A 72089-nucleotide genomic window follows, 5' to 3' on the forward strand; every position below is an offset into this window, starting at 1 on the left:
GCTGACTAGTGAGGACTACGGCTCCCCGCAGTATCACAACAACCTCTCACTGACTAGTGAGTACCACGACTCCCCGCAGCATCACAACAACCTCTCACTGATTAGTGAGAACTACGGCTCCCCGCAGCATCACAACAACCTCTTACCGACTAGTGAGTACTACGTCTCCCTGCAGAATCACAACAACCTCTCACTGACTATAGAGTACTACAGCTCCCCGCAACATCACAACAACCTCTCACTGACTAGTGAGTACTACGGCTCCCCACAGCATCACAACAACCTCTTACTAACTAGTGAGTACTACGGATCCCCGCAACATCACAACAACCTCTTACTGACTAGTGAGTACTACGGCTCCCTGCAGCATCACAACAACCTACTGTATCTACCAACTCATGCTTCGTGGACCAACATAGATAGGTGCTCACACTTATCCAAATTCTGCATCACAATTCTTAATGGCAACCGCCACAACCAAACCCCCTTTTCTCGCTGTAATCCATTTTCTTAAATAACCTCACTTGTTGCCATTAGCTGAAGGGCTCCCACTGGAACCAAAGATACTTGATACACTACTTGCCGTCTCAAACTCAAGACCCAACATAATCCGAAATTCAAGGCATTAAACTTGGATACTTCGGTAGACCATCACAGAACCTCACGATGTCTTGCCTCAGCCATCGATCTCCTATTTACAACATCATACTCTGATACGCAACACATCCCTGCAGAATTCCTTTCACCAGTGATCTTCCTGTCACACAACCCGAAATTTTGGAATATTCCAATTCTCAATTAGAAACACGGAGAAATGGTCAATGACTCAGAAAATGTTGACGACAATCTAAAACTCCCTCCTATAATGCTCAGAACTCATGCAAGCATACTCATAACGACCCGGAAGTTGGTTGCCTAATCAACTTCTGCCCTTCCCAACTGCAATTACTAGCCCATACATGGCACCAAAAATTCTCAACCGTTGAATTAACCTTACAGGTCAACCCCCTCGAAGTCACCATTATAACCTTGAATAATTCCTAATCACTACAAAGTCTCCGACCAATAACCACCTACCGTGGAGACAATCATCCTTTCTCGAACACGCACAACATGCATTACCTTGCTCTGCACCTCGCCTCGACCACCAATAACCCTGGTCTCATGAATCCGTTTCGTAGGTCTCTATATCCAGTTCTCCAACCGCTCTTGAACAGATCTCTGATCCCTTCAATAAAATACCCGGTTCCCCCTACTTAGGGTTCGACCCAGCACCAATTGGCGCATTAACAATCTATCCCACTGACTGTTTCTACCAGTAACATCGCACATACCCTTGGAAGGTGCTGCGCAACACTCGATGTTCTCCTCGCTAGAGACCAAGCAACTCCAAATACCCCGAATCTCAGATGAAATCCTCAGAAACTTCTCATCATGACTGCCTCTAGTCATTCAGAATCCCATTACCACACTCAGTACCCATCATAGACAATAAGAGCCACCACCCTGATATACTCCTCTTGATCGTCTGACGTTGTAGCTAATACATGCTCTACTATACTCAAATAGAGTGCATCCTTGTCCCCGACTATCTCAGTCCCCACTGACGTCCTGCTCATGCTATATCGTTACCTCGCAGCAAACACACTGCCCAATTACTCTGGTGGTAGATCGCCATCAATGTTAACTCTCAGGGTTTACCCCCAAGCTCAGAAATCGAAATATCAACACCTCTTATGTTTTTCCATAGAAAATGGAAATAGCACCACTCAGGTCACAGAAGGTGACATCTCCACTATCGGCTGATTGCTCCACTCAGGCCACAATCCTCCATAAATGCCATCTCTACTCATCCTTGAGTCTTGCGACTTCATCTTACATCTCACCAAAAATACATTGGACTCATCTCGACTTCCCTCACAAGGGATGATTCGTGGAAACTTGTTCAACATGGCCCTCTGACCCCATACTCTATCGCAATCGATCTCCACCGACTCAATCACGACGGAATAACTAGAAAAACACAAGCATTATCTGCTACGAATCATGGTACTCGAACCACGACATCACCTCTCAATCTACTACAAAGCATGGTACTCAGACCATGACATCACTTCTCAATCTGCTACTTAGCATGGTACTCGAACCATGACATCGCCTCTCAGTCTGCTACAAAGCATGGTACTCGAATCATGACATCACCTCTCAATCTGCTACTTAGCATGGTACTCGAACCATGACATCACCTCTCAATTTTCTACTTAGCATGGTACTCGAACCATGACATCACCTCTCAATCTGCTACTTAGCATGGTACTCGAACCATGACATCACTTCTCAATCTGCTACTTAGCATGGTACTCGAACCATGACATCACTTCTCAATCTGCTACTTAGCATGGTAGTCGAACCATGACATCACTTCTCAATCTGCTACTTAGAACCTCCGGAATACCCCCTGTTCCGAGTATGGGTCCTCTATTTTCGGTAGTACGGGCCCATACTACTTGCCACATCTACCCATACTTTCTACACGGACCATCCCAGAGTTTCTACGTAGCTGCTCAACCTTCTCGACCACCAATCCCATCACGCGTGCTCGCTCCCCAATGAAATGCTCTACTCTGTCAGTGTACTCATCTGACTAAGGTCACTCCCTAGGCTATTCCTAGGTTCTCACACTTCTCTGCCGTCAGCTGCTGAGAAACTCCTATGATGCCAGTCATCTACCTCCTGAATATCGTCACATTCACTTGGTAGCTGAATCCCATCATCGGGAGTTCCACAAAGCACGAAGCAAGCAGCATTCGGGCATTGAATTCACACATAAAACCCACTCCATGTTACAACTCTATTTCTCCACTCAAACTCAACAGGTGTCGCCGAACTCAAGTAACTCTACCCCACACGGGCATCTAACTACTCTCTTAGTAGGCTCCTCCAATGCTCATCTAGGTGTCTCTCCTAGATTACTCCTCTACTCGAAACTCTATCTCTGTAATATTCCTGCTAGATACTCTTACTCAACACATACTCGAAAGCACATCACATATAACAACAACTCCTAGGCTAAGGCATCACAAATCAGGCCACTCTAGTCCTAAAATATGAAATACCTAGCCTATCCTCTAGCATGCAGAATATCACAAAATATCTCATAACACGAAAATAGGGTATTTTAGGAAATCACTGTTTGGGCTTTGGCTGATTGTACACACTGCTCTTTCTCGTTTTCTCTTAGAAACTCTTGTTCATTTTTAAAAAAATCATTTCCTTGAATTTTTTTCTCAAATCCTCAGTTTTAGTCCAGATTTACCCGAAGGTACATCAGAATCCCTCAAACCAAGGCTCTGATACCAACTTATAACGATGTGAATTTTCAAAACAAAATTTTCATTTTAAATCATATCGTCTTCGTAACACATTTCATAAAACATTATTTATTTAGTTACATAACATAACTTCGGGTTTAATACGTCAATAATCCAAGATCCTCGAAACATAATTCTTTCTTTGGTGTGTACAATCAAGTCGGTGCCGTCCCATGATCCTAAGAAAACCTGAAACACATATCACATAGCACGGTAAGGACAAAGCTTAGTGAGTTCCCTAAAATACCAAGCACAAGTAATTAGCCACTCGAGGATACAGCTCTGTAAGACCTTTCGGGCAATGTGTCTTAGTGGAACCCTCCAGTCCCATAGCTCGTTGGACCCTCTGATCTGGTCATAGCTCGTTGGACCCTCCGGTCCGGTCTAGCTCGTTGGACCCTCCGGTCCGGTCTGGTTGAGAGCCTTCCGGCCTCATAGTTTGTTGGACCCTCCGGTCCGGTCTATATAGCACATAGCATAAAATCACACAGACAAAATGCATAACTCAAGCAAGCACATAAGACTCTCTGGTCACACATAATTACCACTCTAGGTAAAGTATAGTGAGAAGACTCACCACGACTAGCAGGTAACCGACAAGCACTCGAAAATCTTGGACTAGCCTCCACCTAACACATAAGACAAACACTTCAATCAATATCCGCTTTATTACTCATTTACTCCTCAAGTCCTCTTTTTCCCTCCTTACCATCGGGATGGGTAAAGGTCTATTTTACCCCTCCTTGGTCCCTCCTGCCCTTTTATTAACCCACCCAGGAAGTCAACAGAAAACCAGACTGAGTTAACAGTTAAGGTTGACCTGACTCGGCGAGTGCACACCTGTGACTCACCGAGTCCACTCATATTCTCCACGTTCTTCCTAGGGTTCACTCAACTCACTGAGTTGACTCCCAACTCGATGAGTTAACACTGGGTCCAGGCTACTAGGTCTCACCCGCTACGACTCGTTGAGTCATCCCATGGACTCGGTGAGTCGGCTCCATCGGATTTCTCATTCAGCCACCTGAGGTCAGATCTGTAACTCTAACTCATATATCTGACCTCCTAATACCCCAAAAGTCACATAAAGGTCCGATCTTGATATCCATGCATAGCATATTTTGCTATATATTCCATTTAGACTCCATTAAAGCTTCCTAACTTCAAAACCTCATGTTTGCACAATAATGGCTTCCTACTTTCTGACTCTCATACTCAAAGGATCTATGCCATACTCAGAAGAAGGGGGTTTGATGCACACAAAACCCCACCAAAAGTTATATGGTCCTAATATCTCATACTCAAAGGATCTATTTAATAAAACCGGAAAGGTAAGGGCTTCATACATTGGTCTGAAGCTAAAAATGGGGATGAAATAGATCCACGAGCTCTCTTCTTGATCCTTGCAATACCCTTGATCTTCTCCCCAAAGAATGACTTCCACTAAGTCCCTTTCCCTCTCTTGCTCACCAATGACTCTAGGGCTTCTCTCAAGTGACGAATGACACTGATTGGGGGGGGGGGGGGGTCAAGGAGGCTATAAGTGCCTTTAACTAGGTCTAGGCCCAAGAGAAATTAGAGTTTCTGTCAACAGCGCTGACTCGGCGAGTCATCTCTCTGACTCGTTGAGTCCATTCATTAACCACGTCACCAAGTCGCGACCCTACTCGACGAGTTGAGGCAGCAACTCGTCGAGTCCCTCCAAAATCCTTGAATTAAATACTTAAAACAATATACATGGTAAACCGGATGTTACAGGAATCTACAGATATATATATATATATATATATATATATATATATATATATATATATATATATATATTCTAGATCAAATAAGAAGTGAATTATTTGTAGGAAGGTATGAAGACATAAATATATATATATATATATATATATATATATATATATATATATATATATATATATATGGAAGTTATCCTACAGTTAAATAATGAAATATATAAATACGTTACAACTTACAGCAAATAATAACTTTCATTTAAATGATGAATTAAAATAAGATAAATACGCTTAAAACTTATCTCTTTGTTATCCCTAATATTATCACATGTCTTTATGTCTTCCTTGCCCTAATTTCCGCCCAAAAACGAAGTCGGCATCGGTGATTGATAATGAAAAATCAATAGTTTAAATGAAAACTATCAAATTGAAGATCATGCTCTACGATATTGAATTTCTACTCGAAGGGTTTATACCAAACTTCAATATTCCTCTACGAATCTGGTTATACAGAACCATAATTTTCTCCTAAAAAAATCATTCGTATTTGCAAATTGAAAAAGAAGAATCGATGGTTTATTATTGTAGATTGGATACCATTAAATTGGAGATATTGTACTATGGATTTTTCTGTTATGATGGTTTTACAAAGATTAAATGGCTGGTAAAGCAATATAAAGATGGTCGAAGGCTTCATACCGAAATTCAGCAATCAGATACAATTTCTTGTGGGTTTTGCGTTGGTGTTTGAATTTTTTGACTAATGGAGTATCCTGGTGAAGCACAACCTCATACAGACTCGATGGGTAAGTATTTTTTGATAAGCTTATTAGTATTCACTTGTTGTGAACAAGACATCAGTGCTTGACATTATTTATGCAAGTTATATACATTTGTTCTTAATGATAATAGTTGTGAAGTGTTTAAGTGAATCAAGTGTTTTTTTATTACTATATATGATGTGAATTTAGAGTCCTAGTAATAAAACCTAGGTTGTAAAGTGATTATGTTGGTAGAAATGATTTTGGTTACCAATGTTTATTTGTCAAATGAGTCCGGTTAAACAGGTTTTTGGTATTAGGTTTGTATAAGTTATATTGATAGATCTTTAACTGATTCAAAATACTGTAACATATATTCAGTTAGTTATTCACGTCAAATTTATTATATTTTCTCTTTAACTTTACATTAATAATCGTTTAAGTAATTTATTTTTACATATTTGGTTCTAAAGTGATTACATCAGATACTTATTCTCGAAAGCGTCCAAGTGATGATGACGACGATTTTTGTAAACCCGCCACCTGTTACAATGCCAATACAAAAGATTGTGAAAAAGCAAACCAGAATAGAAAAGCCAAGAAACGTGGAAGATTCATTAAGATGTTTGAATACCAGGTTCCCTCCGGAACACATAACCAAAACCATGACCTTGCTGAACAAAGATCAACAAAGATGTGTACAATCTATTGGATTTGGATCAGCTCTAAATATGCAGTTAGAAAAGCTACCTCGTAGGATATGTTACTGGGTCGTTGAAAACTAAAACCCAACTAGCAATTCCATTCATGTACAAGACCAAAGACTTTTAGTGAAAAGGGAAAGAGTACACGAGGTATATGGGATTCCAATGGGTGACATACCAATGTCTAACCCTTCCAAAGCAAATTCTGAAAATAAGGTTGTCAAACTTTGGAAATCCCAATTTCCAAAAACAATAAAAAGAATACGGCTAACACATGTTATTGACATGATAGTAAAGGATACAAATGTTGGTCCATTTTTTATCATGAATTTTCTTGTGTTGTTTGTATCGGTGATGATTGAGTATTCAACGATGGGGACTGTCAATCAAGGGTTTTTGGAAAATATTCCGGGTGATATGGATATCAAACAACTAGATTGGTGCGGATTTGTTGTGTCATGCTTGAAATCAAGCCGAAAGATGTGGAAACCCTTGGACGATAAGTACGTTTACACCGGTCCCATTGTATTTCTTCTAGTAAACAAATTTCCTTAAATTTGTCAAAACATTATTGAAGATGCTTATACATATCTTATATATTCTTCATCAACATATTCTTTGTAGTTATTTTACCTTAATTTTACAAAAGTTAAGGATGGCACAATTCAAAGTCCAACTGCTGGAATGATTCACTGGACAACAGACATGTTGAAAGGGAGGGAATTAGAAGAGCTATCTAAAGGAGGTTTCGGAAATGTAACCATATTATTACAACACATGAACATGAACCGCACTGAACAAGGTATATTCGAGCATTTTCAAACTATTTTTGTGGTATCAAGCAAATAAAACGTACAAAATATTAATTCACAGAAGATAATTACAAAACAGAAGATGGCGAGGATGATGATGTTGTTGGATCTGAAAGAGATTGCATATCTCCTGATGGGTTTATTGGAAATGTAGTTCAAGAAACATCAGAAAATGATGCAGACAACAACTTCAAGGTAAAAAACATTCTTTTTATAATTACTGATTCACGTGCTTCATGTATAAACTGATTCAAGTTATGATGCCATTTTGTTTATCAATAGCATTAAACATGGTAAACATTGTGGTTTTAGTGCTTCATTTATAAACTCATTCACATAATTTTTATTTTACGTTCTTTAATTTTTAAACTGATTCACCTAATTACTGATTCAAGTACTTCACTTTTTGTGACACTTGTGAAAATTATGCTTTTTAGGGATTCATTATAAAACTAAAATGAATCAATTGCTTCATCACATTTTGTTTTATTGATGCAAGTGCTTTTTAGTGAAACTTATGCCATTTGTTTTACTGATTCAAGTGCTTCACTTTTTGTGACACTTATAGGATACTTGTGAAAATTATGCTTTGCAGTGATTCATTATAAAACCAAAATGAATCAAGTGCTTCATCACATATGTTTTACTGATTCCAGTTCATATATTGTCACAATATTACTTTTATAGCATTCTACTTATGTTATGCTTCTTCCCAGGAAATTATGATGGAAATAAACTTCATTTTCAATGCATATCACAATGCAAAGAGAGCTATAGATAAGTTGTTGATGCGAGGTATAAAGAAGTTTCCCGATTCTGTCGAACTGCGCATGCTAGTAACAAAAAGAAATCACAAATTCAATCTGGCATGGCCAGATTTTTCAACTTCCGATGATTCTGATGAAGGACAAATTCCAATGGCACCACCACACCTGTTATGCATTATCAACAAAATACAACCGCAATTAAAGATGATCAATTTCAGGAATCAACAATGGTGGGTGATGATGATGCAGTTGATGATGTTGTGTGTACACCTTTTACTCAAATTCTAAACGAAGATACTTTTGACATTCTGTTGGAATCAACATTAGCTACCTCTATTAAACATTCAAGTCATCAAAGTCTCACTCATTCGGATCAGCATGAACCAAATATCAAAAATGATGATGTAAACACTGTTCCTGTTACTATTGTGGCTCCAAGACGGTTGAGAAGATTGGTTCAACTAACCGACAAAATTAGATCACCTCATTATAGGAGGGTCGTTGATCCAAAACAACCGATTAAATCAATTGAGGAGAGAGTGTCAGGTTGGATTTTCGCAGGGCTGGAAGATGAATGGTACATTTTCTAAATTAATATATCCCCTCTACATAAAACAAATAATCACACTAACTATATAGAAATTGATGCGAGCTTATTTTGATTTAGGGATCTTGTATTTGAAACAATGTTTGGAGATAGTGGACCTTGGGGAATTTTTGAGAGTATGATTCCTGGATCCAAAATCCATGGAACAATAATTGACATTTGGGATACTATTCTAAACCATCTAGAACTGCGCAGAAATAAAAAGTCACCAGCAAGGATGTTTTTATCATGCACACTCCTGGTAAAATTACACTTAGGGTGTGTACTTACTTTAAATGATTCAATAATATATACAATTTAATTGTAGAGCAACTTCATACTGGATGAGGCGATTTGTATAGAACAACGATACAAAATGTTCGTTGATCGCATGAATGAACATATTGAAAAGTTCAAGCAATGCACAAGCTTTAATGACGTGGACCTTGTAAGTCATTTTCATTAAACTAATTCACTTGTTTTAGACAAACTGCATTCAACAAATTTTGTTATGGACATCAGGTATTCTCCTCGGTGCTTGAAAATTATCATTACTACCTTATTGTCTTTGATTTCAAAAAATCAGAATGCGTAATAATAGACAACATTTACTCTGAAGAGTCGATTGAAGTAATTTATGGAAATGTGCCTAACGATCTGGTAAGGAAATTTCATTTTAATTTACCTTACCCATGATCATATATTATATTCTAATCACCTATCATATTTATTCCAGAAAATATTGTTTACTCTGTACATCGACGCATTGAATCATCCAAAAAGAAATTCAATTAAGCGTACAGTCACAGTTCGATTGTACATGGCATGGATGACAAAAATGAACTACATAGATTGTGGAGTATTCGTTTTAAGGCACATGGAAACATATAAAGGTGAGGATTTGGATAAATGGAATGTTGGTTTGGAGCCTGAGTTCCCAGACAACGATGACCAACAGATGCAGTTAAATGAATTAGAAAAAAGTATGTTACGAAAATTTTGACATCCGATTTAAACCTTATCAAACTATCTTTGCACAAAAAATTGGCATCATACGATAAGTTATTTGATTTGGAAAAGGAAAACTTTAACACCGATGAACATCTCCAACGGATTGAGCGCATAATCAATTTGTTTTATTAGATTTTCATTAAGCTTTCAAGCATGTTTTATGCTCTTTTTTATTTGGCTTTGTTTTTTATGTGACAATGATTCGGTGTTTTGTTATCTGTTTCAAGTGAAAATGATTTAGTGTTATGTTATCTGTTTTAAGTGACCAATCTTTCCTTATTATTCATTAATTTATTATGCGTTTTTTATGATTACTGTAATTTCCCCTATCAAAATCGTTTATGATATTTCTGATATCAAATTCGAAACGAAGTTACAGTCTTTGATATTTATTGCACTTACCTATTCAATAACATTTTTATGATGTATGTATTAATCACATGGATTATTAAAATAAAACTAAACCTTAAGCCTCAAGTTGATTCCTTTTATTACTTAGGTTGTCATGAATCACTTTCATCAGTTTCTAATTCATGCCATTAAACTACATATCATTATCATACATACTTATAAAGCTAGCATTTTTTCTTGAATCTCATGCATTTGAAACTCCTTTTTTTTAACTTCCTCAAACCACATTCATTTGAAACCCCCATTTTTTAACTAATGCAACTCAAAAGTTTTCTTAATTATGATTTAACACTCAAAAGTTTTATAACTTATATTATGTTTAATTAGCATTTAGTGAAAAGTTTAGTATAAAACGGCCAATCTTTTGTGTCTTTTGTGTTATATAAAATCTTACATGTAAGAAGGATTTGAAGATATTGTGATTCAAAAGTTTTCATGTAGTTGAAGCATTCACGATCCAAATATGATGATTTGAGGAAATGGTTATGTCAATCCAAATATGATGATTTGAATAAATGAGTTATGTCGCATCAATGGTAATTGTAATATGATTTTTTCTTTCAACCAAAACAAATGAAGCTTTTCTATTCTTTCTTTATATTCAGTGTCTCATTTAATCTTTTTATGTGATTTGTGTGTATTACTCAATCTTGAATGTGACTCTCCAAACATCAATCTTTTGCTTGAAATATCTTTCTGATTCTTCTTTTTCAAGAAAAATATTTTGATTGCAGGTTAGTGAAAAATTATCATCAAGTTTCTATGGTTGAATGGTGTTAAATGAAGAAAGAAGATTCATAAAATGGATATAGGTTTTTTTGTTTGAGCAAAGTTGACGAATGTTAGTTTTTTATTTTGATTTAAATGTATGTTTATGTAACGTCTTTATTTATATATTCAACTTTCCAATGCTCTTATTTATTTGATTGTAGTTTTTCTATTTTGATTATGTTTATTTTCTATTATATTTTTGTTGGGTTATCCTACACAACATACTTAAAAGACAATATTTAAAAGATAACATAATTTTGAACATTTGATATGTAATTATGATAGACTTATCATAATATGTTTTTCATATGAAAGTAATTTATCCATATTACTACGACAAGAATTACATATGACATTTACGAATATATATATATATATATATATATATATATATATATATATATATATATATATTATATGTGATTTGTTTAACATGTATATGAACCTATGTATGTTATAAATTTATAATTAAATATATTTATGTTTAATAATTGAAGGGATTAAAATGATGCATCAAAACCAATTATTTACACAAATATAATAATAATAATAATAATAATAATAATAATAATAATAATAATAAATATACATTTCCATGTACCGCATTCATTTGAAACTCACACTACAACTTAAGAGTTTTCTAATTTATGTATATTTATTAGTTACAACTCAAGAGTTTTTAACTGATGATTATTAATTAGTAATCACTAATAACTTTTTATTTTCCTTTCTTTTATAAGGTTGTAAAGTTTTGCTCATTAAAAACATTAATGTATTTGAAAAGATTTGTGATTTAAATATGAAGAGTTAATATAAATGTTATGATAGATGTTTTAGTATTTTTATGTTATTAAAAGTTATAGTATTTATTTTTCATATTTTTTATTATTCGTTGTATATATATCTTTTTTAATACAAATGTTATAATAGATGTTTTTCTATTTTTATGTTACTAAAAGTTGCAGTTCATATTTTTGTTCATACGTTTTGTTACCCATTATATTATCATTAATTTGATATATAATTTACACAGTATTAAACGGTTTATAAAATTATCAAATAATTGTATATATCATAATGACTTAAAAATTAAACTATAATGTTTAATAAAACTAATATGTTAGCTATACGTTTGCTTTAGTACTAACATTTTGTTTCAAAGTAGAAATATTAAATAATAATTTGGTAAAAGTTATTATTTTAACTATAGATATTTATTCTCGCGCAACGCGCGGGGATTCGCCTAGTATACTTATAAAGTTTGCATTTTTTCTTGAACCACATTCATTTGAAACTCTCATTCATTTTTTCCTTTCACCACATTCATTTGAAACTCCCATGACTTTTCAATTTCTTTCTAATAATTATTATAAGTTGGTTAATAAGGTTAAATAAATATCAAACCTAAAGTGTAATCATGTATAAACTAAATTTTATTATTAAAAAAATATATTTTCTTCTTCTTATAAAGTTTGTTTTTAACTTTTAACATATTATACTTAATTTATTAGGTCTAATATGTTATATGTAAATCGTTATCATTTTAAAGCTACAACTTTTGATCAATTTGTATAAATACTTAAATTATTAATTTAAATATAACCTTACTGGATCAACTTAAATATAAAATTTAGTTCAACTTAAACAACCCAAAGAATATTTTGTAAATAGTTAAAAATGATAAATTGTAGTGTCTTTCTAATAATGGTAATAAATTGGTTAATAAGGTTAAATAAGTATCAAACCTAAAGTGTAATAAAAAAATTAACTAAATTTCAATATTAAAATAATATTTTTACTTCTACTTATAAAGTTATGTCTTTAACTTTTAACATATTATACTTAATTTATTAGATTTAATATGTTGTTGTATGTAAACGATTATCAGTTTAAAGCTACAACTTTTGAATTGTATGAACAAAATACTTAAATTGTTAATTTAAATATAACATTAGAGGATCAACTTCAATATAAATTTCAGTTCCACTAAAAAAACCCAAATAATATTTTGTGAATAGTGAAAAGTGATAAATTGTAGTGCTAAATACAAAAATTAAATTGTAATATCAATTCATTAAAATATTTCTTAAAGATATTTTTATAATCGTTAAATTTTTTGAAATAAGTAGCTTAAAATAACTTACAATAACAGTAGTTAAAAATAACTCTATATAAATGATTATATTGTTACCTTTAAAAAAATGTTTGATGTTTTAAATAATTACACTGATAGAAATTAAAACGTTAAGCAAACAAATTTTAAAAATGAATTAACAATAACAACTATAAATAATATTAACCATATATTATATTTAATTTTATTCATGAGTAACCCGCAGGTAGAGGTCATTCAAAAGATTGAGATTATACAGTTTTAATAGATGTATATATTATCATATTGTTATATTTAAAAAATTTAACAAAGATATTATTATATCAAATTTAACAACGATATTGTTTTAAAAATATATATTTGTAAAGATTTCAACTATATAAATGGTTCTGCGCAACGCGCGGGCATTCGCCTAGTGTCACATAAAGTAATTCTCAAGTTTGTTAAGGCATCACTTATCATATAAGCATTAGAGCTACTATAACATGTGATTTAGACATACGCACTTACTGTCTTAATACATTAGAGCTACTATAGCATGTGAATACATTAAGTAAACTTATCATGTAAGAATTAGAGCTAGTATAGTATGTGATCTACACAAATGCACTTACTGTCTCAATACATTAAGTAAACAAAATTAGCTTCATGTCTTACTACTTAGTATGTTATATGGACAGAATGAAATATTGGATTCATCCAAAAAAGTTGGCTTAATTTATTAATCCTCTTACCATTTACAAATAATGCTACCATGTTAGATTGAGTCTACTTATTTTTTGACCAATCCTTTTAAACAATAATTAATATATTTAAATCATTTTTTAATTCATGCCATGTAACTAACGTATGACACATAAACTGATGCTCCATGTAGTTATGACATCACATATCATCTAAGCATTAACAATACCATAACGTGGATTCAGGCATAGATAGTAATTTATTAAAAATAACACTTCAACTATCTGCATTTATTCTTGCAAGAACATTGCATAAATGTAGAACTCAAACATTCATTCTTATTTGTAAAATAACATTTTTTTCTTGAAAACTTAATATATAAGAAGGAAAAACCAAACTATTTAGAAGTAGAAGCATTAGCTTTTTGCTGGCAAGTGCGAGCATTATGATCAACATACTTTCTGCATCGTCCACATTTTCTCGAACCCTTTTTAGCATTCACAATCGCAGTCTCTTTTTGTCCTATCATACTGTTCTTAATCGGGGCACTACCTTTGTTTCTGATTCCTTCTGGAATTTTAACCGTTACTTTATCTCTCTTCTCAACACCAAGTACCGATCCGATGAAGGCTGTGTTCGTCATGGGTCGTGCATTTCGTGTTCCTTCTTCAACATCTTTCGTCAACTCCTTTACTTTCTGTCTATATAACTTTAGCTTTTCCATATTAGAAACTAGCCGATCAACATAATAATCAACTGAAAAGTATATGTCCCAGATCATTGCTTTAAAATCTTCATTTGCATCATTTGTAGGAAACTGACACGTATTATATCCGCTTGCTGATCTCGGCACCACATCCTTTGTCCATTTTCTTGAAACATATTTTTTAGGGAAATGTTCCACACCCGATATCCTTAATACATAAAAGCAGTGTCTACATAGACACCCAGTTAATTCGAATCGTAAACACGAGCAACTAACAGTGTAATCGGATTTCATGAATGAAACCTGTCAATATTACAAAATAATAATATCAGTTTTTTTAAACCAATACTAGATACAACGGACTAGATTATACATACCTCAAAATCACCAAAATGTTTTACATCTTTGTCGGTATCCTTGATGCTGAATTTAGTTATTCCATCATATTCTACTACTTTAATTGAGTAGCATGTAAGCATCGATGCCATTATCTCTGTTTGAACTTCAAAGAACACAGTTCGTGTGAATGTTTGAGATGCCTCCTCTTCAATCAACAATTTAGTTATAATTTCAGGATTCATGTAACGCGAGTCATGATTATTTTTAAGTTGAACAAAACGTTGTGCTTCCATTTCCGTTTCAAAATGACCGACAAACTCAATTAAGTGCAAATCTGCATTTGTCATCAACTCGTAGAAGTAATTCTCACCTTCCGATCTTGATGTCGTTTGCATTAACCCTGATAAGTGACAATCCTGAAAATAAGCAGGAATCCATTTATCTCGTATTGCAAACATTTTGTTAAACCAATTGTTACTATTTAAATCGTATTCATCCATTATTGATTGCCATTCTATATCAAACTCGCTTGCACTGATTCGTTCATTCCATATCAGAATGTTTAAACGTTTCAACACCCCCGTCTTTGACATATGTGAACCCAACTGAAAAACCAACTAGTAATCATCATTACATAAAAATTTTTCAATTCAAGTAATGCATACAATGTATTATGTGGGTATATTCTTTACCTTATCGGTGAACTTCTGTGATATGTGCCACATACACAATCGATGCCTACATGATGGTGAGAAAACAGCTGGAATCGCTTGTTTGATAGTCGGGTCTTGATCGGTCATCAACACTGTTGGTTCCCATCCAAAAGTAATTTTAAAAGCCATTAACAACCATTTATATGATTCTATTGACTCACTAGCAAGTAAGCCAACAGCAAAAGTGACACATTTTTTGTGATTGTCGATACCGGTAAATGGCATGAAAATCATGAAGTACCTGTAAAACAAGTAATAAGATATGAATTAAACTTGTTATTACTCACTATAAGTTCATATGTTAGGCCCAAACTGAAACATGATAATTTTTTAATAAGTAAAGCTATTGCATACTTGTTTGTTCGGTAAGTAGCATCGAATCCAACATCTCCAAATACAGAATAATTACGTTTTGCTTCTTCATCTGCCCAAAATAACCCACATAGATTCTCCTCACTATCCACACAATATTCAAAAGTAAAGTCGTGTAAATACTCCTTTTTTTAGTAAGCTTCTCAATTACCATGTCCGCATCACTCTCACCAATATATGTTATCATATCCCTTTTCAAATTCTTACATTCAACTTCTGTTACCCCTACATTGAAAAATCTACCTTGTGTTTGCTTCAATATCTTGAATGCTCTAACTGGACCAATATTTATATCTGAAACATATGTAAGCCTCCTGTTACTTTTCAAAAAAACAAAATCTTCTGGATTAACTAGTTCATGTGTGTGTTTCTCCTCAAAATATTTGACCACCCAAAGATTTTCATCATTAACCTTCAATCGGATACAAGCTTTACATCGGGTTCGGTGACTTGGCCGATTACGACGCTGTTTGCTCTGGTCTTTCAAACTATCAAATGAACGTTTTTTTTCTCTCCCTCCCTATTACATACTATGTACCTACGGGAATAACCATCTCCCTTTTTTGACTGCTTTGTAGTTGCCTTTCGTATTTCAAACCCACTATTGCGTGCATATTCTCTGTAAAATGCCAGTGCTTCATCATATGAAGGAAACACTTGCCCTATATATGGTTTCAACTCGACTTCTGGTGTCCAACCTTTTCCCACAAGTTCTAGACATTGAACCTCATTAGACTGAATACTTGTTGGTTGCGATTCAGACATATCTGTAACACATAAAAAGATTTATGTCAGATTCAGTTAATACACAATTAATAAAGATTACCAACTTTAAGCTATTTCCTGCTGGGTTTATTGGAAATGTAGTCTAGGAAACATCATAAAATTATGCAGACAACATCTTTAATCTAAAAAATGATTCATCTATAAACTGATTCACATACTTTAAATCTTACATTATTTAATTTTTATACATATTATACGTACTGTAAAATCATTGTTTTTATACTTACTGATTCAAGTTATTCAAGTTATTCAAGTGATTCAATTTTTGTAATACTTGTTTTTTTTAACTGCTTCATTAAAAAACACCGTAACGAATCCATTTCATCATATTTGTATTACTGATTCCAGTGATTCAATTCAAGTGCTTCAGTTTTTTTGACACTTGTGTTTTTTTTAAACTGTTTCATTAAAAACACCTAAACGAATCCAGTGTTTCATCAACTAACCAAAAAATAGGAGGCACAACTCATATTTAATTAAAACCTTTGTTTAGCATTTTTTACAAGACAAGAAACAGCTTGCATCAGTTATCAACTTCTTTTATAACACGATTGAATAACATAAGAAGCATCACAAAATGTAATGAATCACAAAAATTGTTCATCAGACAGATTTAATCACTAGTTTCCTAGTGTATAACAACATACATCATATTGAATCAACATATTCACATTAACATAGAGTTAAAAACTGCATTCTTTAGATTCAAATACAAAATAAAAATATAAAAATAACAAAAAAAAACGTGAATCAGTAAACTTCTTTCTTCGAATTATGTTTAACGAATCTGCAAATTCATTGATTAATAAGTTGAAGCTTCTAACCTTTGATGCGTCTTCTTCTCTTGGTTGTGAAATGTAAATCCGTATACCTCTGCCTTTTGAATCTGGAAATCGGTGGATGTATATATGAGCTTCTTCATAGAAGTTGGTTGCTCTTTATATCATGCTTAGTCGTTCCAAAAAAAGCCCAGGCAAGAAAATAGGCAAAAAACAATTTTTACTTTGTACCTGATGCAAGTCTTTAATATCACCATTGGAAACGTGACTTACTCCTACCAATTTTAAAACCACTTACTTAAATAAATCCCTGGCTCCAATATTACATTTCATCTCTTTATCAATCATTAATTACTATTTCTTCTTGCCTTCTTACCATTTTCTCATTTCTTAATGGATCTATATTCATATATATATATATATATATATATATATATATATATATATATATATATATATATATATAACAACGTAAAATTTCCAATTTAATTTTTCATTTTTAAACCACAAAATGTATATCATATCATAATCTCAAATCCAAAACAACAGTGTTTTCAAAACAAATCCCAAGATCTCTCTAATGTGAACTCCATCGGTGTGGGTGTGTACGAGTCAAGCCGTCGCCTTCCCACGGTCCTCGCTGGTACCTGAGACATCAAACACAACAACTATAAGCATAAATGCTTAGTGAGTTCCCCAAAATACCACATACCACAAATACGCCACTCGAGGCTAAACCCGACCCTCCGTTCAAGATGTCTCAGCGGGACCCTCCAGTCCTGCAGCTCGTCGGAACCTCCGGTCCAGTCATAGCTCATTGGGCCCTCTGGCCCGGTCTGAATCGTTGGACCCTCCGGTCCGGTCTATATAATCATACAACATACAAATAACACATAGCATGTAATCTCTAATATAACACATATTCTCGTACATAGCACATAAGACCCTCTGGTCAACTTAGAATACCCTCAAGGTAACGTATAGTGAGAAGACTCACCTCGCGTAACTCGGTAACTCGGAAAACCTCGAACTCGGTGAATAGGACCTAGCCTCCACCTAATCATATGAAATATACACTTGTCATCAACATAATTTCCCCAGGCTAGACCAAACTCTCTAAACACTCTCAGGAAGGGTAAAAGACCATTTTACCCCCTTGCTTGGCTCAAATACACTAGAGTTGACCAAACCCTAAAAGTCAACAAAAGTCAACCCTCTCCGGGTTACGCTGCGCGTACCAACATGTACGCTGGGCGTACCCGAAGTTTCCACAGAATTGGGGTATGCGACACTTTATGCCGCACGTATTGGGATTACGCCCAGCGTAACCACCAGCTCCCTTATCCCATTCATTCAGACCTTAATCTGTTAAGACTTTAGTCCAAACTCTAGATCCGACTCCTTTTATACGACTTAACCCATAAAGTCGAGACCTTTATGCCTTTGCATGGCTGTAGAGGTCACTTTGTGCTCAAAACACCATTTCTCTTTCCATAATGGGACTATAACTCATGCATGGCACTAGATCCACGACCAAGACTGGATTTTTATGAACCCTTAACATCAAACACACTAGAAGAGGCCAGATTCATGCTCATGGAGACTATTTGCACACAAAATCTCAAACTTGGGACCCAAAAACCCTAAAATTGTCCCAAAAAGCAAAACTTAAGAAGAACAAGGAAAGCTCAGACCTTTTTACCTCAAAAGAGATCTCCAACCACTATAGAGCACGAATCTACACTTGTTCTTCCACATCTAGCACCAACAATGGCTCCTCTTTCCCTTCTTCACCTTGAAAAGTTAACTCCAAGCTCAAAACATACACACACAGGCTAAGGCACGGATCTCAGCTCTCAAGGGACTCACTCAAGGAATATGGTGGCTAGGGCAAAGGGCCACATGTTCCTTTTATAGTGCATAAGCCAGAAATTAGGGTTTGCATCTGGGCTCACTACGCCCAGCGTACTCGGTCAAGTCCGCGTCCAAATTAAGCGCGTGAGTACGTGCGGCGTACACCCCAGTACGCCCAGCGTACTCGCCAATTCAACATACAACTCAAAGGACTAAACTTGCCAACTTTCAAAATAAAAGGACCATAAATCTTACCTGGATTTTGGGCTATTACAATATATATATATATATATATATATATATATATATATATATATATATATATATATATATATATACAGAGAGAGAGAGAGAGAAGCATGATCGGATGATGACTCTTTTTAAAATGAGGACTCGTGAGAACACCTTAAAAAATTGAAAAAAAATCTAAAAAAGAAATACAAATCATAGAATCGAGCATAATACTACATCGGAGAGAAAAAAAATTGGATCATTAAAATTGAAGTATATGATCATTTTTATGATTTATGATTCAATTTTTATGATCCATGATTCAATTTTAGTGATGGAATTTTTTTTTTCAATTTTTTTTTCTCCCAGATATAGTAATATGCTCGATTTTATGATTTGTATTTTTTTTTAAATTTTTTTAAGGTGTCATCACGAGTCCTCACCGAAAAAAGAGTCATCACCCGAACCGGACCCTATATATATGTATATGTGTATATATATATATATATATATATATATATATATATATATAGAGAGAGAGAGAGAGAGAGAGAGTTAGGTTCAAATGTTTCTACTATCTATTGTGTGCATGTATGATTGATTCTAGACCAATCATTTTAGTTATTTAAAGAAAGTAATTAATGCATATTAAATGCTGAAGATTTAATTAATACTCATTATATATTTAATATGTAATATGCATTAATAACTTTATTAAAATAACTAAAATGATTGGTCCATAATTAATCCTACATGCACATAATAGATAGTTAGAACACAATAACCTAAACACACACACACACACACATATATATATATATATATATATATATATATATAGTGAGAGAGAGAGAGAGAGAGATGTTTCTAACTTGAAAGAAATCCTTGGCGGTGGAGTTTTGATCTTGGGCATGTTGTCATTGACAATAGAAAAGAGAAGCCTTTGGTTGTGGTTATTGTTATCAGCAAAAATCGGTGGTGGTGGTGTTTAACACTAGTAAGAGAGAAAATAGCGAGGCTTTAAAAATCAAGAGAACAGAGAAACAGTTGAAAGTGAGCCATTTTTTTAAGGCAATACCCCTGACACAAAAAGCATGGGTGAAAAATATCTTTTTGCAACATTAGTTGGGACACCATTAGGGGTGGCATCTAGCTTGTCCAATCATGTTGTCCCTAATTGCGTCATCGTAATTGCCTCACTTTCTTATATTATGCATGGTCTTCGGGGTCACAAACTCGGTCACCGCCACTATAGATCTCATATTTTAAGGGTCGTGTGACAATTAATTGTTTATTAAGTTAGATCTTACTGAGTCAAGACCGACCGTGTCAGACATAGCTATGAATATGACCAAGTGACATATCAAATGAGTTTCAACCAAGTCAGAGACTTCTAAGCGTGGTATTAAACAGTCTGAATATAACCGAGTAACATCCTGCCTCTTAGAGACTCAGTAAGAGACATATTAGACAAACCCTTACTCTTTGAAACTCTTCCAAAGAGGTTTAAACATATCTGTAACACTTTATAAACTAGTTTAATACCAATATTGAATTAATTTAGAAGAGTAGTGAAGTCCGAAATTTTATGAATGATCAAAGTACTTGTATATTACGTATACATTTTCATTGTTGGACTAAAGAAACTTTAGTTTGTGATATTATATTAAATCATTCAAATATATTTCAACTAACTGCAAATCCTTATTTTAATAAAAGAATAAGTTTATTCTTTTTTGTCATATGTCATCCTATTAAACATCCTAATTAATATCATATCACTTGTCAACCTATTGATTCTCCATGTAAATTTTTAAAATTAAATTTCTCTCACTACATACATTAAATTAATAAAATTTAAAATAAAATTAAAACAAATTTTAAGATAATATAATTTCATGTATTTATTTAAATCAACGAATATAGTTTTATATAACTAAAAAATATCTCTTAATTAATAATTTATTTAAAATAATTTATTAATAATTTTAAATTTTAACTATGAAAGTTTAATTATTTTTGTAACCGTGATTTTCATGGATTATAAACTTGTAATAGATTGTAGCCCTTCCTAGTATTGTCACTTATTTATTAAATGCATGTTTCTAATAAACATCTTAAATTTGAATGAAAGCAGAGAGACTACTTAGAGTAATATAATCTTATAAGACCATGATCAAGGATATATATATATATATATATATATATATATATATATATATATATATATATATATATAGTTAGTTAGTTAGTTAGTTTATTGTGTTTTAACTATCTATCGTGTTCATGTAAGATTGATTGTTGACCAATCATTTTAGTTATTTTAAGAAAGTAATTAATTCATATTAATCCTTCGTAATAAATGAAAATAATTTTGCCACATGTCACTCTCTCATTAACTTGGACACATGTCATTTTTTGGTATTTTTGGATAAATGTTTTTTCCATTGTAATTTTCTCATTTTTTTTTATCTTTTTTTAATTAAAACATCATATTTACACCTCAATTAATAATTGTCTTAATTGAAAATAACCAATAAATTACAATATCATTCATATAGTATTTAATATGTCTCTTTTAAAATCTAAAATTTAAAATTTAAGTTTCAAATCTACAATTTCAGATTTAAATAATTTTTTGTTTAAACCTTTATATTTAAATTTTTTGTGTTTTATTCTAGTATAACATACATGTTTTACAACTAGTTACTATATTATATAACATATTTGCCATATCTTGAATATTAAAATATATACGTTATAAAACTTTTTGCACAAATCAATTATGCATAAATAATTCTATAATACTTACCAAAAACTTGAATCATTCACATAATTTCTTTTGCATTTTTTATTCATATGGGTTCTTATGGGTTGATTCATATGGTTGGTACTGATTTTAAACACGTAAACTAATATTTTGATATAAGTTAAGGAATTAGTGGATTAATGTGTTTAAATTTTAATCTCATCACAAATAAAACACGTAAGCAAATTTACGTTTGTCATCTTATGCTCCGCGAAATTCTATGCTCTCGATTTTTTTTAACAAGCAAGAACATCATCTAATTTATTTGGATTTTTTTGTGCTATAGAACCCACGTGAAGGATTCGGCAAACTTATATTTATGTTTTGCCGAAAGTGAGTTTTAATTGACTGTTATGATCCAACTTTGGCTTAGGTTGCAATTTTAAAACATTAATATATATATATATATATATATATATATATATATATATATATATATATATATATATATATATATATATATATATATATATATAATTTTTCAAGGATTTATCGGTTTTAATGGTTAAATTGCAACAAAAAAAAAATCAGGGGCGACTTTTTTGTCAATAGAGCCAATATATATATATATATATATATATATATATATATATATATATATATATATATATATAATATATATATATATATATTTATTTGCAGATATCCATTAGGCTAGTGGGAGTGGTGGCACACTTGCTATTGTCCACGTAGACGCCACGTCAGTTTTGCAACACTTTAGCCAAACTTTGTCATAATATGGCATGGGTTGTCACGGTTGTTATATGATATTTTTTCTAAAATTAATTAATATAAAAAATAAACATTTCAAATATATATATTTTTTAAATCTTAAATTTCATTAAACTTAAAAAAAAATTACTTCACACAACAAGAAAACATATAATTTCAAATTACAAAACCTAGATGTTATTTTTTTTTTGCGACCTCTTCTTTGCTTTTAAATAACAAAACCTAGAAATTTAAATAACGAAACCATGGATATAAAATAACGAAACCTAGATGTTATTTTTTTGCGACCTCTTCTTTGCTTTTATTGTTATTTCTTTTTCACATCCTATGAGAGAGTTAGTGTATCTCATAAAGATCATCATGACACAATTTGCTTTTTTCTCTTGTGTGATCGCCAAATATTGTTCAAAATACGACTTCAAGTGGTCCATTTTGCTTGTTAGTTGGTTGATGTTAACCGAAGCATTTCTTGAACAACTTTCTGCAGCTTTTCACTTTCGCTTGGCTCGGTCTTATAACATCCCAAAATTACAGGCCAAAAATCTCATTTTCAAATACGTCATTATAAAACCAATAGTGTAATAAAACATTTGTAATATCATGTCATATCAAAGTCAAAGTAGAAATAATCAAACATGTTATCATGAAACAATATCAGAGTGTAATCCCAAAAATCTCATGTGCGGAAAACCATAGTGTGATGTGCTGCGATCAAGCCGGCTCCTTTCCTTTAAACACGAAGTACCTGAAACCAAAACTGAAAACCGTAAGCACGAAGCTTAGTGAGTTCCCCCATCATACCACATACCATACAATCACATATCATACATACTGCCGGGCAATTCTGGGGTGCCCGACCTACCCGGTACGGCCATTCTGGGGTGCCGACCTACCCGTGTCAAGCCGTTCTGGGGTGCTGACTACCCATGTCAAGCCATTCTAGGGTGCTGACTACCCATCGGTCCTAACAACCGATCCTTGGGGACTATTTCACCCCTACTGCTACTATCACATATATCATAACATAACATATTATCAGACATATCTGGGGTATCCGATCTACCCTTCGGTCCTAACGACCGAACTTGGGGACTATTCCCCTCCTACTACCACTATCACATATAACATATCATGCCAGCATATAAATATATCATCACATACTGTCAGACATATCTAGGGTGTCTGACCTACCCTTCGGCCCTAACAACCGAACTCTACTACTATCACATGTACGTATCATGCCAGCATATAACATATCAGGTAGTAGAAAACCTAGATTATATCACAAAGACAATCATCTAACATACAGCTCCTACTGGTGGGTCGGCATTGTGGCCGTAGACCCACCGCTACTGGAAGGTAACTCACCTCGCACTGCTGAAGTCCCGTAGACTCAAACGCCACACTGCTGAAGTCCCGCAGACTCGACCCCAACTGCTGGATGACAAATCGGGGATCTGTCAATATCAAAACATCACCCAATTAATAATTGGGTCCCAACACATAACCAATAGTACATTCTTTGGATAATTACTACATTACCCCAAGCTTGGCTCATTCAAGCCCAAGGCCCAATCTATAGGCCCAAAGTCAATTAGGAATCAAACCCAACACATGGCCCAATTTTCCAAATTGGGCCTAGGCCTATACATGGTCTCATTCTAAGGCCCAACGTCATATAATCATTAAGGCCCAAACTATGGCCCATCTATGGCCCAATTTTCCAAGTTGGTCCCAAGCCCCTTACATGGGCCTTACCCTAAGCCCATTAAATTATTCTAGTCTAATTGTTTGACTTTGGATGGCCCATTAATAAACCCAAGTGAAATTAGGGTTTCACATAAAATGATGATTAGGGTTAAGTTTCCTACTTAACCCATTAAGGACTTAACCCATTAAGTCCAATATCGCTTAGATTAATCTTTACCAATGATTATTATTTAATATCTCGAGTTATTAAATAATTCCTGTGTGTCCCGATTAATTCCCCAAATTAAGATTTACTAACATTAGGGTTTTCCAACTCAAATACTAGCCCATTATTAATTTGTTGGACTTGTAGGTTATTTAGGGCTTTATTGGGCCTATCAAGCCCACTAGAATGTCATCAAGCCCATTAGGGTTTTATTGGGTCCATTAGAGTTCATTAAGCTTCATTGGGCCCATTAGAGCTCCTTTGAGCCCATTAGGGTTTCACTAAGCCCATTAGGGTTTCTAGCACCCCAAACGAATCAATCACAAGAGACAAAACGCACCGCCACCCGACACGGCGGTCGGTGGCGGCGGGAGGTGGCAGCCACCACCCTAAGGTGGTGGTTTCTAATTTCTTTCCATTATTTCGCTTTTGAGTTACAATTACAACGAAAATACCAAAGCAACACACACCCTAACTAAGCTAAACATACACACACAAACCACCTTGAAGTGGTCGGCGGTGGTGCATGGCGGTAGCCACCACCTTACGGTGGTAGCGGTGGCTCCTTGTGATTTCCGGCTAGACTAAACACGCACTAATCAGGAATACATGCACACACACCCGTTGTATGGTCACAAAACAACCCCCAGCCACCCACCAGCGGTGACCGACGACTGCAGCAACAACTTTTGGCCGACAGGAGGAAGTAGAAGCGGCGGCAGGCGGTGGTTTGCATCGACAGTCACAACAGCGGTACAACAACGATCTTGGCATTCAGCAACCGCCCTTAATGGTGGCTCACAACCCACACCCGACGAGTATGGCTAGCTCCACAATCCTCCTGTTACCTACAACTTCTGATGGCACGAACTTGACTAGGCGGCGACACCCAAAACATAGCAGAGAATCACCGTAGGGATCGACGACGGCGTTAAACAAAAAAGAGAAGAAGAAGAATGGTGGCGGTGGACCTCGAAAAAAGGCAGGGGCTCCTCCCCAAATCGTTTCCCACCAAGAGGGTCATGGCGTCTGACGATGGGCGCACATTACAGCAACAGCAACCACATCGACTGCGAATACGGTCGGTTGTCGAGCTCCGATAGCAGTGGTTCACGGTTACGGAATCCCGCAGTCACGGTGGCGGTGACTCTTCGATGGCGACTCGTCTGATCGGAAACTACGAAGGAGAAGAGAGAGATGGCGGCTGGGGAGTCACAAGGTGGCGGCTGCTATGGATTAGGTTTAGGGTTTCGCTTGGGTTATGTCTTCATACACGGGAGGAATAACGGGTCTTCACTCGTGTTCTTTCTTCAAACTTCTAATATTTTAACGAGTTTAGTCCCCCTCACTAGATTCATTTTCAAACAAAGTCCTTAATTTACCAATTCAACCCTGCCCTCTGAAATTCCTTTGAAATTAAGCCCAAGACTTACATTCTAGCCCCCGACCCCATAAAATCTTCTCAACTTTAGTCCAATACTTACCATTCAGCCTTTAGCTTCCAACATCTCTTCAAATTAAGTCCGAATTACATTTTAACCCCCAAAACTAACTCTTTGCTGTTCTATTATGCTTTTAGGGCTATTTTCATTTATTAATTTGTTCATTTATTTATTTATTTAACTAATAAATGAACGGGTGTTACAGGTCTCTTCCAATGGGATGAGCGACTCTTGGAGCCTCAAAAGGCTCCTCCTCATTGAGGTCAATCCCGACATACGCATCGAATGATTGACTATGCATCATTTTCAGATGTTTGGTTCCTTTAAAAGAACCACTCGTAAATGTTTCATAAGGGTCGACCTCTTGCCATTTTCTTTGACAATTTCAAAATATTCCAAACATCTAGAAATTTGAAATTGGCCCCTTTCTGATTTTGGTACACTTTAAGAGCTTTTTTCAAAATTGTTTTGTCGTTTTCACCACTTTGTCATTGTTGTTTGAAACTCAAAAACACCTCATTAGACTCTATCACCACTTTGTTGACATTTCTACATTTCGAATAAATTTGATCCTTTTTCGGTACTCTCCAAGATTCATCTCCGTGAGAAAATATTGTGTAATTTTCTGGAAAAATGTTGGACAATCTTGTTTGTTTCCGACCAACCGATCTTTAGAATCATCCACCTACACATGAGCTAACACCTTTTCTTCGGCCGTTGTCCATTGCTTTGGAGCCACCTTTCCATTTTTTGGGGTTGTGGATTCTCTTCCGACTCTGATTCCGTTTCAAGGATAACTTTAGGTTCCCCTTGAGTTTGGAATTGGGTTTGGAAATTTGTTAGGGAGTCGGGAAGATCATCAAATGGATTGAAGTCGGTTTTCATTTGGGATGAGAAGTTCATTTATGGTTGGTATTGAAATTGGAGTTGTCTTTGAAATTATAGATGGTTTTGGAATTGAGGTTGATTTTGGTATTGTGCTTGATTTTGGTATTGAGGTTGGTTTTGGGTTTGAAATGGGTAGTAAACACCACCAAAGTTTAAATTTGGTGGAAAGTAAATTGACGGATCGCTTTGGTTTTTGAACCAAATTTGATGAAGAATATGATATATTTGGGTTTTGGGTGTTTCTTTTGATATTTTTTTGAGCTTTTGGGTTGGAAAGAGAATGTATTTTTTCACAAAAATTGTAATGTTTTAGTGAAAAAATGAAGATGGGGAAGTGGGATAAAATAGAATATGTATTGTTATTTATGTAGGGTAAAAATGAGGAATTTTGTGAAATTTATTTTTTTGAAAAAAAGGTCAATAAACCCTTCCAATGTTCACAAATATTCAAACCCAATACCCTCTCTCATCGGTAAGTTTTAGCTGAGTTGCCGAGCTGAGCTCGGCATGACGAGGGCTCAACCTGCTGTTCACCCAAGCCACTTATTAATAACAACAAATTACATTAATGGCCCTTGATGAAACAATAAACAGACAAAAAAAATAGGGAAAAAAGTAAGGTAAATGGTCTTTGATGAAGCAATTAATTAATAGTGTTTTCTAATGGTATTAGTCATAAAATCCAAATGTACAAAGAAAATGGATAATGTCAATGTAGCACAATGAACTTTTATGATTTGTCCGACTTGACCAATTATGTTTTTTTCTTGCGCATTAGGTCATCTAACTTTTACTGTACATGTCAATTAGGCCATTATCGTTAGTTTTTAACCATTCCTCCGTTAACTAGTTATCTAAATGACACGAATGGCCCTTATGTCACAACCAGGAATTTTGATGTTTTGTAACAACAACAATTATACCAACTGTAAGCCAACAATGTGAAAGCATGCATGATGTTTATTCAATAACAACAAAACTTCAATCAAACACTTTATACAAGCACTGCAAATAGTCAACCAAGAATTGGAAACCCTAAAAATCCTGGTTTAAGTCCATTTGGACTAGAATTTCCTTATTGGGCCTAATGGACCAATAAGCTTCCAATTTAACTATCTTGAACATAGAACTCTCAAATGGGCCCTAATTGGACCGATATACATGAAACTTAATATTTTGGGCCTTATAAGCCTAAAATGAACTAGGTTATCTTTAATGGGCCTTATTGGACCACAACAAATTTATATAGCTCTAATGGGTCATAAAAATCATTCCTTGATTTATTTGGGCCGAAAATTACCTAATTAAATCATAATATGGGCTTAAACACAAGAAGCCCAATATTCTTTCTTTCCTTTCTCCTCTTCTCGGCCCAACTACACAAAGAAGGGAAGAGTTGACTTCCATTGCCACCTCTTTACTACCTCTTGGATTTCCATGCAAATCTCATACTTCCATGCACACATCATATCACTCACTTCTCTTCTCCTCTCTCTCTTTTCTACCCTCGGCCGAGAACCACAAAGAAACACACACACATTTCACTTAAACACTCTCAAAGAAACTCTCTTCATTCTTTATCAAATTTTCAAGATCTAAGGGCTTTTCAAGGAGTTTATTCCACAAAATTCATCATCTAAGAAGCCTCTAAGTTCGAGATCTTCCAAGAAGGCTTGCTAGGATCGAATCTTCTTCATTTCTCTCTTCAAAAACCGAACCCACAACTCACGGTGAGCTTCATACCCCTCTCTTTTCGGTTTTCATGAGTTTTATGAGGGAGAATACAAGTAAAATGTGTAGATCTATGTGTATGTGTATGCTATGTATGATTTTATACATGTATGTGTGATTTTATGTGTTTTTGTGTTGAATATGTAAACGAAAAGGGAAGAAATCTCGAGATCTATGACATAATAAGGAAATCAAACATGATCTAAGTTATATTACACTAAACTAGTCAAGAATAATAACTTATAAGATTGTGATAAACATATTTCACCACAAAACTCATTTTTGGGCTTAAATTGTCAAATATACAAAAGTTGGGTTAAAAGTTGCTAAATCACGTTTTCTTAAAGGTCTAAAGGGTCAAAACAGTTACAATAATTATTTTTTCTGAACATTATGATCTTCAAAGGACTTAAAATGTAAATATTAGCTTAATGGGCTAAATTTTGGGCTTTTCGGGCCAATAAGCCGAAAATTGCGAAAGTATGACATTTAAAAGGGCTGAAGCAGTAAACTCTTCAAAACAGGGGATAAAAAGTGTAACAAAACTATTCCAAGGGTTAAAGATGGTTTCCAAAAAGGATCGAAAATGTAAAGTTTTTGGATTTTGGGCTAAAAGTATAAAAATTGCAAAAAGTTGGGCTTTAACCGGAAAATACTATTCTGGAAGGGTTGAAACTGTTAACAAAATAATTTTTGAGTTAAAAATATCATTTCAACAAATCTATGATGCAAAAGTGTCAAGAAAATGTTTTAAGGGCTTAAAATGACTTTTCTCTTATATAAAGGACTAAAATTGTTATTTTTATAAAAAGAAAAGGGGCTGAAAAGGTAAAACCACATATTTAAACCAATTATTTTATTTATAGAAAATAACAATCGTTAAATCGAACTCTCTAGTAGATATGCGATACCTAAGACAAGTAAATATTCGACATTTGGGCTTGAAAGTTTCAAATCATGCTTGTTGGACCTTGCAAGTCCATTAACATGATCTTTGGGCCCAATGGATAATGATTATATGTTATTGGGCCTTCTATGACCCAATTCCATGTAAAGGGGCCTTAAATGACTTTTTAAGTGCTATCGGGCCCTAGTGATCCATTAGTATTGTCATAAGGTCAAAGTAATCAAATACGAGATGGGCCAATGTGTCTTTCGCATCCCCGATAGCCTAAAATAACTCATGGAAGTAGCACGACTTCGTACTCCTCTTCTCCTTGTTTGTTAGGCTTATGAGTAATCAAAGTAAACAAATTCAGATTGTTAATCAATGGTAAACAAGGTTGTTTGGATTAAGTGAGCGATAATAGGTGACGCCTCTAAGGATCGTTCGTAAACTGTAGTTATAACTAGTCATTATTAATGCATGGCTATAACAACTCGCAAACCTTAATTAATCCAACACCACCCGAGTAATCAAGGAAGAGTAATCAAAAATCATTCATTGCAGCGGTATCACTATTTGAGAAATAACTGTAATTTTATGTTTTTGGAAAACATCGGGTTTTCCGGGGAAGTTCAACATTGTGCACTTGTACGGTTAATACAAAGTTTTTCAATTATACATGTGTTTAAATCATCATGCATATATTTACGGATCTTCACACCTTTTTATAAACAATGATCTTTTCAGAAAATATCGGATTTTGTGGGTTTTACAAACTACACAAATCATTTTATCACAACATTGCTTATGAACTCACCAACATTCCATATGTTGACCGTTTTTCAAAATAACTTGTATTCTCAGGTAACAGGTAGGCCGAGGAATAAGTACCAAGTATGTTAGTGTGTTTTGTTTTTGAAAACTATCAAACAATTTATGTATTGATTTGTAACGTTAAAACAATGTACTTTATGTGAACAATTCCAATTGTAATATATTGATGCATGGTGATATTTATGTTATGATTCATGTATATTCATTGTGATGATATTCAATTTGAGTCACGCGAGCCCTCGAACGTTTTCGTCGTCTGGTTCGGGGTGTGACACCTTATGTTTTAATTTTTTTTCGTAATTGTTTATTATCAACCATGTTTCAACTCACACGACTAAAACTACCATAATTCTGAAACTCTAGGGTCCAAAGTGTAACATTTCACGACTTCTAAACACGCATTGAATGAAGAACGTGGATGCATTCTTTGACCATCGTCTTTATCTTCTAGGTGATGTTTAGCTCCACTTCATTTCATCTCTTTCGCAGTGTTTGATCGAAATGAAAACATAATGTCGTTTGGAGTTATATACCCAACTTCCATTCCACAAACTAAATCCCCTAAAAGAACAGCTCTAGGATAACCACCATCTGCTAAACTATCTGTGCTTAAACCTGTTGAATCTCTATGATATGAAGATAACCAATCGACAATGTCTTTGATTTGTGATTCATTTGGAGTCACTCCTAAAGGATAATACTTTCCTTGATTGTATAAAGTAGCTCCATGAGATTTCACAAGATCCAAAATGCTCAAAGGGTTGAATCGTCTTTTTCCATTTGTCTTCTTTTGCCAGACTTTTCCTTTAAAGCGCTTTCCAGATATGTTAGGGCTTTACCTGCTAAGATACTCCTCATTCCTCCACCGTCAATCGATAGAACACAGATTTTGCCTCTCTGGTTCTTAATCGACTGAACACCTTCGTAGTCAGCCGCCGCAACAGAAACTTTCGGAGAAACCTTTTTAGGTTGCCAAAGCTCCTGATCGTCATAACCAAATAAAAATTTGCTCTCGAGGATCGAAAAGATCTCGTAGCTGAGTCTATCGGTGTCGATGCTTGGTTCTTGTAGCATTTCTAATGGTGAATGATCTGAACCATTTTCTTCTAATAACAACAATCGATTATTTTCTGAAATCTTCACACACACACACACACACTCCTCCCAATTAGAACCCTAGGCACGTAAACATTAATTTCTAAGCAAATATAGTTGTTAAACACACATACATGTGTTTCTTCAGCCAAATGTACACGATCAAGCAGATTAAACAAAAGCAAAAGCAAAGGCTCATCAAGAACCTCCTGCCAAAAAACATGAAACTCGAGTTCTTGTCACAACAATACTTAACAAGTACTTCATCTTTTCCAACAATATCAGACAGTTAAACTTACTGAATCTCAAAAATTATTCCACTCGATTCCAAATAAGAAAAAAGAATTGCAATTAGAAGTGGAATCAAACTATGAACACATCAAATGAGTTATCAGAAAAATGGAAGGAAGGAGATTGGAAAAAGAAAACAAATGGAGGCCATGAGGATCTAAATCGTCTCAGATGCGTGATTTCACGAGCACGAAAAACCCTTTCCACCAAATTTAATGGGAAGAATAATGTCAATGTTACAATTTGGTCCCTAGAGTTTCAGAATGATGGTAGTTCTAGTCGTGTGATTTAAAACATGGCTGATAACTACCAATTACGAAAAAAAATTAAAACATAGGGTCCATTCGTGTCATTTAGATAACTAATTAACCGAGTAATGGTTAAAAACTAACGATAATAGCCTAATTGACATGTATAGTAAAAACTAGATGACCTAATGCACAAGAAAAAAAACATAATTTATCAAATTAGAAAAATCATAAAAGTTCATTGTCGCAATGACAAATGAAACCACGACCAATGGTGCAGCGGTTTTTCAACATTATCCTTAAATTGCTGCTTTTCAGAAACCACGGGGACATTTATGAAATTTTGTCTTTATTGAAAAAATTATTTTATATTAAGAAATTCAATTTTAGAATATGACACTGTAAGTTTCGAACTAATTAATACGTGGCGAATTTCTATTGGCACATTTCACGTGTTAAATGTTATTAGTGGTTGAACCAAGTCGACGCAACTCCTCCATGATCGTTATAAGGACCTCAACAAACGGAACCAGAAGAAGGCCACAGTCTCTCGCTCTACACGGTTCGCCAGTTGATCAAATAACAATCTGAAAAATTGGATCTGATTTCTTCGGATCAATCATCATTAAGAAGATCTTCGGTGGAGTTTAATCTCTTTAATTAATTAGGTTATGGAAGAAAGGGAGCAGAGGATGCGTTGTTCATTGTTGTTTGCTGCGCTTTTGATAGGTTGTTTCGTTACGCAGATATGTTCTTCTTCGGACTCTGTAAGTGAGCTAATTCATAAATGTGTTGTAGATCTGTAATTTCATAAACGGTGACGGTTATTCTTCGTTTATGTAGATATTTTACGATTCATTCGATGAATCTTTTGAAGGGAGGTGGATCGTATCTGAGAATGAAGATTATTCAGGTATGATTTGGGCCAATTGGTTCGGATTAATAATAATTTGCATTATATATTATTCGAATGATGCGACAATTCGCTTAGACGTGCATGCTTATTGATAGTGATATTTTGAATTAACGGTTATCGGTATCTTCATGACTTTAATTTACTGCATTTTATGTTGGCGTCAATTATTCCACATCACAATTCACATGCTTATGTTCAATTAATTTTCATGGACATTTTCAACATTTGATGTCAATTTATCGCATGCAAATGTGTTATTTCTTCAAATTTTGTAAAACTTTGTGGACTTAATTGCATTCTTCATAAATCATAACCTGTAGGTGTATGGCAACACTCGAAAAGCGATGGGCATGAAGATTATGGACTGCTGGTGAGTGAAAAAGCTAGAAAATACGCCATTGTCAAGGAGCTCGAAAAACCTCTAGACCTGCAAGACACCACAACCATCCTCCAATTTGAAGTCCGCCTTCAACAGGGTCTGGAATGCGGTGGCGCATATCTAAAATATCTCCGTCCACAAGATTCCGGTTGGAGCGCCAAACTATTCAACAACGAATCACCTTATTCAATAATGTTCGGCCCTGACAAATGTGGTGCTACAAATAAAGTCCATTTCATCTTGAAACACAAAAACCCCATTAATGGAGAGTATACCGAACACCACCTCACTTCTCCTCCTTCAGTCCCTTCCGACAAATTAACCCATGTCTACACTGCAATCATAAACCCCGGGGATAACGACCTGCGAATCTTAGTCGACGGAAAAGAGAAAAAGAAAGCAAATTTCTTATCAACCGAAGATTTTCAGCCATCGATCATCCCGGAAAAGACGATTCCCGACCCGGATGATAAAAAACCGAAAGATTGGGATGAGCGAGCCAAGATTCCAGACCCGGATGCGGTTAAACCGGAGGACTGGGACGAGAATGCTCCGATGGAAATCTTAGACGAGGAAGCTGAGATGCCGGAAGGATGGATGGAATCAGAGCCGGAGGAAATCGAGGATCCGGAATCGTTAAAGCCCGAAGATTGGGACGATGAGGAGGACGGCGAATGGGAGGCTCCAAAAATTGAGAACCCGAAATGTGAATCGGCACCCGGTTGTGGGGAATGGAAAAGACCAATGAAACGGAATCCAGATTACAAGGGTAAATGGCATGCACCTCTTATTGAAAACCCTAATTATAAAGGAATCTGGAAGCCACGACAAATTCCAAACCCTAATTACTTTACACTTGAAAACCCTAATTTCGACCCAATTGCCGCTGTTGGTATCGAAATTTGGACCATGCAAGATGGAATCTTGTTTGATAACATTTTGATCGGAAACGACGAAAAGGTCGCAAAGTCAATCCGGGATGCCACGTGGAAACCCAAGTTTTTGGTTGAAGACGAGAAACGAAAAGCGGAGGAAAAGTCAACCGGTTTAGATGGTCTTAAAGGGATTCAGGTGATCTTTTTAAATAACAATTTCCTTTCATTTTTTGGTTTTATTTATCTATTTAAATCGTTATTCATATTTGTTGCAGAAAGCTGTGTTTGACGTTCTTTACAAGATCGCTGAACTGCCTTTTCTGGGCGAACGTAAGACAAAGGTTTTGGTAAGTTTTTTTTTTATTATTATTATTTTGGGTTAATTTCTTTTATTTGAAACTGAATTTGCGATATTATTTTATAGGAGCTTGTTGACAAGGCTAAGGAACAACCGAATCTTACAGTTGGACTTATGGTTTCGATTCTTGTTGTGGTTTGTAGTATCTCATTGAAGGTGTTGTTTGGTGGGAAGAAACATGTAAGTATCAAGAATTGAGGGGTTTTTCGGTAAATAAAAAGTTTTGTGTAATTAATTACTCCATGTGTAAATATAATTCATGAACAGGGTAAGGTGAAAGTGGAAGTGGAAGATGGGAAGAAGGATGAAGGTGAGAGGAAGATGAGGAAAGGAGGGAATAATGAAGATGATCATGATGCGACCGGTGCTCGTAAGAGAAATGCAAGACGTGAGCAACGACAAGTTGACTGAAGAGATGAGTTTTGGTAGAATTCTATTGGTGTTAGTTTATTATTATTATTTTATTGATGGTTTAAAAAACCATGCATCGTATATCAGAGTTTTTTTTTTTTTTTTTTAAACATAAATTCGGACATGTAGCAATTAATTCAGCAATGCATGGCGGTTTCCAATGAGTGATGGGTTCATTATTTTCTATCAAAATACGTATCAATCATAAATAAAGATGTAAAATGTAGGGTGTTCAACAATAATTTGTATTCGAACATCCAATTCGAAATCCGACTATTTTGTTTCGGCTCTTCTAAAAAAAGTAGAATATATGGTTTTTGGATTTGGATTAGGATAATGAATGACAATTTCGGATACTGAAAAATACGTTATATTTATTTCTTTTAAACATATTAACTAGATTACAATGAATAGAATCTAACCTTTCCAACTTTTCATGTCGTTCCGTTCATTGTGGTTCCACGTTCACTGTGGTTCCACGGCCCTGTTATCCTGCATGGTAGTTTTAATCTTAACTTACCATTTAATGGTACGTAGTTTCAAATTTATTAACCAAAACATGGTAATATCATCAAACCTCGTTTTCTATATAAAAAAACCTTAAAAACAAATGGAGTTCGACTTCTTCCTCACCCTCCTGTCAACATCTTCGTTTACTTGTTCACACCGATGACCATCATATTTCATTTATGACTCCACCTTTTTACCATCTATTTCTAGTAGCGACAACTAAATGTCTTTTCTGACTTCTACCAATCTTTTTCAGCGGCGACGATGTAACATGTTTCTTTTGGTTGAATAATAGGAACGATAGTTATTGAACATGTTTCTATGGTTGAATAATAGGAAAGATAGTTATTGAAGAAGGCCTAGTAAATCACTATGAAATCATGGATTAAATGTTAAAGGGAATCGATTGAATAGTCAAGGGAATCACTATGAAATCATGGATTGAATGTTAAAGGGATTGAAGAAGATAGTCACTAATGTGCATTTATACAACGTTCTACCACTAGATATAGATTAACACATTCAAAATACATTTAAATACAATTGTGATCCTAATTTTATGATAGTTATGGTTAATACTCCTCGCATTCGTAGTAGGAGGTGATTGGATACTAAGACTAGATCTAAAATCTAGAAACAACTATTGAGGAATGCATTTGGCGAAGATATCAATGTACTGATAAATAGAAGGTACATGAAGAACTCGAACATGGGCGAGTGTTACCTTTTCTCGGACAAAATGAATGTCAAGTTCGTCATGATTTGTACGTTGATGTTGAACTGGATTACCAGAGAGGTAGACATCAAAAGCACTGTCGCAGTAAACAAGTGAAGCATGGTGGAGCGCTACATGAAGCTCATAAAGAAGTTACGTAACCAACATATTTCTGTAACTACTCGATACTTAGCCTCAACACTGGATTTGGATAATGTAGGTTGTCTTTTAGCAGACCTCACGATGAGGTTATCCTTGAGAAAAACACAATAGCCAAAGGTAGATCGTCGGGTATCGGGGCAACTGACCCAATTAACATTGATGTAAGCTATAAGTCTAGTGGGGCGGGAATGATAAATATGTAAACCAAGTTCAAGAGTACCTTGAAGATATCTAATAATACGTTTGAGAGAATTAAAATGAGGAACCTGTGGGGCATTCATAAAAAACAAACTTGTTGAACAACATAGGAGATGTCGGGACTTATAAATGTGAAGTATTGAAGTGCACTGGCTAAACTTCGATACAAGGAGGGGTGATCAACCAGATCACTAGTCATATGATGTTAAGCTTTGAATTAGGATCGACTGAAGTTGCAATAGGTTTTAACATTTCTAATTTGGCGTGCTTGATTATTTCTTCGGCGTACTTGCGTTCATGAAGGAACATGTTATTTTTAGTGCGCGTAACATGAATGCCAAGGAAGTAAGTAAGAGGACCCAATTCTATTATTTCGAACTCCAGAAAAAGCTTTCGAAGTTCATTCTTGAGTGTTGTGGAGGAAGCGGTGAGAATATTATCATCCACATAGAGTAACAATTCGGTCTGATTAGAACTGTTGGTGTAAATGAACAACGATGTATCACATTTACTACATGTAAAACCAAGTTGAAGAAGATATGTAGCAAACTGTTGGTACTAGGCCCTAGGAGCTTGCTTAAGTCCATATAGAGACTTACGTAACCGACACACTTAGCTAGGACAAGAAGGGTGATGAAAACCAGGGGTTTGGTGCATAAATATTGTTTCATTAAGAGAGCCATGTAAAAAGGTGTTTTTAACGTCTAGTTGATGTAAATCCTAATTGCAACTTAGTGTCAAGCTAAGTATCATGCATATTGTTGCAGGTTTAACCACAGGGCTAAACACTCCATCGCAATCAACACCGACCTCTTGAGATTTCCCATTTACTTCTAATCTTGCTTTGTATCATTCAAGGGACCCATCTGAAAGAAATTTATGTCGAAAAAGCTAATGACAACGTATAATATTTGCATCATGTGGTTTAAGTACAAGTTTCTAAGTATTCTGTTTAAGTAAAGCTTATATTCGGTAAGCATGGCATCTTCCTAATTGAGCAATTTTTGGGTTTTTAGGAATTGGAGAAATGCCATGATTACGGAAGGAATATTTGGGTTTGGGTTTAAAAATACCATTATTGGCTCTTGTTTGCCTAGGATGAGTTGTAGGATGGACAGATGGGGTGTGACAAAGTAGGGTGGAGGGGATACATCCGTTTATAGGCTAGTTGGCAGGTTATAAACAATCGATGATGGGTTGGGTTGTTGTAACAACCCGGAATTTCAGGTATTTTTATAATATTGTTTTTGGGGTGTTTTAGGAGGGGACTCGGCGAGTTGGAGCCAGACTTGCCGAGTAGGACCACAGACTGGGTCGCGGGTTCGCGACTGGACTCGACGAGTCCATTATGGACTCGGCGAGTCTGCGCTGTTCAGCGGAAACCCTAGCCGTTTGGTTTTGGAACGTATATAATGCACTTATAGGCCGTCATTGTCCGTCTTTAGTCGACTGAGAAGAACCCTAAACGGCTGTGGGCATCTAGAGCAAGATTGAAGGACATTAGGGCCTTGAAGAAATTGTTGTGCAAGGAGGAGAAGAGTTTTGGCTAAAGGAACAGCAATGGATTCGAGTTCTGCGGTTTGGGGACACAGAGAGTGCGTTATTCAGGTAATATTTCGGATCTTTTCTGTTATGTTGATGTGTGCATGGATTTAGGGTTATGGAACCCATTTGGGGATTAGATGGATTAGTACCTTGTTACCCAAACAACTATAACCCTGTATTAGGACCTTTAGAGGTCCAGAAGGTCCCATGCTTGTGTATTTCGGGACGATACGTATCTCAGGAAGCAGTTTGATCGACTGCATGGCAGGGACTCGCCGAGTCCGACGAACAGACTCGGCGAGTAGCTTGGAGATTGAGTGGAACTCGTCGAGCTGTTCTTCAGACTCGGCTAGTGGAGTCGCGGTGGCCCCGCGATTCTTCCACGAGGATCTCGTCGAGCCAAGAGGGATACTCGACGGGTAGAAAGGGAATCTCAGAGAATTGGAGGACGTCTAGACTCGCCGAGTCGCCATGGCACTCGCCGAGTCCGGTCGAGTTGACCGTTGACCGGTGACCGTTGACCAGAGTTGATCTAAGTCTGACTTCTTAGGGATAGTCACACTTAGAAGATATAAGTGTTAATGAGAAATATGTGATGTTATAGGGAGGTTGTAGCTCGACGGATTGTGCACGAGTGATTTCAGGATTTGCTAACTTTCAGCATTCACGAGGTGAGTCTTCTCACTATACTGTACCCGGAAGGGTTTGACTGTGTGACCGGAAGGTCAGATATGATATGTGATATGTATGCTATATGTGGTAAGTTATTTGTTATATGTGTTATGTATGTTATGTGGGCCGGAAGGCAGTATGTTATGGGCCGGAAGGCGATTATGTTATGGGCCGGAAGGCGTTGTGTTGAGGACCGGAAGGTCAGGGCCTGGAAAGGCGTATGTGCGTGAGTTGTATATTGAGGAACTCACTAAGCATTTATGCTTACAGTTGTTATGTATGTGTTTCAGGTACTAGCGAGGATCGTGGGAAGGCGCCGGTGTAATCGGTACACACTGAAGAATGTTTTTATGATCTTGGGATTTAGACAGTTTGTATTTGACATGACACTTAAATTATTTATGCCTTGTTTTGAATGAAAATACTCTACTTTTAAAATGAAAAATTTCTTTGAAAATTTGCGTTGTTACAGTTGTTGGGCTGAAATTGGTGTAGAATAGGTCCTAGTTGATTGGGTCGAGGATTACCAGCAGCTGAGGAAGGGGTGTGGGGGGTTGGTTTGGGGTTGTACAGACATGGTATGTATTTGTGTTTGTCGACTAGAATTTTGAGAGTATTTTTGGTAACGAGAGAGATAGGGAGAGGGTTCAGTAGGTTTAAGAAACACATATAAGTTATTGTGATATGGTGATAAATTTCAATAAGGAAAAATATCTTCTTTGAAGATAACATGTCGAGATATAATAGGTATGGATGAGTTATTGTTGTCTGTGGTTGTGTGTTTGAGTTTTGGTTTAGTGGAGGAGTGTTTGGATTTTGCTCCATTTTTTGTTGTTGAACTAGACGTAGACTTTATAAAATATAGGAAGAAATAAAGAAAATATGTATAAAATATATGAGAATGAAATGTATTTATAATTAGAAAAAATAATTTTTTTATTTCATCAAGTGACCGTTGTCAACGGTCAAAAGGGCCTAACGTTCAAATTTTTTGTGTTTCATCCGATGAATGACAACAAGATTCACTATTAACGAGATATGACGAGGGGGGGTGTTCCCCTGACTATAACGTCGTTTTGGTTGTGACAAGTCACCAATAACGACGTGTTTTGACACATATCATATCGTCTAAATTTATCAATCACATAAGAAAATTTTAATGAAATTAGTCGGAGTTTTTACCTCCAATGGAGAAAAACTACCAAGGAAAAAGGGTGATTTTTGGAGATTAAGAGCCAGGTGAATTGATCTAATGGGTTCATTATTTTTTTAACGGAAATATCCAGCAAATCTCAATATTTTAGTCAAGTTTATGAAAAATTCACAAGTTTTATTTTGTTAACAAGAAGTCTAGACTGGATAAACAATTCAAATCAATCATTTTTTTTTTACCAATAAACTATTTTTTCACCATGTTAACTTCAGAAAGTTCCTAATGTTTTGGCAAAGTTTATAAAAAAATTTATTTCTTTTTACTTCAACTCTTTTACTATTTTATTAAAAATATGGAAATTTTTAGGTTCAAGTTATAAATAATAATAACCGTCATTAAGCTTCATAAACCTATGGATCAAAATCATATACAACCAATTATTTGCCACAAAACAATGACTTTAACATCATTTTCAACTCATCATATAATTTATTTTCCACACAAATTTATGTTACAAGTATTGTAAGATATTCAAATTATTTGAGCAACTTATTACAATCTACCTAAAAATAGGTTAAAGGAAAACCAATTGTTATGTTCATATAAGAAACTTGAATAATGATAAACCAATCAATACGATAGTAGGTTAGATGAGGCTGTACGAATTCTAAAGAAAAGCATGAGTTTTATCGTTAAATCTTAAGTATATATACAATGTTAAACCTCATGACCTAAAACCTTAAAGTTCGATCCAAAGTCAAACTTAGTAAAAAAAAATCAACCCTCTATTCAAAAGGCATGTCGTGTGACCTCCTAGGCACTCCATGCCAACTACCAGACAAAATAGTCAGGATTTCAACTAAAAATAGACGCGACTAGAAAAGCCCTGACTGTGACTCCATCTCACAACATCATTGTAAAAAGTTTTAAATTATGTCTTTTTCTGTTTGTTTATTTTATAAATCACTTTTATCTATTTGTTAATTTTAAATAATATTATTTGTTATATAGATAATTTATTAGGTATAATTAAATCATTAATTACTTATATTAGTGTTTAGGTTGTACATTTTATATAAATGATAGTTTTGAGTTATATAGGATTAAACTATAAAAATATGAGCAAATAATAATTTAAGTACTCTGCTGTCGTTAACTTGCAACAAAAATATGTATTTTTTTTTAACCGGCAGTTGAATTAAGGCCACTGCCAAAAAGCAAAGGCAGGGCATAGGGAGAACAACAGTTACAAAATGTTTAACGGGCAACAATACCAATTAGCCCAATTACAGTTTTTAAAATTACTCCTAACACTCACCCAACTATACACTAATGTAATCACATTATCAACCAACTTTGAAGGAGAAGTATGAATTTTGTTAAACACCATGTCATTCCTCGCCTTCTAACAACACCATAGGAAACCGTACCAGATAGAGAGAACTATCTTTCTCTTTTTGGGACAATGCCCCCATGTGGCAGCAAATTTGACAAATTCTTTGATCGTTGCAAAGCTTTGAAAAGGCATATTGCACCACCGGTAAAGCCACACCAGAGCTTCATGGACAACTTCACACCCAAGGAGAATGTGATAAGAGTCGTCTCTCCCAGAGTCACAGAAGGGACATGAAATGGAGGTAGGCAGAATGCCCCTACGTGAGAGAGCCACCTTCATAGGGATCCGGTCCAAACACGCACGCCAAACAAAGCTATTAACCTTTAGCGAGACAATTTTAATCCATTATATAGGATTATCCACCGGGGTAGTTAAATTGTTGTCGATCAACGCCCTGAGATCTTTCACATAAAACACACCGTCTCCGGAAATTTTAGAAACCCAATGATCCATACCTTCATTCAGAGAAAAGTGGCAGAGTAAATTATTTGCCTCCTCCAACTCCACAATTTCGTGGCTATCGGAAGGACGCCGTTTCCAATCCCACATAACACAATTGGGGGCAATCCTCTCAGCAACAAAAGCATATTTTTTCTTATCCAAATCAAAAATGGCAGGGAATCGCGTGGCAAGCAAACCAACTCCCGTCCATTCATCAAGCCAAAAAAAGGTGTTACAACCAAAGCCAATTTTCACCTTTAAAAGGGAGGCTAAGTCGATACCTAAAGAGTTAAGGGAAGCAACAGACTTTACAATGTTGTACCAAACTCCATATAAAATCTTTTTTCCCCATAAATTCATTTGTTTCCTGGAACAATTGTGAATCCCACAAATTACGCGACGCCATAAGGCGTTAGGCTCATTTTTGAATCTCCAAAGCCACTTACATAGCAATGTTGCATTGATAGAGATTAACGACCCAACTCCAAGGCCTCCTTATCTTTTGGGCCTAAAACCACACTCCAAGCAACCCAACATATTTTGTTTTTATCATCATTACCGCCCCAAAGAAAACGACGCCTTAATTTCTCGATGGTATCAATAACCGAAGCATGTACCTTAAATAAGGAAAAGCAAAAGAGCGGAATACTACCTAAAACCGACTTGACCAAAGTCAATCGACCTCCAAATGACAGAGACATGGCTTTCCATGAGGAGAGACAGTTTTTCACACGGTCGATAATAGGTGCCCAATTACTCTTTCTTGTCATGTTAGCCCCAACCGGGACTCCAAGATAGCTAAAGGGGAACCTGGTTGCCTCACAACCAAGGATACGAGCGCAACTAGCCACTTCCCCTTCCGAAACACCAATGCCATAAACTTTAGATTTGCGAAAGTTTACCCTGAGCCCGGAAGACGCATGAAAACACCGAAGGATTCTAGAAAGATTTATAAAATTTGAACTATTCCATGAACCCGCAAACATGACATCCGCATAGAAAAGGTGAGAGATTGAGGGTCCATTGTTAGGACATTGGATGCCTTGGTAAAGAGATTGGTGACATGTAGATTTCATGACAGCGTTGAGGCCTTCCATTGCAATGATGAAGATGAAGGGCGAGAGGGGGTCACCCTGTCTAACCCTCTAGTAACAGGAAACTCTTTCGTGTCAGAGCCATTGATAAGTACCGAAGCCCTAGATGATTCAAGACACCCCATAATCCAAGTGCGCCACTTATCGCCAAAATTTATTTGAGTCATGATATTGTCCAAGAACCTCCAACTTATAGAGTCGAAAGCCTTGTCAAAATCAACTTTGAAGAGAAATGATTTGTGCTTTAACTTCTTAGCACAGGAATAGACCTCGTTAATGATCATGGGTCCTTCTAAGATGTTGCGACCTTGGATGAAGGCAGTCTGAATCTCATCAATAATTGAGCCAATAACCCTCTTCAGCCTGTTTGCAAGCGCTTTGTCCATGATCTTGTATACACTCTGATGAGGCTGATGGGACGGAAATCTGAGAGAGTGAGAGGGTCCTTAATTTTTGGGACCAAAGTGATGAAAGAGGAGTTGCATCCCCTTGAGAAGAAACCCTTTTGCTAAAAGTGTTTGACGAATCACATAACATCGTCTTGCATTAATAGCCAGAATTTTTTTATAAACATAAAAGTGAACCCGTCGGGCCTAAAACCACTGAAATTAAATCTCACAACACACAATACAAATTGTTATTGCATAACATTTCAGTGAGGTTTCTAAAACAATAATTTCCTGCAACATGCAGCATTCAAGAAAGGTTGCCTTAGGATAATAAAAATGTTACTTTAGTCTAGCATGGATACAACTTCTAGAAAGCGTCGTTCAAGGTCCATAAGTGAACATTTTCTTTCTACACAAAATAAACTCGATTGAAGTCACCAAATATATTCCAAATAGCATCTTCTTTGACTATAACACCATAAGAAGATTCGTCCATAACTATTTTGTTTTTTTTTCAAATCTTAAGAGACATATAGTTTAAGCAAAAAGCAAATGATTCGTACACAATTCTTATCCAATGTCTTCCCCAAAATCTTGTGTTTATCCCTGAATGAATTTCTTTACATGTTTCGCCATGTTTATACCATCTAACATATTTAAAATGAATTTATACATACTTCTACATTTAACATTTCCATTATATATATAAAAGTAATTAATATAAATTTATTATTACCTGCCCCAAAAAAAACTAAACGGAAGTTACACCCTCCCGCCCTCGAAATTTTATCAAAAGCATTCCATATTTAGGAACCATGTGTGCATGGGTTGAACTCAGTTTGCGAAAAACTTTGCCCTCAAGAGAATTATGAGTAGATTTTGGCAGAAATGTCCCAATATATTTGGAAAAGTTTTATTTTAGTCTTAAATTTTATTTTTTGAACAATAAAATCCCAATTATTTGATTTTACCCGATAGTATGTCATTTTCTATTAAAAGGAAAAAAAAAATTGTTAATTTGAACCAAAATGAAATACTCACGACTTTTCTATTCAAAAAATAAAATTGAAACTAAAGTGAAACTATACTACTAGGTTACTACAATACCTAAATGTCATAAACACGAGTAAAGAGTAATTTCGCACCTTCATCCGAAGGTAAAGAGTATGTTTCCATAGAGAACTATTTTATAATACATACCAGTAATAAAGATTTCGTGAAAAGATTAAATATCAAAAACTTTACTTTCTTTCATAAACACTCAAACTCCATCTAGAAATCCAACTATATTTCACCATTCACCAACTTAAACTAAAAGGAAAACACCGAGAAATAAATTTATAAAACCAACAAACATCCTCCATTCCTCCTTATGCTCTAATACACTCCCACCCCACCTCTTGGCCTTATTAACAGTCTCTATGTATAAATTAAAAAATAAATAAATTAAAAAAACAAATAAACAAAACTGTCCTCTCCCAAACACAACTACCAAAAACGGTGCATTTTAGCGTTTACCACCACCAGGCTTCTTAACAGAAGAAGGCAGAGGATTCTGATTCTCATCATCATCCGATTGAATATCACCATATTCCCATATCCCCAACCGCGTTTTACTCGCCTCTGCCTGACACTTCTCCAATTCATCCAAAATTTCTTGTTTCTCTTTCGGCTCCCACCTCCTCCTTTTCTCCAATCTCGCCACTCCCTCCTGAAATCCCAACAACAAAAAAAACCTATTTTCATTTCTACCCATAATAGAAACATAAGGGTTTTGATTTTTTGAATAAGTTAAACAAAGTACAAACCTTGAGCATTATGGCATTAACACTCTCACCAAATTCCTCATCGATCAAAGTCACCATGAGAATATTCCCGGTTCCTTGCCCTTTGACTTTTCCACCCGACACATCTCTCTCTTCAATCACCGCTCTGAATTCCTTCGGACCGTTTAATGTGCTATCGCTCAGAAGCATGGCTGCTTCATGACCGTAATCCTCCTCCAATGTTGGAACTTTAAGATACGCGAGGCAGCACAGCTGAGCCATCCCTGGTGCAGACGATACAGATTGATCCAACGGACGTAATTGATTGTAGGTCACAATTTCTTGGTTTCCATAATCCATGTAGAAAACTTCGAATTTGTCTTTAATTGATTCAACAGCGCCACGTGGAGTGTTCACAACCATTGCTCGGTTCCATGAATTATCTGCAGTAAATTGTGCAAGGACGATATCGCCTTTTTTGGGGTTGAATGAGCCGATCACTGGAGCTTCTTTTAGGGTTAAGGAAGCGAGTTGGTTTTGAATGGCGGCGACTTTTTGATCGGAAACCGCCTGGACGTAAAACTTGCCGCCGCCTAGGACTTCTGTCACCACCGCCTTGAACTCCTCTTTCTGCTTTTTATCTTGAGTTTGACCATTCGTAACTTCCACTCCTTCAACATAATTTTCCCATATCTGCACAACGAAAATTTATTTTTATAAAATGACTATTTGTTCCCTGAGTGTAACTGATTTTTGAAGTTTTGGTCCGAGAAAACTTTTCAGGACTAAAATTGAAAGAATCGGTAAAATTCATGGGCCAAAAGTGTAATTTACTATAAAATAGAATCAAAGCTTTCTTGCCTTCAATTTCTGTTTCTTGGCAAACTGTTCAGCCTGAGCAAGAAGATGAGCATCTGGAATCCTATCACTTCCAAATGAAGTCTGAAGCCTTGCGAGACCAGCTTCTAGAAGTGTAATCGCAACGTTTGACTTCGAGTCCCATAAAGAACCCAAGAAAGTACCAGTTCTATCGACGGTTTCCACTTCAATCTGAAATTAAAAAAATAATTAAAAAAAATTACTATAAAAAAAATTGGAAGAAACTGCGTATGCGATTATTGCGAAGTAGTACCTCAACATCTCGCTGCATTATTTTCCGTCTCATAAATGAAATCGCTTCATTGGAATACGGCTCCTCACGACCGGGACATCGGACACCGGAAAACGAGAAAGCAATGCTGCACGTTTCTTTAGGAACAAAAAGCTTAAACCGATGACCACTGAGAACGTATTCAACAACAGCCGACATTCTCCGATTCCGTTGTAGAAATGGTAAAAAATCTTTAGCTTTCTTCGCCGATGCCTGGAATCGGAATCGGAATTAGAATTAGAAATATTTCAAATTTGGTATAACACATAGCACTAAAATACTAACAGTTAACAGATCGGTGACATGCATAACCGGAGGATCTTTGGAAGAATGAATTCCTTTTCTTCCGGAAGTCGCGCGAGATTCAGCAGCAAGAAGATTCTCATAATGATTCGATCTTTCTTCAAAATCTCTATGTCTGATAACACTACCAAACCCACGGGCAATAACAAGCTCAGCAACATTGACACCTGGCTGTTGTGAAATGTCCAAACCGTCCTTCCCTTGTGACAACAAAAACACAGAGCCAAACCCCATTACTCGTGTATCAGTGGGCCCGGTTGGAGCCGCCGCCGCCGAGCCGTCGGCTGTCGGAACCTTCCGTGAGTACTCCATTGAAACTTTAACCTAAATAAACAACAAAACAAGTAAATAACATTTTCCTCTTGGAATTTTTAAAAAAATTTACTTACTTGATTGCCAATTAAGCGTGTTCTTAACAACTCCCTGGCTTCACGGGCATATGGGGCGGGTTTTTCGTCTCTTCTTGGATTTCCTAATTTGGGGCACCGGATGCTTGAAAGGTTGACTCGTCTTTCTGCTGATGGACTACCGAATGGGGAAGAATCGTCTGCAACAATAATGCAATCCCCACTCACAACTTCAACTACCTTTCCACTGAAATTGTCTGAAATAGCCTTTGAGTTTGTAGCTGGAGGTATGTAATTTGTCCAGAGTCTTATCTTATTCTTCTTTGCTTGAAGTTCTGCAGCTTTTAACTTCCTTCTAGCTTCATCTTCCATCATACTTGCACTCCACTCAACATACTTTGCAAACCCCTAACAGAACCAATCATTATATAAATATTGTTCTAGGTACATAAAAAGAAAAAAGAATTACATTTTCAATAAGCTCAAGTGCAAGATCCTTTGCTGATTCACCATCAGGGTAATACACCGAGCCTATCAAATTGCTAAACTTGTCAACACCTTCTAGAACAATCCGGACCTGTAAATTACTTTGTTAATTGTTACACAAATTGGTAGAAAAAGTGAAAGGGAGTGAGAGAAATAACTTACATCTCTATTTAGAACACGAATCTCCGTAAAATGTTTAGCTTCCCTTCCATAAGGATCAGGGGCAACTTCATTGTAGGTTGATGAGACTGTAACTCTTTGTGCTGATGTTAACGAGCCACGAATCTCAGAATTTGAATCTCCATTGAGTTCTTCAGAGGGCATTTCGGTAATTGTAGCAGGTTCAACCGTTGTTCTTCTTCCCATTGATGGTGCCTAGTCAACAATCAAAGGACTAAATTAGGGAAATCTTATTAATGACTATTGGTGATGAAAATGAGAGATGCATATATATATATATATATATATATATATATATATATATATATATATATATATATATATATATATATATATATATATATATATATATATACCTGGATTCCAGCAACAAACACTTGAACAAATTGAAACTCTGGAAGCAGATAAACACGAAGTGAGCTCCCATCACGAACTTGCTCTACAATTGCTTCCATGGGTCTTCCTTTGTTTGAAGCTAAGAGTCCCATTGCATCCAAATTGCTTGGGTCACCAACAGCTGAAGGTGGAAGGTTCCTGATTGCAGCTGCAGTAGCACCAGGAGACTGAATCCACCAACACAACACAGTGATCACATATCAGCAACATATGAAGATGATAAACCAGTAACAATGTGTTGTGTGAAAGTACGATACTAACCCTGTTCCATAGACCTACTCCTTGTTGTCTGGCTTGTTCTTCAAGGCGTAGTAATTCAGCATGTTCAGGAGTCGCCTCTCCTTTAGCCTCCTTAACCTGTAATTACCATTTTTCAGCTATGGCATACACTAAGTCATAAGATTTTAGAATTGTGAGAAGATAGAGATAAAGGGAAGGTGAATTACCTTTGCCCAGCCATGAGTAACAACCTCCTTTGCAATATTTGTAGTACCAATGAAGAGACTGCAAAATTCCCTGGAGAAATTTGGGATGGTGTATTCCGTTTTGAAAACAACATCCTAGCAAAACAGACAGAAGTAAGACGAATTATCTTGATATAGTTTTTATAAATACAACCAGGTGACAAATAGAAGATGGTTTTTATGATTTATGAATAAGCACCTTTCCTACACACAACTTTCGTAAGAATTCTCTGCTTTCCCATGCAAATGGGTCATCAGTGCCTCCTCTACGAGCCTACACAAAGAAAACAAATTTAATGAATTGTATATTTGATAATCAAGAAATTAAAGTATATATAATGTATCTCAAATCTCAATATAACTTGCTACAAGTTTTAAAGCATAGTGAAGTCAAAAAGGGCATTTACCAATCTTGGGGCTGAAAGATGAGCCAAAACAATAGTCTTCTCCGGGGGGATTTCAGCTTTGGTAAATCCCATTATCAGCAAGGAATCTCCAGATGGAACAGCTTTCACTCTTCCTCTGAGCCACCCTGAAGTTGCAGCTGCTTGCGCCATTACAATTTAAAACCACTTAATATCTGCAAATATAAAACATTCAAAATCAAAAACATATATATAAGTGTAAATAGCAGTCATTATTATTAAATCAACTTCTTTTTTTGTTTTGTTTCAAAACAATGTCCATAAGACTATCCAGGTCGGTATACAATAATGCAAATAAAAAGAACTCAAAATTTTCAATAGAAATCAGAGTAAGACGAAAACACATTCATGCAAATGCACATCAACTCATCAAAACCACTATCCTCTCAAATAAGCGTTCGTGATCATCAAATAAAACCTCCGCCGATCCATTGATAATAATAAGCTACACTTCGTAGTAGTGTAAGAGTGCTGAAAGGCCTAAATTAAAACACATCGAATAAACAGGTATCAGTTTATGATCTGAAAAGGCACAATACCTGAATGCAGAATCCGATCAACAAACTCAAACACACGAAAACCGAAAAACGGAATCACAAAATAAAACTAATAAAAAACCAGAACTGAAACGTATAACTATCAAAATCTAGACCTAATAAATGCCGATTCGCATCGGAACCGATACTTATTCGAAATTGAGAGAACGGGAATTATCCAGACGGCGGATCAAAGGTGAAAACCTCGAGGAATGTTTTTGATACTAAAAAGCAAAAGGGACGTATTTATGTAGCTATGAATATAACTTGGTAGGGATATTGCCCTCTTGTATAGGTGAAATTACTAAAAGGCCATTAAGTGTCCCATAAGTGTTCGGGTTATTTTAATAGCCAATAAGAAAATACCACCTCAATTGTTACATCCTCTCGAGGTTATTATTAGAGTTAACATAGATATATAGATACTTGTAGGACCGTAAAAGAACCGAACACGAACGAGGATTGTTCATATTCATCCCTTTAATTTAGCCGAACAAATGAATGAACACAAACGTATAAACGAACGAGTTTTCTTGTTCATGTTCGTTCGTTTAACAAATTGCATTGTTCATGTTTGTTCGTTTATATTCGTGAACATGCTAAACGAACAAAAATAAACAAACATAATTCAAACATATATGAATATAAATGAAGATATAATATAGTAATGTAATCAAATACAATTAAGCATATATGAACATTAAAAGAACTTATATGAACGAACATAAACAAATATAAACGAACAACATAAACGAACTTTCAAGAACATAATCGAACAAACAAGATCATTGTTCATGTTCGTTCGTTTAACTAAACGAACGAGAATTTATGTTATATTCGTTCATTTATTAAATAAACGAACTTAAGCGAACTTCCCGTCAAACGGTTCACGAATAGTTCGGTGAACGTTCGGTTCATTTACAGTCCTAGATATTTGTAAGGCTAGAGAGAGAGTGGTAGGAGTGCTACCATATTATTAGATAAGTTTTTTACTACGTGCTTAACCAATCATAATCCAATACTCTTTTTTTGTTGGGTTCATAGCGATCCATCACTAGTGAGTCACCTAGCGACTCTTAGGGGGTGGTGTAGAAGTTGTTAGCGAGTGTTTTGGCGAGAGGGGTAGCAAGGCCGCTCCCTCAAACCTAATTTATGGCAAAACATTTTACTATTGGAAATTTGGAACATGACTATTTTGTTGATGATTTAGGGTAAATTATAATAAAATTCGATAAGTTAATCGAATATTTTTGATTTTAACATCGTATTTCTTTTAATTAAGTAATTATATTTATAATTGTTGCAAAATCAATCAAATGACCGCTTCTTCATATTCTCCTGATAACCACTTTTCCCAAATTGCAATAAAGTCACTAAATTTACTAAAGTTTCGATTTTGACACCGTGTGAAGCGGAAGTCGTGTCAGATCTTATGTGGCGGGATTGAGTTTCAAATATAAGGCTTGCAACGAACCCAATTTCACATATCTTCTTCTCTTCTTCTCCTTTTCTCATCATAGTATTTCTTCAAAAATAGCGTCTGGAGGTCGATCCAGTGGTTCTAACTCATTTACTGTAATGTCCCAAATTCCAGAATAAATTTTTCATTTTTAAAATAGAATAAAAACTCATTTTAATAATGTTACATTCAGGTCAAACCACTTGTTCATAACTCATTATTCATAAATTAGTGTTATAAAGAAGACAATGCGAAATCTTGAATCATAAAACTGTTGATGTATGTGTACAGTCCCGCATTCACAATCCGACAAGTACTTGAAAAATATTTAATCAACAACTGTAAGCATAAAGCTTAGTGAGTTCCTCAAAATATCACATACAACACATCATAAATAAACAGTTATGAGTTATCAACATGTTGGGGTATGAAGTCTTATCAACATGGAGCAGTTAGGTCACAATGGAGCACTTGGGGTTCATGGAGCATGTGACAAAGGAACAAATCATCTGAGAAAGGAATGGATCAAGTGCCAAAGGAACGGATCGTATAGAAAGGGGTTTATAGCACCTGGAAAAGGTTTGGATCACTTGGGAGTGATATGGAGCAACAAGGGGACCTTGTTGCGCCATCTGCTGAAGACTTGGGCCAAGAAGCATGTTGTTGCGCTAAGGGCACTCTTTCTTGCAACAAGATACTCCCTCTTGCGCCATGTGGTATCCCTTTTATGCCATGAAGTACTCCTGTTGCACCATGGAGTATGTTGTTGTGCTAAGATGGTGATGGTGCTCCAACCTAGATGCTCTTGTGCCACACTTGATGCCTCTTGCGCCATCCATATTCCTATTGCGCCATGATCGCACAATATGGACCATCTTGGTCCTTGATGAACCAAGTATGCAATGAAGTCCTCTATGATGCTCAAGATGGAAGCATGTTACAGAAGATGCTGCATGGCAGAATATAATTGGTTGTCACCATTCATGGGCCTATAGGCCAATGGGCTTGGCCCATTAGGGTTTTAGGTTAGCATAAATAGGCTCATACCCCCATCATTGTAAATTGCAGATTTCTATGAGATCTCAAAGTAAGATACAATTTTGAATGCTTGTAATAGTTCCAGAAAGTTAATAAAATCCTCTCTCTCTCTCTCTCTCACTCTCTCTCTCTCTCTCTCTCTCTCTCTCTCTCTCTCTCTCTTAATCGCCCATGCACTTAGGCCACCTTAACCGAACCACATTAAATATCGTGTTCTTTTGATTTACATTTTTCAAAAGTTTTGTGAGTTTACCGAAGTTTGTGTTTTGATATTTTTCTGAAGTGCTTAACTTGTTTTATTGTCTCCCAACCAACTGGTATCAAAGCTATGGCTAAAGATGGGACAGTTAAGATCGACAAGTTCAATGGAAAAGATTTCGGTTTCTGGAAACTAGGTCGTTCTTCCTGAATCACTAAGTTATTCAAACCATCCACAGTCGGTCATATTTTTGAAGTAGATATGAATCAAGATTGTCATGAATCTGGTTTGTATATGACCAAGGTAGTGGACATAGCAAGAGTTGCTGCAACATTCATGAGTGTTCATAAGTTCTGAGTATTGGATTCAACCCATGCTCATTTGACTCACTTCATGGATTTTATCACGAGTGATCATGAGACGATAATATCTTATATTCTTCAAACCTAGAGATATGATTTGTTGTCTATGAGTTGGTTATGCATTGATTGTACGAAAACGCATTGGTAACTCAATGTTATAAAACGTGTCTTTGTATATGATTCAAAAAGTTGTAGAACAAGCATATGAGTTGAAGTTTATCCATTCTTTTTACCCTTAAAGGGATAAAAGCGATATATGTGGGTCCCTCGATGATTTAGTGATGACACCCCGAAGTGTTTGGCCAAGCCTGGACTGATTTGATTTATTCAATTAGTCGGTCTTCATAAATCGGTAATCGGGAAACAGCAAATGGAGAGAGAGAATGATTATAATCCATGTCTCAGTCCATATGATATCTAGAATGGAGGAATATATGATCCCTTATCTAATGGACGTGTCATTGATTTGTTCAAAGTACGACATCGACTTTAAGAGCTACGATTGCAGTCGGGTGTTGGAGTCATACGCAATGATAATTTTAGACTTATCCAAGTGGGAGACTGTTGGATTAGATGTCTAAGCCCATAACTATTATTGGTATGTATTCGACCCGACTTGGCATGGTCCATTTGGGTTGCACTTCACCGGAACAACTGGATAGACAAAATGAGAAAAAGGATACTAGTGATTTATATTAATGTATTATAAGTTCTAATATATTAATATGAAATCATATTATTTAATTAGTATTGATCAAGAATTAATTTAGAATTAATCTAGTGATCAAAAAGGAACTAATTAAATATGGACTCTTATATATATATATATATATATATATATATATATATATATATATATATATATATATATATATGGTGGACCAAGTTTATTTAGGTTGGGCTAAGCTTTCATGGATAGTCTATGGAGTGTTTAACCCATGGATCCTATGAAAATGATTAAATGAAAGGTCATGGGTATTAGGGTTTACATGAATGTAACCCTAATGCTCCATACTATATAAAGAGGTCCTTGGTTCAAGAAATTGGCACTGGTGCATAGAAATGAGGGCAAGGCTGATTTCATAAGTGGAACCTAAGTATCCTTATTCTCTAGTTATTCCAAGTTGGTCATGGTGATTTGTGATTCCACCTGAGGCTTCCACACTATTGGGGCTAAGCTCTTAAAGTTCTAGAACTTCAAGCTTCATCAAGAGGTATGTAATTCTACTATATGTTATATTATATGCTCTTCATATTATGCTAGTTAGAACAATACCTTGGAAAATTGATATTTGCATGTATAACCGAGAAAACATAGATCTAAGGTATTTAGGGTTGCATATACACCATAGGAGTGTTAGAATGCTCAAAACCCATCATTAGCAAGGGTACAAAGTGTAATTTCATGGATTAGCCCCAATTCCACATTTTTCCTAAAGTAACTAAGATTTGGGAATTTATAGAAGTGTTTAGTTACTTCATATTTCATTATACTTATAATGGAAAGTTGTGCCCTATCCTACCCGTTCGGCTAACGACCCTCCACTAGTCAAGAGTGCGGTGGGTAAGAGTGGATACCCATTCAATCGTCATTTTATAGGCAATTTCCTTCAACACCCCTTAGAGACCAGTTTCGTGAATGAGGCCTACTAACGGTACGACTGACTCTTTACTCATACATATATAATATTAGACTTTTAATTTTATATATAGTATAAGGGTGTACTTTACACTTTTAAAATACTACGTGGTCTAATTTAATAAATTATATTTTTAATTTAATTAAACATAAACCATATCATTATGGATTTATTAACTTTCTTTTAATTATACACTTAATAAATTTAATAAAACCATAAGGGTGTAATTTGAACTTTTTTAAAAACTAGGGTCTAGAATTTAAATATTTCAAAATTAAACTTTTAATCAAAATTTTAAATTCCAAAACTTGAGGGCACGTTTTGAAACTTTTCAAAACTATCTAGATCAAATTACAAATAATTAAATTAATCAAATAATTGGTAATTATCTAAATTTGACCTAATTCAATTTCTTACAAGATAATTCAAAACAAAATTACAAATAATTAATATTTATCTTATAAAACAAGTAATTATCTTAATTTTGACAGTCATCTTCTATTTTGGTAAGGATAATCACCAAATATTGATAAAATTCAGATTTTGTTAATGAAAAATGTTTTTAGTAATTATCTATCTTCAAAATCAACCAAAATCCAAAAAAATTCCGAAATATCATCTGTCTGACCCCTAGACTCGCCGAGTCAGGTCGGGTAGAGGGCAGAAAAATGATTTTCAGCAAGATGAACAAACAAGGCATCAATACAATAGAAGCCAATCAAGGCTCTGATACCACTAATGAGTTTTAGACAAAAGAACATTTTATGTGCTCATACAAACCCTAAATCTTGGATCTAGGTTTCTTTATTGTACATGATATTCATCCAAGACTTAAGAACCCTAGATCTAGCATACATATTTCGAAATTATAATATAAGATCATATCTAGATTATTAGCTTCACAAGAATGGCTTGAATCTTCTTGTCTTGGAGCTTAGAGTCACAAATGTCACTCCTCTAATGGCTTACAAACACCACAAGCAAGAGAATGACTTATGAGAGGGAGGAGGAGCACCAAAAACCACTAAGAACGCTTAGGGATTACTTCCACACGTTTTTGGGGCCTTAGGGTTCCTTATATAGTGAGGCTATTAGGTTTTTGAACTAGGAAACCCTAATCTGACTGCTTAGGCCCTAAGCAGCCCATTGACTCCCTCCTTAGAAGCCTTGGACGAATTCTAATGGGTTTCCCCATAGATTTCGTCCACTCCAACTTCTATGGAGTCCATTAGCCCAATATTCAACTATCACACAATTGACAGTTCTAGTCCCCTTTATTTAATTAATGTTTTTTTGCCACATAATTAATTCTTAATTAATTCATGTCTAATATTAATTAAACAATATGATTTCTCCTTTAATATATTATTCATATAATATATTAATAAACCATAATAACCTCTCTCTCTCTCTCTCCCTCTCTCTCTCTCTCCATAAATCATCCTATCAAGTTGTTTTGGTGAAGGCAACCCAAAAGGACCATGCACAACCGGGTCAAGTACATACCAAATATAGTTATGGGCTTAGACACTAATTCAATAGTATCTCGTATGTAAAACTCAAACACTCTGAGAGAGACAAGCTAGAGGCAAAGTTAAGGAAGTGCACCTTTATAGGCTATGTGTTGGACGACATGGGATACCGCTTCTGGGATAACGAGCACAAAAAGGTTATCAGAAGTCGGGATGTAGTGCTCAATAAGAATGCGCTATACAAGGATGAACTTGCTAGGGGCTCGGGCATTAACAAACAACAAGAAAAGGAAGAACAAGTTGGTGGGATGTCAAGTCCACCAAGCAAATACACCCTTTGTTTGCAAATAAAACGTAATATAATGGTAAAAAGGGGTATCCATCCTCTAGTAAATGGTTGTATTCAATCACCAATGCAATCCAATAGAAATAGTGTGTCACTCCCCGAAAACCAAAGGCAGAAACATTTCCGGGGTTGACTCCACGTTGAGTATCAAATCCAATGTACATAGTAATCACAGTAAACAACCATTACATTACATATATTTGAAAGTTTACATTTATTTCAAAAGTAAATTGTACAAGTGTTATACATATATCATATGAACAAAAGTAGAGACGAGTCTTCTGCGCACTCCGTCTTCACCAAAAGATATCACCGGGTACCTGTCTAACGTGGACCGGACGAGAAATGTGACGATTTCAGATGTTAAACGTTGGTTCGGGACTTGCAAACGCACGAGGTTCCTTGGTGATTAGAAGCCCTAAATTTGAGATTTTGGACCCCTAAACTTGAATTTAGGAGAGAGGTTAGAGAGAGAGTAGTGAGAGAGAGAGAGAGAAAAAAAGCTTCAAATGATAGCTTGAACATGTTTAAATAGGTCCCAAAACTTGGACACGGTGGAATTCTACCCGATACCGGCATTAAACGGGGCTTTAGGTCGCACCCGATTAAGTTTCCGTAATCCGGCGAGGACATTTCTAAAATTTCTGAAATAAAAATTTTGGGCTAATTTCATGAGTTCCTAAGGGGTTTGGACACTCATTAGCATCAAATAAACATATAAGTTTAATTAATTTAACCCAAAAACGAAATTGGAACAAATTGATATTCGACGAGTTTTATGGGTAGAACGGGTTTTTCGGCGATGAACAACTTCGGGTTGTTACATTATCCCCCCGTTAGAGGGAATTTCGTCCCGAAATTCAAAGATTAAGATATAGATCATGAATTGGAATGAGACACGGATGGATTTGTTGCCTCGGATCTTCACGTTCTCAAGTGGAATCGGGTCTCCGTTTAGCATTCTAGCGACTTCTCACTATCGGGACGTGTCTTTGTTTCGTACATTGACTCTCTCAATACATAATCTCAATTGGTTATCCCATGGAGGTTCCGAACCTTGATGACTTCAGTCTTCTCAAAGGAATCACTAGGGTTTCGTTGGGTAGATACTTCTAAGGTTTCGAGACGTGCAGTACCGGATGGATGTTACTAAGTTGTGAGGGTAGCTGAAGTTGGAAGGTTACGAAATCGATTCTATGAGGATCACGAAGGGTCTAATGTATCACAACAAAAGTATTCTATACTTCCTAAAGCGTATCATGCTTTTCTGGGATAAAGCCATCAACAGGACACACGCTCCAACAGGAAGGCACGTCTTTATGGAGCCAGGTAGCTAAGGATTTGATGGCTTTATAAGAAGTTTATGGGTAAGACTGCGATATTAGTCGATGGGACCCAAGAATCGACAGGTTTCTATGGGTATTTTCGGTGCCGACTAATTCCCTATTGCCTTAGACGTTGGAAAAGTACACGGTTACGACTACTTTGCTTGGCTACATGATCGAGGGAAAGAGATTCGACCGAAAGGATACCACTACTAATCCGTAGTGATCATACCAGTTCTTGGTCACCGTTTTGAACACGTCATTCTCACTGAGGTTCGGTCACGAGGTAGATCCAGAGATTAGGTCGATGCGGAACTAAGCTAAACGTTCGAAAGGAATTCTCAGGAATTCTTCGGGAAAGACATTTAGGGAAAAGAGCTGCAGACTTCCCGTTTCTCAATGGTTACAGGAACGAGGGGTGCATGGCAATTCATATCGGGAAAACTTTTGAGCTTTAAAGCATGAAATGATACGAAGGTTTGATGCCGAAGATCACGAGAGCCGGGTCGGGGAAGAGATCTAGACGAGCGACCCTTTCGAAACCAAAGATAACAACATGAATGAGACTCGGTCATTTCATGTCAAACATAGCATCAAAGTATTTCGTGAAAAGTTTTCCCCCATTTAAATCGAATGGAACAAAATAATCCTCCAGACTGAGGATAAAATCTATAGGTATGAAGTTAGTGTTCTCTATCTCACTGGTTAGCCGTCTCGATTGTACTCAATTTCGATTACAAACAAAGGATTAAGTTTAGAAATTGCTCGGATGGATAGATAACAAGTTTCCCTTCTGGTACTAGGATCGAAAAGAGTTGCAGGTATAAGAATCGTCAAAGAGGAGTATACCTGCGGCGACAGTGGGATCAACGGTTGTAGCTGCTTTGGGGCAATTTCTTTTGAAGTGCCCTACTTCGCCACAACTGTAGCAGGCTGGACTGATTCCCGCTCCGGATGATTGGTTCGTTGATTTGGCTGGTTTTCTGCAGGTTCGAGCAAGATGGCCCTTCTTGCCACAGTTGTCACAGATCCTTTCGCGACATGGACCAAGATGCGGTGATGGTAGCTGCACTTATCACACCAAGGAATGGTACCAGTGTATCCACTGATAGGAGTTTGGGCCGTGGACCCGACAACTGAAATAGCAACAGGGGCAGTAGCAGCATGGACTGCTACTGTTTGCTTTTCCTTAGAAGACCCTTGCGTACTCTGAGCCTTCCGCTTGTTCCAAAATTTCTTTTTACTTCCACCTCCACTTGTGACCGGTTCGGGAGTGATAGCCTCCTCATTAGAGTTGTCTTCGTGATCGATCAGGATTTTCGCAAGACATTTAGCGCTGTCATAGGTGTCTGGCTTCGCAGCTAAGACATTCCCTTTGGTTGGCTGGGTCAACCCCCAGATGAACCTCTCAATCTTTTTACTCTCCGGGGTAACCATTCCCGGACAGAGTAACGCCAGATCATCGAATCTTGAAGTATAAGAGGCTATGTCGGAACCCTTCATCTTTAGGTTCCAGATTTCGTGTTCTAACTTCTGAATTTCACCCCGAGGGCAATACTCTGCGAGTAGAAGCTCCTTCATAGCTTCCCAACCCATAGCATTCGCTACAGGTAGAGTTAAAGATTTGACTCGGCCGTTCAACCAAGTCAGGGCTTTGTCAAGGAAGGTGCAGGCGGCGAACTTTACTTTGTATGACTCCGAACAGGCACATATTTCAAAGATTGATTCGATTTTCTCGAACCATCGGGTGAGGGAAATGACACCTCCAGTGCCATCAAAGGATGTGGGCTTCGCGTTCATGAAGTCTTTATAGGAACCCCCTTTTTGGTGTCCCTGACTGTTCTCTTGGTTTTGGGTTTGGGTACCACCGGAACCATCTGAGTTCCTTTGAGACATAGCAGCTGCCACCGCGGCATTGACAGCTACCTGGAACATCACAGGGTCGAATTCAGGAGGAGGTGGTGGCGGAGGGTTGTTGGTGTTCTTCAAGCTAGGTCTCTTTCTTGGAGGCATCGTGGTCTAATAAGATCAGGAAAGAGAGGATCATAAGTCCTCTGAATTGAATCAAGAGATATGGAACAGGGAATATCTCATCAAGACAGATATAGCACCATATTAAGCGATAAGGCAGGAAAGAGTTATCAAGACAGAACATTTTATCGCTAGAGGAATGATCAAGGAACAACGCGTATACGAAGACTTTCTACAAAGGATTTACTCGAGAAATACTCCCATAGTATTTCATGATTCACTGCAACGACGACTCGTTGTTTGGGGTATTGGGTAAGTTTTAGGTATGCTGCGTACCACAGTCACTCCTAAGCACATGTTGGCCATGTCTCGAATGAATATAGTTGACCAGGATATATTGACCCTAGACACGACTACATAACTGCCCAGGTTTAACCGCAGCGTACAACACCCATTTACTTATGTTTTGTTCTACTTGTAGTTACAGATCTCGACGATTCGGTATACTTGTATACTTTTGAAAATACTTATAGTTCGAAGATACTTTTAATTCAGAGCACTTAAGCCCCTTAATGTTTATAGTTTTATACCATGTAAGGTTTGGTATACTCCGTTCACTATAAACAAGGGCTCTGATACCAATCTGTCACACCCCGAAAACCAAAGGCGGAAACATTTCCGGGGTTGACTCCACGTTGAGTATCAAATCCAATGTACTTAGTAATCACAGTAAACAACCATTACATTACATATATTTGAAAGTTTACATTTGTTTCAAAAGTAAATTGTACAAGTGTTATACATATATCATATGAACAAAAGTAGAGACGAGTCTTCTGCGCACTCCGTCTTCACCAAAAGATATCACCGGGTACCTGTCTAACGTGGACCGGACGAGAAATGTGACGATTTCGGATGTTAAACGTTGGTTCGGGACTTGCAAACGCACGAGGTTCCTTGGTGATTAGAAGCCCTAAATTTGAGATTTTGGACCCTTAAACTTGAATTTAGGAGAGAGGTTAGAGAGATAGTAGTGAGAGAGAGAGAGAGAAAAAAAGCTTCAAATGATAGCTTGAACATGTTTAAATAGGTCCCAAAACTTGGACACGGTGGAATTCTACCCGATACCGGCATTAAACGGGGCTTTAGGTCGCACCCAATTAAGTTTCCGTAATCCGGCGAGGACATTTCTAAAATTTCTGAAATAAACATTTTGGGCTAATTTCATGAGTTCCTAAGGGGTTTGGACACTCATTAGCATCAAATAAACATATAAGTTTAATTAATTTAACCCAAAAACGAAATTGTAATAAATTGATATTCGGCGAGTTTTATGGGTAGAACGGGTTTTTCGGCGATGAACAACTTCGGGTTGTTACATAGTGTGGATAAACTAACTAACTACAATTAAACTAAAAGGGGGGGGGGTGTTGTGATTGCTTGAAAACTAAAAGACTTGAAAAACTAACAAAATCTTGCAATTAAGCAAGATGGTGAGATGCTCAAATATTGGAGAGAACTGGTTAACCAAGGCAATTCAACACAATGAACATTTGTGTGTTTATCATTAGGATTCAATATAAAGCTTATCATTCATCCCAAATTGGTTATAGAAATCATGAAGCATGAGATGCCAAGATTCCTCATAGGTAGTATGGAGGTTGGGGAAGCCCACAAGACACATTCTTAATTAAAATCAAGGATTCAATTGAAGCAATTGAACCCAAGAAGTTGATTAGCCTTAAGAATGAAGGAATCTCCAATTCCTAGAGGATGTCAATGCTTACACATCCATAAAGGAGTCATAATTCATAAGCTAGAGATGATTTCTACCATCATAAATCCCTTGTTCTAAGTAAATTCAATGATTCAATGCTAAACCAGAGAAATAAACCAACAATTGCTCATTCAAGTACCAAGCTTATGATCAAAGTATTAAACAAGCATAAGAAATATGAACTAGAATCATAAACATAAGATAAATGATAATTAAGCACGAATCCTTCAAAAACCCACAAATATCCAAGGGTTTTAGCCAAAGTTAACCAAAATAGAGAAACTAGCCACTCATGGCAACAAAATAACAATCACAAAAGTGTTTTTGCATCAAGAATCTACCAATTACTTAGAAAGATGAGAAGAGTATGTATCAAGCTCCAAAAATCGCCTCTAATGGTCTCCCATGGTGGAAAATCGAAGTGTTTGCTGAAAGATGCAACCCCTAAGGTAAATGGTGAGCAAAATGACAGAAATGCCCAAAAATGTGATGTTTTGCGGGTACCCTCGCAAGTGTTGCGCGACTGAGACTCCGCCCTCGCAAATATTGTTGGAATGTTATTGGCTCATTTTTCCACTACACACCCCACTGTCCAAGATTCCCATGGTCCCATCCACACCTCACATGATTCAAATTTGACCAATCATCTTCAATCTTTAAATATGAATAGTCCAAGCCCAAAATAAGAATCCATGACCCATCTTCATAAGCCCACTTCATCCAAGTATTAAACTTTTGAAGCCCAAATCTCCATTGATGGATCTCTAAAGCCCAATAATGCATCGAAAATCCCACCAAGCCCAACTCCAGTCAAACCACAACTGCAACGAGCTCCAAAACCCTACAAAATATCTCATGCAAAATAGAAAGTACCCGACACGATCAATGATAAAGAAAATAAAGAATATACAATACAATACCAATAAAAAGACCTAAAAATTCTAAAATAAAATAATAAAAAGAAGGAAATAAAATAAACTATCAAATCACCTCAAGCTTAAACCTAACTTGTCCTCAAATTAGAACAAGACTAAAATGAGCTCGGGATGAATGAAACTAAAAATGGAAAAAGAAAGATACCATAGAACTTGGTAAACATCAGTCAACATGGTCAAAATCAGTCTTTCATTGACCCTACGCATCTTCAAAATGTTCCCCGCTTTAGAGCCATAAACGACATTCTCGAACCACTTGAAGGGCGAATAGATCACATCTGGATGTAGTCGCGGTGTGCAAGACAAAGGAAACAGAGGATGCGCCCAGTGGGGGCACTTTAAATCACCAATGCAGACCATAATGCATGAAGGAAAGGCGCCTCTTCACACATGGTGATTCCTACATTTTTTAGGCTAAAGTGTATAGTAACGAAATATGGTTTTGCTGCACGGCCTCCAGGAAAACATCCAGCTTCAGGGGCTTCTCCTTTGTACTGTCCTTTACATTCTACCATCTCATCTTCATTGCCTTTTCTCACCAAAAATCAAAAACAAAACAAAATAATAAAAATTCTACTTAACCTAAATCTAAACCTAACAACTTAAATTTTCAATCTTGAACTTATGCTACATGGTTTTCAGTCTGCTCAATCTTCTGTCTTCTCTTTTTTTTAGGAAAGTCTTGAACTTGGATTTTTGTTCTTCTTTTTGTGTTGCTCTTTTTCTTCATTGTTTTTGTTGCTTTTATTTAATCTTCTTCATTCTCTCCTATTGTCTTTGCTTTTCCATTTCTTCATTTTTTTGTGTTTTCTTCTTGTGTTTCTTCTTGCAGGTCTAAGGAATTTCACCATGTAACATAGGACTCCAATAGTGAAAATGGAATAATAGATAGAGGCTAACATGAACACCTAATGATCATTGAGAATGTGTCAAAATCTACTAAAAAGGGTGGGGAATGACTCAAAAATGGGTGTTACCGAAAAAACTTGATCCCAAAAGATGTGAATTGGGGGACACACTACAAAGTTCATCAAACACCTCAATGTAAGGTATGATAAACAAAATCTATCTGACTATCTACTCTAGACCCCTAGAAAAATGATGAACTATCTTAAAAAGGTAGTGAGAATCTAACTAAGTAAGGCTCAGACGAGACTCGAGAGTACTAAGGGGTATCCCCCCAAAACCAAGATGCGAGTCTTCAATATATTCAAAATACCTTACCTGGTTAATCTTTGCTCGCACACATCGGTTTGACCAACCACATCCCTCCGCACCTAGAACCAATCAAGCTACATGCATCTGACCCCTACACAAGCGGTCTCAAAGTGGTTTGTGAGGCTCAAAGCATGTCCCATTTATCCCATACAAGGGATTCCATATCAAGACCCGGGACCAATTATGATTCAATACTTATGACTCGGCGCTATGGTACCTGTAGGGATGAGAAGACAAGAGAGAATAAAAATGCATGAACTTTACCTAGAATGCATCTAAAAAGTATGAAAATTAGAAAAGAAAGAAAAAAATATGCAATATTTTTGATTTTTTTTATGCAATTTTTTTATGAGTGACCTAAATGACTTACTCTAAATGCAACTATATACAACCTAAATGCAATAAAAAAAATAAAAGATAAAGAATACCTCACCCCAAGCTTAAAATTAAGCATTGTCCTCAATGCTTAGGATGAGAGTAAGGAAGGATCATACCGGGATCAAGGTGGAGGAGGCCCACGAGGACGGTATGGAAACAACACATGAGTCGTAAAATGATGTGTGGGTAGACTTATTGGCCGCCTAAATACACACGGTTGAAAGCTTGGTCGCGCAAAGGAAGCCGGTGAAATGGCTCGAAATTTTGTTATAAAGTGGCAGATTTGTGTGGGTACTCTCGCAAACTTTGTGCAGGCGAGGGGTCAGTCTCGCAGATCGTTGCATGGGTGAGGGGGCAGTCTCACAAACTTTGCACGGGTGGGGGATCATCCGCGAGTAGACATGATAATGTACCTCGTGTTGGAGTAATTTTTGAGCTTGGATTTGCGTGGGTCAGGTCTGGGTCGCGCAACTTCTGCGTGGGTAAGTAATCAGGCCGCGCAGATTGTAGATTTTTGACACTTTTTGCAATTTTCCGCTGCACAAGCTCCGATTTTCTTCCATACTTAACCAAAATCATTGCTAGATCTCAAGATGCTTTATTTTGACCGACATCAAGCCTATAAAATCCTAGGATGCCACCTAGGACACCACAGCTTAATGGTGTGGTTGAGAGGCGCAGTTGAACCTTGATGTACATGGTTCGTTCCATGATGAGTCGAGCTTCATTACCCATCTCATTCTGGGGGTATGCCTTAGAGACTACCACCCATATCCTTAATCTAGTCCCAACTAAAAAGGTTGCCAAAACACCTCACGAGATGTGGACATGGAAGGTTCCCTCGTTAGCACACATCAAGGTTTGGGGTTGCAAGGCTTTCATGAGATGTGAGACTCACGACAAGCTCGAACCTTGCAGTGAGCGTTGTAATTTCATCGGCTACCTACAGAAGTCTTTTGGATATCTCTTCTATAGACCGAGTGACAATGTTGTCTTCGTTGCGAGGAAATGAGTCTTTCGCGAGAGAGAGATCATAGGCCAAGGAGACAGTGGGAGGAAAATTAACCTTGAAGAACTTCAAGTGTCAAGCAGTGAAGGAACCTTAAACACAAGCGATCAACCTGAGGAGGAAACTCCTGTTGAGCCGATTGACAAGTCTGTACCTCCGAGGCGTTCGGGTAGAGTTAGTGTTCCACCTAAGTTTTATGGTTTCCATATTACTGCAGAAGGTGATACATTTATCAGTGATAGCACACTGGTAAATTTGGATAAACCTAATAACTACAAGGAAGCCATGGTTGTGACATCCCCATTTTTACGGCCAGAAAAGACCGACTTTGTTTATGCTTTATAAAAATCAGAGTACTTCTTTAATAAAAGTGTTGCGGAATTTGTCCCCAGAAAAACATGATAAATACGTTATTAAAACATTTTCGAAGAAACGTATTTTATTCATTTTAAAACGTTTAGGATGTCATCGTCAATACAGGAACATAAGCATAAACAGAACTTACATTTATTTACACTAATGATTTATATCTCCTTTATTCTCTCAGTGAATTATGTCTTCGTATTGATACCTGTGATACAAAGAAAACTGAGTGGGTCAGGCTTGGGAGCCTGGTGAGCATATAGGGTTTTCAAGCCACAATAATACATTTATTATATTCAATTATCAACAATCAACCCAAATACCCATCCCCATTATCTTCTTTAAGGTTTTACCCTAAGAATCGATTATACTTTCTTCATTCATTCCTAAGGGTTTACATAAGGAACTGGCACACAGTCCATTTGCTACCACAATTCATACAATAGGCACTACGTCGCATAGTCACCAGGGTTCATACAATTGGCACTACGTCTCATAGTCACCAGGTCTTACACAATAGGCACTACGTCTCATAGTCACCTGGGTTCATACAATTGGCACTACGTCTCATAGTCACCAGGGCTTACACAATAGGCACTACGTCTCATGGTCACCTGGGTTCATACAATTGGCACTACGTCTCATAGTCACCAGGGCTTACACAATAGGCACTACGTCTCATAGTTACCTGGGTTTACACAAAAGGCACGAAGTCACATCGTCACCAAGGTTTATCAAATAGGCACGAAGTCGCATCGTCACCAACTATTCCATCTACCCATGTTCTACCCAACATTTTTGTAGATATAAATACAACACAATTTAAATCATTTAACACCCATACAAAAACATCAATTCCAATCCATCTCAAATAGATAATTAATATCTAACACATAGCACGTATTTCATAGCTAATACTTTATATTTATGTATTAGAAGAAAGTAACTATGCACTCACGCATATAAACAACAATATATATAAATATACACATAACACGTATTTTATAAAATACTTCATATTTATGTGTAAGATGAAAGTGACTACACACTCACTTGATCAGAAGATGATCTGACAGCACTACGTCTTGCAGAAGTAGTGTCTCTTCGTAGATCTGGAAGATCTTCACAAAAACCGGCTCCTCGTGGGCAGGGCTTCGGCTCGGGAATAACGCTCTTCGGGATTCTCGGGGTTTCGGATCTCGCTTCGGGGCTAGGGAATGATACCGGGGCTTCGGGATATGATTGGCACGCAAATCGAGGCAAAACTTAGAGAGAGGGAAGAGTTTGAACAAGAGAAAATGGATGATTTCGAGTTCTATTTATAGGCTGAGGGTCTGGGATTACGCGGGGCGTAATCTCAAATTACGCAGGGCGTACTCAGTACGCGGGGCGTAATCTCAAATTACGCAGGGCGTACTCAGTACGCGGGGCGTACTCGGTTACGCGGGGCGTACTTTGACGTCACTGCATGCGTCGATCTGTGGCACTCGAGTATTGGTCAGACAAGTTGCATCCGACTGAGTACGCGGGGCGTACTCAATTACGCGGGGCGTAATTGACTCGTCGAACTTCTAAGTTGCGTAACTTTCGCATACGAGCTCCGTTTTCGACGTTCTTTATATCCATGCGAAGGTCAGACCATACTCTACAACTTTCATTTAGACTCCGTCGGCTAATTTTGACTTTTATTTTTATTATTTATTTTTAGAAGGCCGGGACAGAAAAACTTCGTTATAAATTCATAACTTCTTCGTCTGACGTCCGTTCTCGCCTAACTTTTCATCGTTTTGCTACTAACAACGAGATCTTCGATTCTCATTTAGATTGTTTCAGCTAAAAACCGCTCGATCTCAAATCGAGTATTTGGGCTGCATACTGCTAAGTCAAAACTTAGAAAAATTATAACTTCCTCATACGAAGTCAGATTTGGGCGTTCCTTTTATGCACGCTCTCGGTTTAACGAAATCTACGACTTTCGTTTAGATCGTTAAGGCTAAATATCGCTCTATCTTAAATTCATATTTTACGTCACTCGACGTCGTGCCGGTTCTGTCGCGAAACTTCGACAGGTCATAACTTCTTCGTTATAACTCAGATTTTGGCGTTCTTTATATGCACGGAAACCTTGTGACATATACTACAACTTGGTTAAGATTAATCCTTCTAAATAATCTTCCATCAAAAAGTCATTTTGATGCTTATCGTCTCTAAATCGACTAGCCCTGATCTACGGGCGTTACAATGGTGGACCCTAAGTCTGCTATATGGAAATAGGCGATGGACAGCGAGATTCAGTCCATGTATGACAATCAAGTTTGGAACTTGGTTGACAATGTATCGGGTCGTAAGACAATTGGGTGCAAATGGATCTTCAAAAAGAAGATTGACATGGATGGGAAGGTACACACTTATAAGGTGCGACTGTTTGCGAAGGGCTTTAGTCAAACTCCAGGAGTTGACTATGATGAGACCTTCTCACCAGTAGCGAAGATTAAGTCTATTAGGGTTATGCTAGCCATAGATGCATTTCATAAGTATGAAATATGCCAAATAGATGTTAAAACCACTTTCCTTAATGGAAAGTTGGCTGAGGAAGTTTACATGAATCAGCCAGAGGGTTTTGTCAATTCAGAGTTCCCTAGTAGAGTGTGTCAGCTTGAGAAATCCATTTATGGGTTGAAACAAGCATCTCGCAAATGGAATCTTTGTTTCGATGAGAAAGAGTTTGGTTTTTCGAGAAGCGAGGATGAGTCGTGTGTATATGTCAGAGCTAGTGGGAGTATAGTTAGCATTCTGGTGTTGTATGTGGATGACATACTACTCATAGGAAATGACATCCCAAACTTGCAGGAAGTTAAGTCCTGGCTTGGGAAGTGTTTCACTATAAAGGACCTTGGGGAAACTGCTTATATTCTTGGGATAAGGATACTGAGAGACAGGAGTAAGAGACTAATTGGACTTAGTCAAAGTACCTACTTAGACAAAGTGTTGAAGAGGTTCAACATGCATAATTTCAAGAAAGGTGACTTACCAATCCAAAGCAATGCCAAGCTAAGTAAAACTCAGAGTCCGAGTATAGAGGCTGAGATAACTTAGATGAGTCAAATACCATATGCTTCCCTTGTTGGCTCGATCATGTATGATATGACTAGACCTCGCCCTGATGTGGCCTTTGCTTTGAGCATGGTAAGCAGATATCAAGAGAATCCTAGAAAGGCTCACTGGACTGCATTGAAAAACATTCTCAAGTACCTGCGGAGGACTAAGGATTGGGTCCTTACCCTTGGTGGGGGTGATGACTTGAGAGTGACAGGGTATAGTGACGCCAACTTTCAAACCTACAAAGATAATTTACACTCTCAGTCGGGCTGGGTGTTTACCCTGAATGGAGGAACAATTACTTGGAAAAGTTCCAAGCAGGAAACTATAGTTGATTCAACGTGCGAATCAGAGTACATAGCAGCAAGCGAAGCGACGAAGGAGGCTATATGGCTGAAGAACTTCGTCGGAGACCTTGGAGTTATACCAGCTATAAAGGAGCCTATGAAGATTTCATGTGACAGCGATAGTGCGGTTGCCTTAGCCAAGGAACCAAGAGATCATGGCAGGTCCAGACACATCGACATGAAATATCACTTCATAAGACACAAGATAGAAGAAGGACTCCTTGTGGCAAATATGGTATCATCAGATGATAACCCGGCAGATCCCCTCATGAAGGGACTGAGTAGGGTTAAGCACTTACAACATGCGAGGCGCATTGGGCTGAAGGACGATATAAGTTTTAATGATTAGATAACTCTTGAAACTTGTAATTGTTGAAATGTAATTGACATTTGATGCTTAAATAAAAGGTGTTTTTTATTTACTAGTATGGTACTGTCTTGTGTCAATCATTTACTATTGTTTCACTTTGCATGTTTTGACTTCCAGAATAATTATATTATTCAAACCATCCATAGTCGATCATACGTTGGAAGTAGGTATTAAATCAAGACTGTCATGAATTTGGCTTGTAGATTTGTCTAAATGGTATTAGACATAGAAAAGTTTGCTGCAACATTCATGAGTGCTCATAAGGTCTGAGTATTGGATTAAAATCATGCTCATTTGTATCACTTCATGGAATTCATGTCGAGTGATCGTGAGACGATAATATCATATAAGTCTTCAAAACTAGATATATGAGTTGCTGACTATGAGTTGGTTGTACATTGATAGTACGAAAACGCATATGTAACCCGATGTTATAAAATGTGTTGTTGTGTATGACTCAATGAATAGTTGGTACAAGCATATACTGTCGAAGTTTATCTGTTCCTTTTAGTCCTTGGAGGATTAAAAGTGATATCTTGGGCCCCTTGATGATTTTGTTTTGACTTATGTGTCGGACCCAACCAGAACTAAATTGATGTGTTCGATTACGTTCTATGTCAAACAAATCGGAAATTGGGAAATAAACTACTGGACAATAAGTATGAAGTTGTTCCATGTATTAGTTTGGCTGATATCTTGAGAACAGAGGATTATATGATCACTTATTTAAAATGGTACGTCTAAGTTCGACAAAGGCATTTAAGAGCCACGATTGCTAGTCGGATACTGAGGTCATACTTGCAACTATAGTTACTAGACTTATCCAAGTGGGAGACTGTTGGATAAGGTGTCTAAGTCCATAACTATATTTGGTATGTACTTGACCCGAGAGTAGCATGGTCCATTTGGGTTGCATTTAAACGGAACAATTTGTAAGGATTGACTTTTGAGAAGAGGCTATTTATGATTTATTAATATATTATAAATTATAATATATTAATATGAAATCATATTGCTTAATTAGTATTGATCAAGAATTAATTTTGTGATCAAAAGAGACTAATTAAATATATGGGGATTAATTGTGCAAACCCATGTAGTGACCCATGGATAATACAAGGAGGTTAAAACCCATGGAGCCTGTGGAATGTGGAAAGTCATGCACATTAGGGTTCGCATGGTGTAACCCTAATCATGACACACTATATAAGAAACCCTCTAGCTCATGAAATCGGCACTAGTGAGTCTTTGGAAGAGCATATCCGATTTTGTGAGCAAGAAACATTCTCTCAAGGCCTCCAATTGTTGGTGGTGATTTGTGGTTCCATTTGAGGCATTCATATTATTGGTGTTAGGTTCTTAAAGCTCCAAGTTAAGAAACTACAACAAAGGTAAGTCATCTAACTAGTTTTTGTAGTGTATATACCTCATAGTAAGCTAGTTAGGATGATGCCTTGGAAAATTGAAGGTTTTCATGTATAATAGAGAAAACATAGATCTAAGGTATCTAGGGTTGTATCTACACCTTAGGAGTGTTAGAATGCTCAAAACCCAACATTCCAACCACCATTTGACTTTACACATTAGTCAAATCCAAGAGCTTTGATACCAAGTGTTGGGTATTGCTAACTTGACCAACCACTTGTGTGGAATTTCTCTTCATTTCATTTCGAGTTTCGAAGTTTCTTTGATTTTGAGAAATGGTAACAAAAAGTAATCTTATCTCTTGAGGTGACTTGTTGAATATGTCACCACCACTTGAAACATCAATCATCCTTCGATCTTTTTCATTCATACCCTCATAAAATTGTTGAAGAAGTAGTTGTTCGGGTATGTTGTGTTGAGGACAACTTGTACACAAGTTGTTGAATCGCTCCCAAAAATCATGAAAAGTCTCATTCTCCCCTTAACGAATCCCCAAAATGTCACTCCTTTGACTTAATATTCGGAAAGTAGGATAGAACTTGCTATTTAAGGCTTTGAGTAACTTTTCCCATATGTGAATAGATCCCAGTGGTAAATTGAATAACCATTCTCTAGCTTTATCTTCCAAGGTGAGCGGGAATGCGGTTAACTTGAAATCATCCAATGTCACCTGTTCAGGCTACATGCTAACACATATCATATGAAAGCACTTCAAATGCCTTTGAGGATCTTCTCTATCCAAATGTAACATACACGTTCAGTTATCGTGTTTTGTTAGTTTAAAAAATGAATATTCTTAAATAATATATGGTTTTGAGCATTGAGTTCTAACAAGATAGTTTTATGATATTTGAAGTAAAACTATGTTTAGAATCATTCGGAAATTATTGAAAGTCTTATGAGATTCCAATCAAAAGCCAAATATTGAAATTAACGAAAATGTAAAATTTAATTTGGAAATAAGTATAAAAAATTATTGAAAGTTGTAGATTATCTCGTTAGAAACGTTTAGGCGAAAACCTCACTGAAATCCGAGTTATAACAAAGAATTATGACTTATTGAAGTTTAATGACATAACCGACACGGAGCAAGACGTAAAAAGTGGGTTTACGATAAAATACTTTTTAGCTTTAGTGATCTAAATGAATGTTGTAGTATTCGTTAAACTGAGAATTTCCATAAAAAGAACGTCCAAATCCAACTTCGTATGAAGAAGTTGTGATTTTTCTAAGTTTCAGTATAGCAGTATACAACTAAAAACTCGAAATAAAGATCGAGTGATTTTTATCCGACACAACCTAAACGAGAATCGAAGATCTTGTCAATAGTAGTACAACGATAAAAAGACAGACGAAAACAGACGTCGGATGAAGAAGTTATGAATTTTTAACGGACTTTTCCTGTCCCGGTCTGTTAAAAATATAATATTAAAAATAAAGTCAAAATTAGCCGACGGAGTCTAAATGAAAGGTGTGGAGCACGGTCATACCTACGCGTGGATATAAAGAACGTCGAAAACGGAGTTCATATGCAAAAGTTACGAATTTTTGAAGTTTGATAAATCAAAGTACGCCCAGCGTGCTCGTGTAAGTGCTCTGGAGACCGTCACCCTCCCTACTCCTTCGCATGAGTGCCACGTATCGTAGCCTTGACGCGTCCGAGGCAATCCCTTAGTACTCCCAGCGTACTCGATGTACGCCCAGC

General features: G+C 36.4%; 3 protein-coding genes across 6 annotated transcripts; 1 reads left to right on the top strand and 2 right to left on the bottom strand.

The window, feature by feature from the left end:
* Window positions 1–14130: 14130 nt before the first annotated feature.
* On the bottom strand, window positions 14131–31824 carry LOC145053808 (protein FAR1-RELATED SEQUENCE 5-like). Its single transcript, XM_079001915.1, has 6 exons — window positions 31590–31824; window positions 16402–16630; window positions 15846–15947; window positions 15471–15732; window positions 14817–15383; window positions 14131–14742 (listed from the first exon to the last, which is right to left on the bottom strand). Exons 1-6 carry the CDS (start codon window positions 31822–31824, stop codon window positions 14131–14133), a joined length of 2007 nt encoding a protein of 668 aa, XP_078858041.1.
* A 1114-nt stretch (window positions 31825–32938) lies between these two features.
* On the top strand, window positions 32939–35548 carry LOC145083728 (calnexin homolog). The gene is made up of 6 exons (XM_079023400.1): window positions 32939–33151; window positions 33228–33297; window positions 33621–34750; window positions 34830–34901; window positions 34979–35092; window positions 35180–35548. Exons 1-6 carry the CDS (start codon window positions 33056–33058, stop codon window positions 35321–35323), a joined length of 1626 nt encoding a protein of 541 aa, XP_078879526.1. The 5' UTR covers window positions 32939–33055; the 3' UTR covers window positions 35324–35548.
* Window positions 35549–44869: 9321 nt separating this feature from the next.
* On the bottom strand, window positions 44870–49880 carry LOC145083744 (ribonuclease TUDOR 2-like). 4 transcript variants are annotated; one of them, XM_079023404.1, is made up of 14 exons: window positions 49768–49880; window positions 49098–49270; window positions 48890–48964; window positions 48673–48786; window positions 48488–48583; window positions 48187–48393; window positions 47813–48025; window positions 47634–47741; window positions 47207–47572; window positions 46800–47141; window positions 46497–46727; window positions 46226–46414; window positions 45407–46057; window positions 44870–45309 (listed from the first exon to the last, which is right to left on the bottom strand). In XM_079023404.1, exons 2-14 carry the CDS (start codon window positions 49245–49247, stop codon window positions 45106–45108), a joined length of 2946 nt encoding a protein of 981 aa, XP_078879530.1. In that variant the 5' UTR covers window positions 49248–49270; window positions 49768–49880; the 3' UTR covers window positions 44870–45105. The 4 variants fall into 4 exon arrangements, with proteins under 4 accessions (XP_078879530.1, XP_078879527.1, XP_078879528.1 ...); XM_079023401.1 differs by having other exon boundaries at window positions 49655–49876; XM_079023402.1 differs by having other exon boundaries at window positions 49098–49595; window positions 49768–49874.
* Between the last annotated feature and the right edge of the window lie 22209 nt (window positions 49881–72089).

Source organism: Lactuca serriola, chromosome 1 (genome assembly GCF_051521515.1).
Source record: "Lactuca serriola cultivar US96UC23 chromosome 1, Lser_US96UC23_V15, whole genome shotgun sequence".
Lineage (NCBI taxonomy): Eukaryota > Viridiplantae > Streptophyta > Magnoliopsida > Asterales > Asteraceae > Lactuca > Lactuca serriola.

What these genes read in the sequence shown, in the direction of transcription:
- LOC145083744 (XM_079023404.1), bottom strand. Translation starts at nt 49,247, where the DNA reads ATGGCGCAAGCAGCTGCAACTTCAGGGTGGCTCAGAGGAAGAGTGAAA. An exon ending in TTACTCATGGCTGGGCAAAG is followed by an intron (nt 48,584 to 48,672) that starts GTAATTCACCTT and finishes TGGTAATTACAG; the next exon opens with GTTAAGGAGGCTAAAGGAGA. An exon ending in CACTTGAGCTTATTGAAAAT is followed by an intron (nt 47,573 to 47,633) that starts GTAATTCTTTTT and finishes TGGTTCTGTTAG; the next exon opens with GGGTTTGCAAAGTATGTTGA.
- LOC145083728 (XM_079023400.1), top strand. Translation starts at nt 33,056, where the DNA reads ATGGAAGAAAGGGAGCAGAGGATGCGTTGTTCATTGTTGTTTGCTGCG. An exon ending in TGAGAATGAAGATTATTCAG is followed by an intron (nt 33,298 to 33,620) that starts GTATGATTTGGG and finishes CATAACCTGTAG; the next exon opens with GTGTATGGCAACACTCGAAA. An exon ending in TGTTTGGTGGGAAGAAACAT is followed by an intron (nt 35,093 to 35,179) that starts GTAAGTATCAAG and finishes ATTCATGAACAG; the next exon opens with GGTAAGGTGAAAGTGGAAGT.
- LOC145053808 (XM_079001915.1), bottom strand. Translation starts at nt 31,824, where the DNA reads ATGCTACAAGAACCAAGCATCGACACCGATAGACTCAGCTACGAGATC. An exon ending in AATGAGGAGTATCTTAGCAG is followed by an intron (nt 16,631 to 31,589) that starts GTAAAGCCCTAA and finishes TATGTGTTACAG; the next exon opens with ATATGTCTGAATCGCAACCA. An exon ending in CACAGAAGTTCACCGATAAG is followed by an intron (nt 15,384 to 15,470) that starts GTAAAGAATATA and finishes TTGGTTTTTCAG; the next exon opens with TTGGGTTCACATATGTCAAA.